Source organism: Theobroma cacao, chromosome 5, assembly GCF_053813885.1.
Source record: "Theobroma cacao isolate CCN51 chromosome 5, ASM5381388v1, whole genome shotgun sequence".
Classification (NCBI taxonomy): domain Eukaryota; kingdom Viridiplantae; phylum Streptophyta; class Magnoliopsida; order Malvales; family Malvaceae; genus Theobroma; species Theobroma cacao.
Genome location: NC_142643.1, coordinates 30,203,367 through 30,275,455, shown reverse-complemented (window position 1 = coordinate 30,275,455; position 72,089 = coordinate 30,203,367). Strand labels below are relative to the sequence as shown.

Sequence of the window (72,089 nt, the reverse complement as noted above, 5' to 3'; positions counted from 1 at the left end):
AGGAAAGTTTCATTATCTGACTTCATTTTCAAAGTCAACTTCTATCATCCTTTGTTCCACTCCTTCATATGAACATAACATCATTCTTCCTTAACTAATTTATAATTTGTACTTGAAATTGTAAAACTTAAAACTAGATTCTCCTCAAGTATTTTTCAATACTAATATTAATATCACTCTCAGCTTACAACTTCTTTTTATAATCACATAACTTAGTGCTTGCTTTAACGAGATCCAGAGCAAAACTTCTCTTGAGTATTTCCTTGGGAATATCTATCTTAAACTTATGTCTCATAGCATGTGATCCCTTAACTTGTGATTTTGCCGTTAGGCTTCTCAGCAAGTTTTAAAAATTTTACGTTTCATACTTGCTGTGTATGATTAGAATCTATTCTTAAAGCTGTTTATGTATTCCTAAAACACTTAATCTTAAAGGTATATAAATACGAACTCATCCATTCAATCCCTAACTCATCTTCATAGGTTTCTAGGGTGTCACACAATTAGCCTCATGTTGTTCCTAACTCTTGTCATTTTACTGTATCAAAACAGATATTACAAATTCTCATAATGATATTCTATATAAACTGATTTTCTATACCAGTCTCGTAATTCTTCCTTCACACTTTCATTATTTGGTATCTCATCTCAATATAGTCATCTTAAGAATCTTTCAAATTTTTTTTTTAATTATATGCCCATATACAACGCAATAAAGAAGTTTTTCAATTCATTTGGGTAAACATTCTCCAGAATATTTAAGACTCCCAGATAACAAAACACAATGACCAACAACCAAAATTCAATTTGTAAGCTCATTATCGTGTCACTCCCATCTTACTCGTGCATCATAAGCGTGAGGTAATTGGAGCAGTATAGCGTTGAACAGTCAATGCTGAAGTATTGTAACTATAAAAATTTTCTCATCAAAGCTATTTGTTTGCATTCAAAGTCACCACATCAATCATTCTCAACCAGTGGTTTCCCTTTTAGATATATATCATGAGTTCCATAAGTATAGGTACCTTCTATTTTCTTGTCATACACACTAAGCCAGATTAATACTTTCATCTCATATCATCTTTTGACGTTTATCAACATTCATAAAATTCCACCTCAAAACATCCTTTCCATACAGTGTAATAAGTTCATGATAAATATACCACTCCACACATAAGTTGCTTACTATCTACAACTTTCCTCAAATTAATTGTCATCCTTATCCCATTTATCTTCTTTGTCTTATACTCCAATAATCTTATTGACTTTTGGTATAATTAACTACGAAAACAGCTCAGCTTCCTCCTTATTTTATTCTCACAATCCTTACTGAATCAAAATTTTATATTCCCCATATTCCATAATTTAACTTCATTGGGTTATATTTGTGCCCGACTATTACCTCATAGTGTCATAACATCACTAAATAATCCCCTTCATGCTTAAATTACAATCATTAACTTAATCACATTATCCATTCCGAATGTCATTTATAACCTTATTGCTTCCTTCTATAACCTTCCTCAATAATTATATTACCAATTTATCTTTGTTATACTAAAAGATTCCCATACATATCCAATTATTTAAACTGCTATTTTACATTCCGTTCGAGTCATACAAAATAAAAGCCACTCCTAACTCCTTTACACAGGTAACTACTACATCTTCCCTTAAACGACACTTGCCTAGATTTATGACAATACAACTTCAACTAAAGTATTAAACATCTTTAGGTTCCTCATTGTCCTGATCCGGGCACATCAATGGATCCTCTTCCTCCTGAGATTTTCTCCTTTGTTCTTCAATCCAGGCTTGTTGTATTCTCTTATATTCTTCATCACTCACCGGGAGGAAAATGTCGTACACCTGACACTTTTCTAAGAGGTTTACTTGCCACTGTTACTTTCTCCTTATCCTTTTCTGGTTGTCCCCTTACATTTCTCCCACAACCTGGTGGAAAGTGTCGGACTACTGTCACGCTCTTCCTAGAACAAATACCTCCTTCGGCTATCCTTAATTTCCCCCTTTCTTTAACATGTTCCTTAGATTCTCTCAAAAGGGAACCTCTCATGCTAACATTAATATTATCACTATCTGCACTTTTTGGACTACTCGATTCGGGTTGCCATCAGCTCTTAGCAGTAGAATCTAGCGATCCCTCGCTAATACTATGAGAGGCGTCGGGACTACCGTCTCTCCTAGACATGGTGTATGTGTCACCAGCGCACCTCAAAACCTATATGCAATCAAATAGTAATTGTTTAATTATTTATGCATCTCAAAAATAGGTAGATTTCTATATGTAGATGCATATATTCTATTCCATCTAACCTAACTTAACTTAACTTAACTTATCTTAACTTAACTGGACTTGGGGCCACGCAGTGTCAGTGTAGATTTCTTAAAACAACCTTAAAATCAAAAACTTTAAAATCCAAAGCTTTAAAATCAAAATATCTGATCTTTAAACCATGCTCTGATACCAATCTAAATTGTCACGACTCGGAACACCCCATCGAGCCCGTGACAACCGCCGCGAGGCCTCGATAGACATTCTTCACCCCGAATGCCGATCAAAACCCCGCAAGGCTTAGCATCAACTTCCGCATCTCCTCGGTGAGCAACAATTATTAAATCTCGCATTTAAAAAAATCATAAGTCATTTTCAAATAAGAACAATAAAATATTATTTTCTGGCTCATAGGGGCATTTTCGTAATTTTTCATCAAAAATCCCAAAACTTGCTAAAAATATAGTAGGTAAGCAAAAAATATATATTTAATGATTTAAAAACAATTAAATATCTAAAACGTTCATTTGAAAGCAAATTGTTGACAACTAGTACTATTCAAAAATAATAAATAAAATATTCTATTTTCTCATAAAATAAATTTTTATAGAAATATTCGTAAATAATTTTTCGCACATGAAAGTAAAGTAAAAATTGTATGAATAGAAATAAAGATAACCAAAATATAAGTTTTGATCTGTAATGACACGTGGGCTCCAATTGACCAAGAGGATGTAAGACTGTGAACTCTTACTTTCTATAATGCAGTTCCGAGCTTAGTTCTCGTCCTACTCGACTATCTACAAACTGTCCTAAGCCTGAAAAATGTATAGGAAGAAGGGGTGAGATTTTAGAATCCCAGTGAGTAAACAGATACCATCTAAAGTATCTAAAGCCGAGTAAATGGAGACAATTAAAATAAGTCATCATACTGTAATTTCATTACCTTTCAGTTCATTTCAACCAAATAAAATCAATCCATATAAATCGAGTAATCAACTTGGCTTATGAATTTCTTAAAACTTTGGCTCGTGCCAAAACTCATACTCAGTGATACCTTGCGCAGGGCATCCAACCGAGTCCGCCAAGGCTGTTAAAATTTCATATACACTTAAAATATATTTTTAGTTTGAGAAAAATACAGCCGTTCCTTGACGTTGGCTGAGTTCCCCTTCACGTGGTGGTTTAGCGTGAAGTGAACCCTAAGCTTTACCCCAGGAGATACCCTACGCGCCTCTCCGTTCGAGGTAATAATATAATGGAGTTTACCGTGCCCCTCTAATAGGCTGGTCCACGGAACCCCCTCTGCAGTAAATAACTAATATATAATCCACCAATCAATAAAATTCATTCTAGCATGACATGGCAATTTATCGCAACCTAGCCTCTCAAGGCTGAATACACAGTATAAATAATTATAACACCAAAATCAGTTTAGCCATTCATGCTCATTTATTGTCATAAGCCATTCAATTCAGAACGATAAATTTGCAACACAAACTAGCAGTCTCCAATTACTCTATTTTCAAAACCAATATTCGATTTTTCAAAAAATTTATAAAATCATTTTATAAAATCTCAATTTCCCTTAAAACATAACAATTTACCATTTAAACCCATTTTTCATAAAATCACATAGTTGTATAAAACTACTCTAGATAATTAAGACGATAATAAGTTTACTCATAATGTCTAGAATGCAGACTTTCGAAGCACTCTGTCTACTGGTCCTCGGATGTAATTTTCTTGCCTTTATTGGAGGACTCACCACCTTAACACAGTACAAAATCGAGAATTTCACTAAGTTGGTACTAAATCAAAATTAAACTAATTTGGACTACCAATGCATGATATGGAATGCAAAAATGCACTGGTAACTATCTAAATCCGGTATTAGCCTAATTCGTCTTATCACCCGATTAAATTCCTAACGGGTTCGTTTAAACTTCAATTTAATTCTTTTCAGTTTCTATACCTCAATTGCACCCAAATTAACTTAATGTCCCTCAGTGTGATGCAAATTATCAGTCCCAACAGTAAATTACAAAAATACCCCTAGTGGGTTAAAATTCATATTTTTGCTCCGAAAATTCCCATTATTTTTCTAGGCTCATAATTCATTATTCCTTAACCAATTCTCCTAGAATAAAATCAAACTCATCCTCACTCACTACATGGTAAATTCAGCCATTAATGGTTGGGGGAGAAAATAAATTATTTTCTTGTTGTTTTGTTTCTAAATATGCTAAACTAACTAAAAACACTAACATAAATTAAAATCAAATAAATCCAACAACTTTCTCTCTCCTAACCCATTTTTTCAGAATTGAATTCATCATGAAAACATGTAATTTAATCATGGAAAATAAAGAGAAATGCTTGGGAATAAGAAAACTCAAGCTTAATAGAAAAAATCTCACATTTTTCACTTAATTTCCTTGAAAATTCACACTTTTTCTTTGATTTTCTCTCTCTAGGGTTTTGTTTCTCCTTTCTCTCTCTTGTTTCTTGCTTGGCCGAATGTTGAAGAAGAAGAATGGGTGGGCTGATTTTTTTTAATGCATTTTTATTGTTTAATGAAATAATATTATTTTATTCATATTTTAAATATTTTATTAATTCATTTCTTTTTTCTAGCCATCCACTTGTCCTATTTTCTTTCACCATGCATTCCCTTTGACTTATCCAAGTCTTAAGTGATATTTCAAGATTTTTCCAAAGTTTTGGTGGAGCAAATTTTTCAAAATTACACTTTTGCCCCTGAACTTTTCAAAAATTACATTTTTACCCCAAAAATTGAAAATTTTTCATAATGCATAATTTTCACTCCTCATACTCATTTCACACTCCAAATAATTAAATTTGATCAAAATCCTTTCAAAAAATTAAATTTTCGATTCCGAATGGTAAAATTACCATTTTACCCTTTTACTCCAAATTATACCGAAATTAAAATTTTTCACTTCTAAACCTCAAATCTTACTCCAATAAGTCAAATGAGGCCAAAAATCTTTTCTAAAAATTTCCATTTTGTCCCCAGGTGGCAAATGACCATTTTGCCCCTAGATAGCGAAAATTCCAATTTGACTCCAAATTGATCCTCGAACTCCGAATCACCATATTAACCCATTCTGGGACTTTAAAATTCTTAATTTCATTGTAAATTCTCTATTTGATCTAGTTCAAGGCTTAAATCAACTTTATTGTACCTCTAGGTACAATACCGATTTTTGTAAATTTTTCAAGACTCTCTTAGCATGTAAACATGCTATCCACCACATGTATGTCATCACAAATATTTCTGTAGAGTCGGGCTTGTCATCTTCTCCCCCACTTGGATCAACCATATGATCCTCCTTCTTGATTGACTTCGACATCCGGCTAAATATTAATATTTTAATATTATTTTATTCTAAAATTTTTTATCTTGTCTCCTTGGTACCAAAAATACCTTATTATGCCTCACTTGACTTCCAAATCGCCTTTTATCTCACAAATTCTCCTCCGATAAAATTATTATTATTTTATTATTATTTTCTCACTTGCGAAACATTTTATCCTAAACTACTCCTTTCGTCTTTTATCACTTCTAAACATTTTAATTGACTTCAATTTGCATTCGATCAACTTTATTTATCACTATATCAAAGTATGGGGTATTTCATTAATTGTTGAAGCAAATTAGTATTAAAAATAAAAAATTAAATTTGTGACAAACTACTTGAAAAACATAATCAAAATTTAAAACTTACTTGATCTTTTCCAAACACCTCATATCTAATCAAAATTGTAATTAAACAATAACAAGACATACCTTTGCATTAAAACGAGCCAAGGGAGGCTCTAATACCATTGCTAGGAATGACATGATTAGAGCATCAACGTAGTGGAATAACAAAATTTCAAACAAAATAAAAACCATGTCTCCTACCTTTAGATCACTTTAGTTGTTTAAAGTAATGTTAAACACCATAGAAAATTTAAAAAAAAAGTTTTCAACTTTCCAAATAATATCATAATCAAATGGATTCATTTTGGTGCTAAAAAACATGAACACCTTTTTTGTATGAAAAAATCTCAGCCACTCAAATGTTTGGCATCCAATGTTGCACACACAATTGCAACAGATCCTTCTCAATGAGAGAGCTTTATGCCATAAGCTTGTGCTAGAAAGTGGACAACGATTTGTCCTCTTTTCTTTTCTTTTTTGATTTCTAACAAAGAATCAATGGAAAAATTTTATGAGAAACCCTTCTCAAGAGTGGTGACACTCAAGAGAAAACTATTAGTTTTTTTTTTGTTGCCTAAGAAAAAAATGGTAGTAATGTGATATTTATATTTATGTTTAATTTTATTATTAACCTTATTAAAATTTATAAAATAAGTCTTTAGTATCATAACAATTATAATATTTAACTAATACCTAATTAAACTCTTTTAATTAGGTCCTTAGTAGTTAAAACATAGAATTAGATTAAAGTCTAAATTAAATCATCACACTCTTAATTTAATCCAAATTGCAATCTTTATGTGTGACTCATTAGGTTCCTAATATGTTGGCAATGGAATTGAATTATATATTAATTTATTTATTTATTTATATGAATCATATTGAATTTTAAATTAACTAATTCAATTTCATAGACCAAGATTAATATCTAGCAATGCATTATGGCTATTCAATTGTTAAGAGAGTCAAAGGATTCTTGACAACCTTTTGGTGTACAGTTTATCATTGTAATTCATTCGCTCATTATATATCTCCAAGCTGATAAAAGCATGGTGTAATGCTTACTCTTATTGATCTCCATATTTGTTCCTGCAGTTAGATCTTTTTTTTTTTAAAGTTCTGCAGTTAGATCATTAGCTTTATGGAGACTTATGAAACTTATTTCATAATCTCTAATCACCTTGGCCAAGGATTTGATTAAGCTAGTGTCAACTAAGAATAAATGAGATATTTCCCTTTAAATCACTTAGGGTGATGATTCCTATCTTGACCATTCTTTGCCTTCATATGCTTCATACTATACCCAAAAACATCTTGTTTTGGCATCCTTGGTTAGGCATCCGTAAGGATGAAATCAAACCATAGTACTCCACATATAAGACAACCTAGTGTCTCAAGTTTAAGGAGTAGTTACACAACTGACACATGAGAAGTATTACATAGACACTTGAGTGAGGTACCAAATGCATTCTCATGGCAAGTCATGTTCAGTGAACTAGCTCTCCTATGGCAAGCATCCATATGCTAGTTCCAAGTATCTCTATACTTCAACTTATAAGAGCGGTTGCTTACTTCACAAGTAAGGAAAATAGCATGTGCCGACCTTTGAGAATTATTGATGCCCCGTCTCAATAATACAATGATCAAGAACTTTTAGGAACTATGCTTTGATGCATAAGGATCTCATAATTGTATCCCAATCCAATTCTTTTGCAAGGCATATATAGTTCCATGGGCTTTATCTACATAAGTGCAAAAAGTAATTAAATCACAAACTTATGGATAAAGAACTATCTCATAATTATTATATTTAATAAAATATCATACATGAATAACTCAAAATGTAATTCTCATATAACCAGAGATTGGCTTGCAAGGCTCATACGAAGAGATAATGTTCGACTTAATCTCAAAATTGTTAGCTTGAATAGCTGGCCTATGAATGCTTGAAAAAAGTCGTTGTACCAATGGAACATCATAGTCCCTGAAGCAACGATTCTCTTCCCCTACTCCTTCTTGGACTTGCTACTCAACCTATCGATCAACCATTGTATCAGTTTGAGCAAAAACTTGTTGATTTTCTCATTGTAGTCTTTGGAATGTTCTTTTAGTCTTTGAATCACAAGATAGAATCTCCAAGCTTTTTGTTCTTCTCATACAATGATGAAATGAACTTGAAAAACAAAGAAAAAAAACTCGAATTAAGACTAATCTATTAAATATTAATATTAGAAAAATAAATAAGAAACACAAATCCCCGGCAACAGCACCAAAACTTATTGTCAATTTAATACACGTAAATATACGTATCAAACAAGTAATATAGAAAGTAAGTCCAAAATCATATACCACAGGGATTTGCTCTTAATTTTTACTAAGTACTAAAATTATGCCAAATTAATCTTATTCAAGTAATTCGATTTTGTACAAAAATCAATTATAACTAAATTTAATTAAACACTAAACTAATAAACAAAAACCAAAAATTTATTAGAAAGGCAATAGATTAAAACCTAAGATTATGGGTTTATTCAACATTTTATCTGACATTCGTTTATCTTAATATTCATAGTCATAAATGGTTATGCTAGCCTAGAATCCAAACTTATGCACAAGTCTTTGTCGAGATGCTTGTACAAATACCTAAACTTAATTAAGTCACTATATGTCTATAGTATTCAATTAAATATGATTCATTAAGCTAGTGTTCTAATTTGACTATGTATGACATTTAGGCGTATGTTTACCCTAATTGCGAATCAGATCACCTATTCTTTAAGTGACGTGAACATACATTATTTAAAACTTAGTCTAATATAAAATTACTTTATCGAGTCTCATTCATATTCACAAATCATTCAATTGTTGTCTATACAATCAAAAGCTTTACAAATAGATTTGATTAAACATAACTATACCCATTTATAATAAATAAAAGAGACACAAATATTCAGATTATATGTTGAAATTCACCACAATCCTAGAAAAATAGTTTAGCTCATGATAACTGAAGCAAACAAAATAATTTCATTAAAACAATTCATGTTCACAGCAAAAGAAAAACATATAACAAAACTAGAGGGAGAAAAAGTTTTCTATTGAATCCAATCTTCACTTCTCTTGCTTTCTTATTAGTTTCTTTGAAAAAGCTACTACGCAGTCCTTCTTCAGTTCTCTACTAAAAAAGATCTATTTATAAACTATTAAAATACCTTAAAAAATTAAAACCCAAAATACAAAGAGAAAAAAAATAGATGCACTAGTGCCAACCATTCTGTTTTGGTGCTCTTTGAATTCCAGCGTTGTAGCGTTGGCCATTCAAGGTCGTAGAGCTGAGTCCTCTGTTTTTCCCTTGTGCAAATTACTGCAGTGCTCCAACATCAACAAGGTTTTTAATCATGATCCAATTGGAACTAGGCAAAGTGTTAAACATTAAAGTTGTAGCCCTTCCTCTTAACTTTTCAGTAGTTTAATAAATTCATTAATCGACCTTCTATAGTGCAAGTTATGCCCAAAATACCGTAGCATGTTTAATAAAAATCTACACATAGCCATCCTTGTGCAGTTCACTTTCAAGAATTTTTACACACTTGAGAACCATCAAAACAAAGACTAAAATAGTGATGGCTCAATTTAGGACTTTTAACATGAAAATGATCTAAAATTACTCAAATTAAAGTAGTTTGACATGTATTAAACTTCATAACGAAAAACATAAAAATTGCCTAAAATTAACTTAAAAACACAAAGATTTAGCTATTTTTAGCAATGAAAATGTGGAAAATAACTCTATATAATAAAGTTATCAAAGAGACATTCCAAAAAATGAAAATGGAAAGACCACATCATTTGTTATGAATGCAAAAGACCTAGTCACACCAAATACAAATGTCCAAAATTTAAGAGCAGTCATCAAAGAAATTTCAAGAAGAAAGTAGCACTCGAGCATTTGTCTCATTAGTTGGTGCATAATCCCCCTACCTAAAGAGCAGGGTTCGAATCCCTCCTCCCCAAATTATAAAAAAAAAAATTCAAGAAGAAAGTAATGGTTGCTACATGGAGTGACAGTGATGAATCCCAAGATGAAGAGGAAGAGGAAACTGCGAACTTATACTTCATGGGAATTTAAAGCTCCAACGTATGTTCCCCAAACATTGCCTATTATGCATATAATTATAATGATAATGCATATTCATTTTATAAGCTTCAAGATGCATATGATGAGTTGGCATTTGAATTTGAGCACATGACTTTGAAATATAAAAGGTCATTTCTAAGCTTAAGGTAGAAAATGATTGCATGAATAAAATTAAATTTGAGCTAGACAACAAAGTAAACAGTTTAGAGAATGAAATGAATGTCTTGAAAAAAAAAAAGCAATTAAATGAATCATTCTCTAAATAGAATATGAGCTCACAAAAGCTAAATTAGATGCTTGAAACTCAAAAAGCTTTCTTCGACAAAGAAGGCTAAGGATGTGATAGGACATTAAGAGAGACAAAGATAAAAACTTTTCTTTTAAAAAGAAAATAAGAAACATGGTGCATCACATTGATGCATTTGCTATCATAAGATGGGTCATTCTATGTATTTCTGTCCTCTTAGAAAAACACCTCCTAAAGAAAAGATTGTTAAAAAGGTGTGGGTTCCAAAAGGAACTAAACCTTCCTAGGGAAAAATTGTTGAAGTTTTTGAGATTCCAAGTAAAACCAAACTTGGAAGAACTAACATTCATGGACCTAAGAATGCTTGGTACCAAAGTGAAAATTTGATTCTATTTTGTAGGAAAAATCAAGCAAAGAATGAGCAAAAATGCATAGATTGAGCTTACAGCAAAATCGAGTGATATCTATTCTAGGAATAAATTGCTTGTGAAAAATTAATTTTTGATTGTTTGAATACTTTCTGGTTGATTGATTAGTGTTGCTTGAATATCATAGTTCATAACTTAAATATAGTTGATAATCATTCTTGAATTATGTTTAGTATATAAATTAATTTTGTGAATATACATAATTTGAATGATTGATATTTTGATGATTGTTTGAACAATAGTTGCTGCAATAAGATTTGCATAACATTTCATACATATGCATTGTCACGACCCAGAACTCCCATCGAGCCCGTGACAACCGCCACGAAGCCTCGACAGACATTCTTCCCCCGAATGCCTTTCGAGACCTCGTAAGGCTTTTGTACCAATTTTTCTATTCCTCTCTCTTTTTTCTTTTTTTTTTTTGAATAATAAAATAAAATAAAAATATTAATTAAAATAATCTATTTTAATGTAAAACAATATATATATTTTTGAAACATCAAAAATTAATTTTCTGCACATAAAAACAAAATAAATTTATACATACTGTAATATAGAAAACTGGAGTATGCAATTTAAATTACAATGACACGTGGGCCCTCAAATAACCGAGAAGGTTTAAGTTTATAACCTTGCTTTCTAGGATGCAACTCCGAAATTTACTTCTCGATGCAATTGACAGTCTACTGCCTATTCTTAGCCTGAAAAATGTATAGGAAGAAGGGGTGAGATTATAAAATCCCAGTGAGTAGACAGACATCATCAAAATAATCTAAAGCCGAGTAATAGGAGACAATTAAAATAATTCATCCCAACCCAAATAAATAATTGGATTTCATCCAATTACTCAACATGGCTTATGGCTTATGCACTTTTCAAAAACTTGGCCCTTGCCAAAAATCCATTCTTGGGGATACCTCCCGAAAGCATCTTACCGAGACCGCCAAGGCTGTTTATTGTCACACACACAAACACATTTCACCTCTGACAACACAGCCGTTCCTTGGCGTTGGCTGAGTCCCACTTTCACGTGGTGGCCAGCGTGAAGTGTACTCAAATCCTACGTCGGGAGTTATCCTACGCGTCTCTCCAATCGAGGTAAGCTCAATAATTGGGAACCGTGCCCCTTTAATTAGGCTGGCCCACGGAACCCCCGTCACTGCAGTGCCCACTTTATAATCCACCAACCAATAAAATCACAATAGTATGACATGGCTCACTTAACACATTCAAGGCAAATCAAAGCAGTTCACATATTCTTTAAATCATAAAAATAACCAGTCATACCCACATTTATCATAAGCCATTTAATGTAAAATCATGGATAAATAACATAATCATAGTATAGGTCTCCAATTACTCTATTTTTGAAATCATTATTAAATTTTCAAAAATTTTATAAAATTATTTTATAAAATCCCATTTTCCCATAAAACACAATAATTTTCCAATTAAACCATTTTTCCATAAAATCACACAATTAAATAAATCTACTCTAGATAATTAAGACGATAGTAAGTTTACTCACTGTACTAGGAGTAGATATACTCTTATTCTCAGTCCTTGGGTGTAGTCTTTTACCCGTATCAGATAGCTCACCACCTATCCACAATACATGACACAAAAAATTCAATAATTTGTGTCAAATCAATATATATTATTTCAGGCTCTTATCCATGCGTATGCACTAGATAAGGTGTGAAATGTTTGGACAATCGCTTAATCATGTGTCCGACCTAACTCGCCTATACACGGTGTAAATTTCTAAAATCTCCAATTCAACTCCAATTCCATCCATTTCAATTTCAATTATCCAATTATATCCACAATACCTCAATGACTATGAATGTGGTCCAATTTATCAGTTCGGATCACAAATTACGCTTTTACCCCTAGTGGGTAAAAATTTCAATTTTTTACACCAAAAATTCCCATTTAATTTCCAACCTCATAATTCATCATTTTTCCATCTAATTCTCTTAAAATAAAGTCAACCTCATCCTCACACACCATTGGCTAGATTCGGCCTAGAGAAAATCATGGAGAAAATGAATATTTTTCTTGTTGTTTTACTCATAAACATGCTAAACTAACACTAAACACTAACATAGTTCAAAATCAAATTAATCTAACAACTTTCTCTCTCTAAACCCATATGATCAGATTTGAATCCATCATCAAAACACATAATTTAACCATAGAAAATAAGGAGAAATGCATGGAAATGATAAATCTTAAGCTAAGCTTGAAAAATCATACCTTTAAACACTTGATTCCTTGAAAAATCACACTTCTTCTTTGAATTTTCTCACTCTAGGGTTTGTTCTTATTTCTCTCTCTCTCCTGCTGGTTTTGGCTGACCATCCCAATAAAGAATTCTGGAATTTTCAAGCCTTTTAATAGGCTTAATAAAATATTATTATTTTACTTACCTTTTGAATATTTTATTATTTTATTTTTTTCTAGCCATCTTTTTACTTTCTTTTTCTACCACTCAATCCTCTTCACTTATCCATGTCCTCCATGAAATTTCTAGACTTTTCCAAAGTTTTGGTGAAGCAAATTTTTAAAAATTACACTTTTGCCCCCGAACTTTTCAAAAATTACATTTTTGCCCCAAAAATTGAAAATTTGCCATAATGCATAATTTTCACTCCTCATACTCATTTCACACTCCAAATAATTAAATTTGATCAAAATCCTTTCAAAAATTAAATTTTCATTTTCGAGTGGCAAAATTACCATTTTGCCCTTATACTCCAAATTATACCGAAATTAAAATTTTTCACTTCTAAACCTCAAATCATACTCCAATACTCAAATCATACTCCAATAAGTCAAATAGGGCCAACAAAATCTTTTCTAAAAATTCTCATTTTGTCCCCAAGTGGCAAATGACCATTTTGCCCCTGGATAGTAAAAATTTCGGTTTCACTCCGAATTGATCCTCGAACTCCTAATTACCATTTTGAGTCATCCCTGAACTGTGAAACTCTTAATTTCACCTTAAAATTCCTATTTGAATTAGTTCGAGGTTTAATCAACTTAATGATACCATTAGGGGCAATATCGTCTTTTAACGATTTTTCGAACTTCCAAAATATACAAACATTCTATCGAACATGTGAATGACATTATAATTATTTTACAAAGTAGGGTTTGACATGCATCATTCAAAACCAACAACAACGTGCACTGAACTTAATTCTTCTTAGAAGATTTCTTGTATTTGATTTGGATAAAAAAATCTTTATTTTTCAAGATTACCAAGGTCAAGAATCGACCACTTGATTTCAAAGAATTGATTTTTTTCAATTACAAAATAGTTTTTGAAATGCTTCTGGAAGTCAAAAAATCAATTCTCAAGAAGAATCGCAAAACTCTTGAAAAGTTAAGGCACAAAGAATCAATTACAATCATAAAAGAATCGACTTTTGTTTTAAAATTAAAAATTATACTTCAGCTTTAAAACGTGTTTTCAAGTATTCAAAATCATTTGAAAGTTAGAATTCTCAAACCTTTTCTCTTTGAAACATTTTATCTTCTCAAGAGTGATTATCCAAGGGTCAAAAATTGAAACTACTTGAAAAAGTTCTTCACTTTCAAATCTTCTTATTGATTTTTAAATCAACCCCTTTGCAAATACAAGCCTCTTAAAGAAAAATTGGTTTTGTGCTCAAGGAATCAACACCCTTTTTCAAAACCTTGATTTTCTACACCAAACCTTTAGAATAGAATCAACCTTCTAAGAAAATGGTATTGAAAAGGTCAAGAGAAATAAAAAAGGGAAAGCTCCGACAACACCTTCCAAAACTCTAAGATTTGAGAAACCCGATCCCTTCAACATCAATTTTACAAACAGAAAAGAAAGAAATATATTCGATGTGACTACTCCAAAAGAAAGGTAATTCATGGAAGAATTATAAACTTGGAATGGTTCGAGAAAGAATTTAAATTTTCATATATTGAAAATCTAAGGAAAATGGGATAGTAGGAATATCTATATCTAAAGAGGGTAGTCTATAAAAAATTAGTTCAAGTGTTTTATTCAAATGCAACCACTGAATATCAAAGAGATGATGATAAAGACATCAGGGGCCATAATGATTCAATTGATACTTTGGTCAATGGAAAAGAGATCATCATCACACCAACTTTGTTGCAAAAATTGTTGAAGCTGAAACCCATCAAAAGAGATTTTATCATCATATTAATAAAGAAACAAAAATCTTAGAAGATGGGCTAGAAGTTGAGTTCTTGATTGGTCCAATCACTTCAATGAGGAATACAAAGAGCATTACAAGACTCAATGCAAATGACAAAATTTTGCATTTCATAGTCAAACAAACACTAAAACCATTCAATCACAAAAGCAATATAGTGACAGCTAAATACATGTGGTTCATGCATCATATCCAGAGATGTACTCCAATTAATATAGCATATTTCATTTACAGAGCTATGGAATCAATAGCCAAAGGAGGAAGAAATAATCTACCTTATGGAATAGTCATCTCAAAGATTTTGGACAAGATGAAAGTTGATACCTCACTGAACAAACCAGTAATGGCTAAGAAAGTCAATAATCTTGATCAAAAGGCAATTTGAATATGATGTTATTAGCAATGAGTGGATGAGGAAAAATATTCAGCGTAAGATAAAATTAAAAGAAAAAAAACACAAGTAGCAGGTTAGAAAGAAAAGTCTGATGAAGTTCACTCAAAACCAGTTTTTGATATATTTGATTTACTTATGGATTTTTCATTTCCTTATAAACCTCCTCCAAAGGCATATGAAGGTCCATTTGGACTACCTAGTACGAAAATACATGTTTGAAGGTGCACATCAGCTCTTCTATGCTAAGATGGATAGTTAGGAAAAGACTTGGTTAGAAAATTTTGATGAAATCAACAAAAAGGTTGATGCAAGATGTGAGACCTCGACCTCCATAGACACGTAATTAGAAGTAGACGCGATAAAACGGACTAGGGGTAATTTCGTCATTTTCCTTAGTGAGCTCCTAGAAGTAGGTTTCAAACAATATTAAGGCCTAAGGCATAAATGAATGATGAAAATAAGGATAAAGTGACGAAAGAAATAGAAAAAATGATGATTTTCAAGGTAAGGGTAAAATGGTCATTTTTCATCTCGAGTTGAAATTTTAAGTTTTCGTGGGCTCGAGTATTTCTACACTATTATGGACTTTGTCCCAGTGTCAAAAGAGTACAAAGATTGCACAAAGGATTGGAGAAGAACAAGTCAACTTGTTAACAACATTTTTCGTAATTTAAGTAGAGTTTGGATAAGCTTTAGCTATAAATATCATTTTTTCCAACAGCTTCTTTTTCTTCTCATCCCAACTCACATTTATTTCATCCTCCATGAAAGCTTCTCTCAAAGCTTCCATCACCCTTTGAAGTTAACCTCAAATTTCATGCCTTTACATACCTTGTTATAGGGTTTTTCATACTCTTTTACTCTTTCACCTTAAAAACCCTCAAAAGTCTTACTCCTATACTTTTTCTCACTAGCTAGGTATTTTAGAGAGAGAAAGAGAGAGCTTCTATAATAACTTGAAAACTCTTAGAAAGGGATTCAATTATAAAGCTACCAAGATGAGTAATGAAGTAGAGTTGATTTTTAAGTGTTGAGAATGGTTAGTGATTAGACTTGTGAGTGTTTTGTAGTTGAGGTTGTTTATTCATTTTAGAGTGATTAGGATAGTGAAAATAGATAGCCACTTAACGGCAATTGAAAGCTAGTTAGGAGATAGCTTTTAGAATTTATAGTTATGTGAATTGAGTTAATTGTGATGCTATTGTGATGATAGGTTCTAGCGAAGCCCCATTGCCCCATTTAGACCATTAGAAGAAGTTGGAGTTGGGTAAAGATTTAACAAATATCGGTGAGTGAACTTGCATTTCAAAATGTTTTAGGAAGTGCCTACATGTTTAAATAAATCATTTGAAAGTTTCATTTGTTTTTGCTTTAAAAAATATACTTGGGGAACAAGCCCTTGATGAAATGTTTCTATCTTGTGAAAATGTGCAATATGAATAGTTCATGCGTTATCACATTATGTTGATCTGTATATTATGCTTTGGATGCTCCTCTTGTGTGATAATGATGACCCAGCTATGTGTGGTGTGGGAGTGCACATGAGCTGATGATAACCCAGCTATGTGCAGTGTGGGAGTGCACATGAGCTGATAATGACCCGGCTATGTGCGAGTAGGGAGTGCACATGATGATGATATTGCATTGTGCGTGTAGGGAGTGCACATGAGCTGAGTGTGGCAGGATGGTATGCATGATGATGTGTTTGTGTGTGTGTGTGTGTATATATATATATATGTTATAGAAAGTTTATGAAAATATTTGTGATTGTGTTGTATGTTGGCATTGTTAATTGCTCCCAAATTGTTTTTCATTTCAGCAAGAAAATGGCTTTTTGATGTAACAAAACCCTTTCAACTAAATTGCTCTGTTTCTCATTGCAGCGAGATTCATTTTCGCTGCAGCGAGAAACTCTCGAGTAGGCAGCCTTAACCCATGCTCTGAATGTCACTGCAACGAGAAACTCTAGGGTGGTTTCAAAATTCTAGTGCAGTGCTTTCACTTTTACAAAGATTTTGACCACCTTCCGATCAGAACTGGGCAAAGTGGTAAACATCAAAGTTGTAGCCCAGCCTCTTAGATTTCTAATGACCTAAAAATCATGTCAATTAGACTTCTTTAGTGGGACATATTCTTGAAAAACCGAAGTATATGCAAACTAAGAATGCCTTTTCGTTGCAGCGCAAAAACCCTCTATTTGTTTGTCTTGCTTGGTTATTGCTGGAATTTTCATTCTATTCAATTTTATGGTTCATCATGGATCTTGTAACATTAAGGGATTAAACATTCAAAGTTTGAAATGAGAGGTTTTAACCAAAAATTAGACTAAATTGCATGGTTTATCGTAAGTGCATCATGTTTTCTAAAACATTCCTTGTTGCTGCTTGTTCCCTTCTTATGTTCACTCATTGAGTTTATACTCACTCTTTTAAATTGCATGTTTTCAGATCCGTAACTAGTGGGGACCAAGATTAAGGAGACCTCTCATATTCACCCCCTTGGTAGGTATATGGCATTCGGTAGCTGTACCCTCACCCAAGTCACTCCGCTAGTCGTCAAGAATTTTGCATGTATACTCACACTCAATGTAAATCGTTAAGATTTAGGCTACAAACAATAGATGTATATGTGATATGATGATGCCATTATGAGATGGCAATGAATGACAATATTTTGGATTAATACAAATATAAATATTTGGTTGCCTTGTCTATTATTGAAATACGTATAGCTGAGAATAAAGATTTGTGGTTAGAAATGATGGTGGGAATGATGAAATAGAATTTCATAAATAAGGTTGCTTAGGCTTAGTGGGTTGTACCTATTGGGCCCTTGCGCCGGTCATGGCCCGAAATTTGGGTCGTGACACAAGAATGGAGAACTACACTTAAAATCTTGAACAGATGATTGATCTCTGCACTATTTCTTTCATCAAACTAGACAAACATATGCTTAAACTTTGAAACAGATTGACTCCAATATCCAAAAACCAACAACAATTGTCTTAAAATCAAAAATTTTATACGACAAACTTAAAAGCCATAACCTTGACTCAAGGTCTGACTCTAATCCACCTTTGAATCCTTAAAAGCATTTTCATTACACAGCATTTGCATATATTTTATTTTGTACTAACATGATTGTATTGCAAATGATATTTTGTATATCCTTTACTTAATGAAATATTTCTTTTGATTGTATTTCTTTGTGTTGGCTCATGATTGACTAACCTCTCTTGCCATGAATGTCTATATGCTCTTTCTTTAAATGATGTTTAATCTATACTTAAACTTTTGCTATTATTTTCTCTATGAGTTATATATTGTTTATACTCCATTTTCTGTTCCTTTTTTTTATAATAAAAAAAGGGAGAATATTGTGAGTAAACTTGTCTAGCTTAACTTCTCTAAATCTCATGGTTGGATTTTTGAAAATGATTTAGTTAAATATAATTTTTTTGAAAAGAGCACAAATTTGGGGGGAGCTTTACTTGAGAGAAATATTTTCAATTCTTTTACCCTAGTTTTGAAATGTTTTGAAATTTAGAGCACAATTTCAGAGGGAGTTCTTCAATGAGCAAATTTAGCTCTTAATTTTGTCATATCAAAAAAAGAAAGGTTGTTAGCTTTATTCTTGTTTTAAAATGACAAGATTCATTGAACTAAATATGTTTTGAAAATGATTGAAAAACATTCTTGAATATGAAGAAAATCCTCAAAGATATTTTGAAGATGAGCTTAAAAAGAAAAATATATTGAAATGCTAAGATTGATTGAACATGCTTTGAAAGTGAATGATAACGCTTTTAAACTTAAAGAAGTGTTTCTAAGTTCTCTCAAAGATTTCTTGTTTTCAAACTTAAAGTGCCAGCCTAAGAATTTAATTCTCAAAAGCAAAGATTTGATTCTTAAATGAAATAAAAGCAAAATTTATTTCTTTAATCAATTTTGAAGATGGGAGAAGTCAGTTCTTAATTAAACAGAAGCTTTAGATATTGGGAAGAACTAACACCTCAAAGAGCAAGAATCAATTTTAGGAGAACATAATGCAAAAGGTAGAAATGTGAAGAAAAAAGAATCGATTCTCCAAGTAGCAAAAGTCGATTTTGTGTGAAGAATGAACCAACGAGCACAAGTTTGAAAACAAAGAATCAATTTTACATGGAGAAGATATTGGTTTTTGAAGTACCAAAAGCAAGGATCAAAAACTTGATGACTAAGAAAGAGGTGGGGTAAATGGATAAGATAGGAGTGTCAAAAGTTAATATGAAATTCAATTTTGGTTCCAATCAACAGTGGAAGAACCGACATCTTAAGAAAGAAGAATCAATTCCCTAAAGACAAAAAGCTCCAAATTTTATGAAGAATCAAGTGCTCATGATCAAAGAATAGATTCTCCATGTGTAATAGAAATGTGCAAATTGATTGGAATGTATGAAAATTGATTCAAATTTCACTCCAACGAGGTAAAAAATCACAAGACCTATAAATATCTATCTTGAGAACGTTAAAGAAGAAAACTTGAACGATTTGAATCATCTTTGAAGAGAAAAAGAGAGGAAAAACAATTAAAAGAGCTATGAACATAAAATTCATTTATTGGAGAAATAGCAAAACCTAAATATCATATTTTTATCCTTCAGCTAATACTTCTTGAGCTTAAACCTTCTTTCATCATTCATTTCTTTTGAGAAAACTCTCATCTTTTTGAACCTAAACTTTTTTACTAGCTTTTCTAAAGGTTTTGAGCTAGAGGTTCTTGAGAATCCACTATTGTATCGGTTATAAACCCAAGCAAAAAGTAGAAGGGTTTCACCTGATCCTTTAAAAAGCTGTATCTTGTGTAAAGGCAGTGTTTTGGTTAAGGTTACGCTTGATCCTATTAAAAGGCATGTTGTGAAGGTTATACTTGATCTTGTTAAAAGGTAAATTGTAAAAGTTGCACCTGATTCTGTTGAAAATGCAAATTAATAGTGGATTCGAACTCCTTGTGCTATCAAATGAGAGGACATAGGCATTGGAAGACCAACCCTCTATAAAAATTCGACTAAGTACTCTTTACCTTTTCACACTTTGCTTAATTGTTTCGTACTCTGCTTTTTTTATTTCAGTTCTCGTATTTCTACTGCACTTTCAAAGTTATTTTAAAAAAAGGGAACTTTTAATTTACAACCAATTCTTCCTCTCTTGGTTACTTTTACTTTAAGCTTATCTTCCTAACATAAAGTACATGGATTAAATTGAGTAATGTTTAGTAAAGAGACTAAATTGACAAAAACACTATAATATTGAGACTTCCTAGATAGTTTGATGGTCAATTAATTGTTACATATTTACTAGACTATTCGTAATTTTTTAGATTTTATCTTTTTATCTTATCTTACAAAGGATATAATGATAAAATAACATAGTTTTCGTTTTCTTTTCTTTTATTTTTTGACTCTGCCAAGCAATTCATAGAAAAAATAGTTAATGAAATGAATACTATTTTTTTCATCTTTTTTACCAAGCATACTATATATATATATATATGGAATGCCAAAATCTAGTATTAATTCTAATACTCAAAATTATAGAATTAAATTAATTTATTATTTAGAATTAATACATTTTAGAATGACTTCATTGTCAAATTCTTTAACGTTTTGGATAAGTTAATTCTTTAAAGTTTAATATACTTCATCTGGATACGTCCATGACTTAGTGGGCAGCAGCGTAGGACGTAGGCCCATCAAGGCTTTTTTTTTTTTGTTTTTTTAATTATTATAAATAAAATCCACCTGTATCGTTTTATCTATTGTTTCGATGGTGTGTAGAAAGAAAAAGAGCATTTATCTGGCTTATCCAAAACCAAAGGACTAATGTTTTTGCGAGTTGCAAGGTAATGGCTCTCCTCAGCTTTAATCCGCTTCCATGTCTATCTTCTTCTCCAGTTTCTTCCTGCGCAACATCCTTGCCCATCGCTGTTTCACCAAGTAAGTCGCTCTCTCTTTTAACTTGATCTTCTCTGGGGCTTTTCATCGAACTACCTGTTGACATTGTGATGCCTTCGATGATTCACTGTAAATGTAACGTACATATTCTTGGCTTCATACTTCAAAGAATGAAAATGTTTTAAAACTTTGTATTGGGTGTCAGTTTCCTGGGTGCGGCCAAAAGCAGTTGATCATCCTCCCTCGAAATGTCCAATTCGTACACAGGTTGTCCCCAACAAGAAAAGATTGTTGATGACAGTAAAAGCGTCTGCTGCAAGCACCGGTGGCGAGCCTCAGCCTCCCTCGGAAAGCAAGAAGGAAGCTTTGCCAGTGGAACAGCTGCCGTTAGAGTCAGAGTCCAAGGCGCAGCAGATGATGGAGCAGAAGATGAGGATGAAGCTGGCCAAGAAAATAAGGCTTCGTAGAAAGCGGCTTCTTCGCAAGAGGAAGATGAGGAAGAAGGGGCGATGGCCACCTTCTAAGATGAAAAAATTAAAGAATGTATGACCTTAGCTGCTTTTGTGCTCACCCTTTTGCTTTCTCGTTTCAACTTCTTCGTTTCTATTAGAAGATCATGTTATTCTTTTGATGGCCTCGGTGAATGTGCTGATATTCAATTTCTTTGGAAATTGAAAGATATATGGTCTAAGACTCCAGAGTTGTGATTCTCTGTTTGATTTGATAGGCAAAATGTGTGACGTATGTGTCTCATTTTGCTATCCTCTTATGCGAATTATGCCAGTTATATACATGGCTTTGATTCTTAGATGCATCCGGTTCAGAGGAAGCATATGATAATCCTGTTACGTTAGTGACTTCACATGCTTTCAGCTTGAAAATCTGGAGCCCCTGAAAATGTAGGTATTTCTGCAGCAGTGGAAGCTGATTCATTCCTCTGAAATCGTTGGGTAGCAAAAGCCAAAAGCTGATTTTCGAGATACAGCTACAGCTGAAGTGGTATGTTTGTGTTTGCGGCATTAGACAGAATTAGCTGTGATCGCAGGATTGGATGTTTGATTTTAAAGGTACTATTGCATGTTGGCAGGGATAGTTGTTTGACAAGATTTAATCCAGGAGAAAAAACAAGTTGAAATCTTTGATTGTTGTGGTTCAGTGGCGTTGCAGGAAGATGTCAACGGAGAAGGGTAGTGGCAGAAAAACTATTTAAGAGTTGACACCATGAAAGATGGTATTTGTGAAGAAAAAACATGGAAACCTTGTTAGCTTACGCTAGGTTAGTTGCTTCTTTTGTTATTTGCTTTTTGTGTTTCCTTTTTTTCCCGAAAAAAATTGACATAATATTTTCAAAAGTTTTGAAATATTCAAAATAATTTAAATAAGTTTTTTTTTATTGAGTTTGATTAATTTCTTATATTTTATTTTCAGTCAAATAAGCTATTATGATTAACGGTTAACTAAACGTTATTAGTCAAAAATGTCACTTGTTATTTTTTGTTCACGTAACGTTGACGTTAATGGTGAAAAATGATATGTGATAATGTTATCATTTCACATCAGCATGTCATGCTATGTCACCTTTTACTATGGCATTTTAGTATCCAATGTCAACACCACGTAGAATGACATAATAAGTGATATTTTGACTAATAACAATTAATCAATTATTAATCATTAGAATTTGTTTTGTTCAAAATAAACGTATAAGGGTTTAATTGAATGCAATAAAAGAATAAAGGTTTATTTGATTTTTTTAGATATTTAAAAAAAATAAATAAAGAACAAAAAGTAAATAATAAAAAAAAGTTGAATAAGGAAAAGTAAAAGTATCAAGTAAATGAAATTTTATTTGTTCAATATAAAAGTAATAGTAGAAAGTAGGGATAGAGAGAATACAAAAATTGATCAAACTTATCCTTTCTTTAACATTGGGTTTTGTTAGCTTTACCTTCGTCCTTTTGACGGTTGAGGGTGATATGCTCACCTCTTCTTCAAGGTTTTGTTGTGTCGCAAACCACAAACTCTCTATATTGAGAAAAGCCATTCAAACAATTGACAAAACTTAGCAAGAATTTATAACATTTCCTTGAAGTCAGATCATCTTTGGTTTGCATCCATTTTGGATTAATGGCCTTTAGTTATTTTTCAAAATCAATGTTCAACTTGCTCCCTCGTAAGTAGGAGGTTTATGATCAGTAAGCAATAAATCTTTGTTAATGACAAATCCATATCTCTTTAGAGGTTAGTGTATCTCAATAAATTGTCAAAGTTTTTATGTACATTGAACTTTAGTTGCGCATATGATGCTCAAATCATGGGCTTAAGTTCTTGTGGAATTTGTGATTCTTGAATTATTTTACTGTGATTGCTTCTTTCAAGTAGTTACTTTTTTCTAAGAAAGTAGCATGTCTTGAGACAAAAACCTTTTACTCAATTGAGGTATAAAAGTAATATCCAAAAGATTCTTTTGGATATCCCATTGACATGCATTTTACTCATCTAGTTCTAAGCTTGTTAGATTGTGCATGCTTCACATAAGCAATGCATCCCTAAATCTTCAAGTAGAATAAATTTGGCCTCTTGACTTTCCATATCTTATATGGGATATTGTCTATTCATTTGGTTGAAACTTTATTTAGAAGGTTTATGGTAGTTTCAAGTGCATACCCCAAAACAAAGTAGGAAGGTCTACCTTTCTCATCATGGATCGAAGCATGTCTAATAGGGTTTGATTTCTCTTCTCCTGAATGTTGTTGTGTTGTTGGTGGTTCTGGAGGAATCCAATGAGAAAGAATTTCATTTTCTTTAAGATATTCAATAAACTCTTAGCTAAGATATTCTTCATCTCGATCTAATTGAACAGTGAGAATATTCTTGTCAAGTCTACATAACCATACCTAGAATGGTCATCAATAAAAGTGATGAAATAAAAGTATCTTCCTCTGGCACATTTTCCTTTAAGAGGTGATTTGGTCATTTTTCTAAAGAGAAAATATTCACAAGTTTCATTTTATTTATAATCAAAAGGATCTAAGTATTCTTTTTTGTAACTTTGTGATTCTTTTCTCATATTGATTTGGACCATCCCATTTCAATTTATTTACATTTATGTTGAGTATTGTTCTTTCTGGTTCAAGAACATATAATACTATTTGCATAGTTCGTATTACTATAAAATACATTATCTAAGTAAAAAAGAACAATAATTACCTTTGATCTGAAATTTCAAATAATCATTTACTACTAAAAATGAAATCGAAATAATGTTTCTCGAAAGAGCTAAAACATTATAATATTCTTTAAGTTCCCATATTAAACTCAAAGGTAAAGGTAAATGACAAGTCCCTACGGCTAACATTACAACTTTTATCCCATTTTCGACTTGTACGACCACTTCACCTTGAACCAATTTCCCACTATTCTTTAGTTCCTCCATATTGTTACACTTGTAAGAACCATATCTAGTATCAAATACAAAGATATTCGAACCATATCTGATCATCCCAAGGAAAAAAATTGAACCTATTGGCTTGATCGAACTGATCAGGCAGGCTGCTATTGAAGCAACAAGCTGATAATTGAACACCCAGGGTCAACTCAACAGAGCTGCGACAAAACTAACCCTTGGATCAAATCAACGCCAAAACTTCTCCTGGAAAAAAGAAGAAAAAAAGAAGCACTCCTTTCTCAACATCTGAGAAAGAATTGAGCTTGATGGCCTGTTCTAATCCTAATGACAAGAGAGATAGAAATAAGGCGTTCTCACTAAGGAGGAAGTGGCAAGGATGCAAAACATTTAGGTAGCTTTTGGTATTTTACAATGTAATATGATTACAGGTAATATGATTGCAGGTAATGTGATTGCAAGCAATGTGATTGCAGGGAATATAACATTGCAGTGTTTGGTATATAAGTAATGTAATGATTAAACTGCAGATAAGATAATATTGCAGTATTTGTTTTACAAGTACTTTACAGGATATGTGATGTTAATTTTCAAAACTACCCTTATATATTAAAATACAAGTTTAACACGTATTTTTTATTGTTAATTTTTATATAATGTCATTTTAAAATATATTTTTAATTAAATATATTTTATTTTTCATTTCTTATTATAAGTATATATTTTTTTATTTTTAATATAATTTCTTATATTGTATATTTTATTTTAAATATTTTCTTTAAAAGATAATATTTTATTTTTATTTCTTAATACGTTTTATATGTATACATTAATGTGATAGCTTCCTCTCTTGTAACCAATAGCAAATTGGTAATAAAATACTCATAATTCTCAATCTCCAATTAATTTCTTCTGAAAATATCATAAATTCAAAATAACTTGTTATCAAGCTAAAACAAAATATCAAGCATAGCATCACTAAAACCATATAACTAAAAATCATAAATGAAGTTCTTTGATTGATGTTCTAAACCAAAAGTCATAAAGTTCTAATAAAACCAAAGTTGAAGTCACTTAAAGGATAGACACACCATTGTTAAAATACAAAAGAGTTCAAAGTTAATAACACTGTTAAAGTTCACCCTAAATTGATAACTAGCTCCTTGCAATAACAATACCCATCATTGCTTTAAATTGAGCCACTAAACAAAGCCTTCACATAAATTTTTTGCAACTCCTCTGACAATGAAAATAGATCATTTATCTTCCACATATCACTAGAGATGATATGTCCAGCCTTAACAATTTCTTCGAGAGTCAAACCTTCAACTCCCTTAACTATCTCAGCTACACGCTTTTTGAACCTCGCATCTTTAGCCATGAATTGAAAACAACTCGCTAATTTATCAATTCCTTCCCTTGCACCTTGACAGATTTCTCTAATTTTATCCACACTAGATTGGAATGCATGAACAATGTTGTCACCATTACTTTTTGTCTTAGATTTTTTGCGACTCACCTCTCTGTCACCTTGCTCTATAGTCCTTCTTCTAGCAGCAGTGGATCCCTTACTATTGGTAGCTTGAGCAGGAGAAACATCATCATCACCATTGTCATCTTCATCATCATTCAATGCACTGAAAACTTCTAAAGCTACCCTTGTTGCTGCATATGCAACTTCCTTAGTTTCTATGTTCTCCACTGCATCAGCTGGTGACTCTACTCCTTCCCCAGTTGCTCTATCCTTCCCAAATATAATGGCTAATTGATCAAACTGAGGGAAAGGCTTGTTTCTAAGTCCTGCAGCAGCTGGGTGACTTTATATATATAACCAATATAAGGCATCAAAAAACCATGCAAAACCAAATATATGCCTAACTTTAGAATATAACAATGTTGTAAAATAAATTAGAATCATTACCTTAACCCAACCAATCCAAACATCATCATCACAAGTAACACATTTCTTGACATCATCCCAACCGAATCCAGAAGCGAAATGCGATATCATCTCAGCAATTTCCCTATATTGTGTCTTCAACAACCTCATTCTAGAGTTAATATGGGGGATAGCCCTTATGTTGCAATTTGGGATCTTTTCTTTCATCCATTTCTCAAGTTGTTGCAAGTAACCAGGCTTGAATGTCCCATTATCTCGACCCCAACTTCCTTCATTCACAAGATCAATGCAGCAGTCAATTAAGACTCCATCTTCAATAGATGTCCACTGATGGGCGGATCTTTTGCTTGTCCTTCCTAATCCTTGAGATGATGCAACTTTCATTTACAAATATAAAACATAATATGGAAATGGCATAATAACAAATATATAGTATACAATAGTTAATTAAAAATTAAAGAAGAAACATAACTTATCTAATTAAGAACAAATACAAATACATCTCAATCAACATAAATTTGAGTTATTACAAATAAAGCATACAACATTTGTTGAACCAAATAAAAAATTAAGTTTCATTTCTAGAAGCTATCCAATCATTCCACATTTCTTGTGCCAAGTTATTTCTCCAAGTAGTCCATGCATTTGATGTCTCAATGTATTGGATCGTATCTGCATTTTCCATCGCTTCTAATTCCACATACTCTTCATCCATTTCATCCTCAAGTGGATCATGTGTCATTTCTCTCTTAATGTGATTGTGTAACAATGCATAAACAGATATAATTCTACATTTTGTTTTCACTGGGTACCAAGACTTCTTTCTAAGTATTGCCCATCTCATCTTAAGGAATCCAAAACATCTCTCAATAACATTCCTAGCACCAGAGTGTTTGTAATTAAACAGTTCTTCTTTTGAACGAGGAGTACAATTTTGTCTCCATTCATTCAAATGATAACGCTAACCTCTATATGGAGTTAAAAATCCCTCTCCATTTGTATACCCAGCATCACATAAGTAGAAAAAACCTATGATAAAAAATTTATTTTTAGTACATCACTCTGAACAATGTTGAGCTAAAATAGTTAATAATTTAATGTATATTTTCCTCATACCTTTTGGGACTTTCAATCCATTTCTTCTATGATATATATGAATTGCATATCCTATGAACATACCCCTAACACATTTGTAGCAATTTCATTCTTCCTTGTTCTGTATCTAGGCTTATCAATTTTCAGGGTATTGACTTTAATGTAAGTTCCATCTAGAGCACCTAAACAATTCTATTGTTTCCAATAGAATAATGACAAAAATTATCCTTTAGTTGCATTTTTAATAGATTCTTATACTCAAGTTATAAATGTTTAAGAAATTTTAGTTTACCTTAAACCATTTCCATCTGAAGTCAGTTGAATTCCCGGGTACAGGCTCTGGCTTCTTTAGCAGTATTGATTGCAATCTTAAAACAGAATTCAAAACTAAACCAAAATGCCTACTCACTGTCTCACCACTTCTAACAAATTCTCTCTTTATTATCCTATTCTTTGCATAATGAAAAATGATGTACAAAAAGATAGCCACCATTTCCTCAACATTCATGTTTTTTGTTGGTGTAAGCCTACCAATGCATTGAAGCATATTACATAGTTTATAAAATGTAGCTCTATCCATTCTAATGTTTTCAATGCATGTTAAATCAGAATCAAACACCATTCTCCTAAAATTCAATTGCCTAATAATATGTCTCCTATAAGTATTAGTTTTGGATTTTTTACGCTTTCTAGTATACATTAAACTATGATAACATCCTTGAACGAAAGTATTAGCTAAAAGTATCATGTTGAACAGCTCAATGGCTAATACAATAGCAGACATGATCGTTGCAGTTTGCTCTTGAGAAAACCCTTCCATTGTGTGAACTAACAATATAAAAAAATAATTAAAATAATGAAATATAAACATTATATAAAAACAACATATAGTAAGCACAAAGTTAACTTTTCATGTCCACCTTACAAGTATTCAATTTAAAAACAGCATATAGAAGGATCCATTTTTGATAAGCAAGGAATATGTTGAATAAATTTAATGTAAGTTCAATTAATACTAAAGATCGATTTAATGGTAGCAATCAAAGGCAAAAAAAAATAAGATTGCACTGCAAGAAGCAGGACTCAAACCCGAGACCAATAATGCAAGCGTCACTAAGCAATTAACCACACAACCAACTAAACAAATTGCGATAGGGTGCAACCAAAAGTTGATATAACGACTAGCAGTAACAACTAAACCTTTTTGCACTCTTTTCTTGCACCCTAAAATCTAAAAAAAAATTACAATGGTTTCCTACTATCAAGACCAAATTTACCCTAAACAAAATAAAAAAAATGGGAGGTCAAATCTTAAAAAAAAGCAAAAAAAGAGTAAAAATTCAAATTTAGGGTTAAAATGAGGTTTTTTGGGGTCAAAATGGCAGCAAACCACCTTCAACTGTTTGTCAACGCGTAGATCTCGAAAAGTTACATAGATTCAAAAAAAAATCACCCCAATCGGACAACCGAGCACAAAGTTACAACCTTTTGAAATTAAGACCACTTTGTGACCCAAAACAACCGAAACATTGTAACATTCTTTACTAACTAGTCACACAATGCCTCACTAACAAGTCACACAATGCCTTAATAATAAGTCACGCAATACCTATCAACTAGTCACGCAATGCCTTATCAGAAACTAGTCACGTAATGCCTTATTAAAAACTAGTCACGCAATGCCTTAATAATAAGTCACGCAATACCTATCAACTAGTCACGCAATGCCTTATCAAAAACTAGTCACGTAATGCCTTATTAAAAACTAATCACGTCATGCTCAAAGTCAGTCACGTAATGCCTATCAATTATTCACGCAATACCTTATCAGAAACTAGTCATGCAATGCCTTATCAAAAACTAGTCACGCAATGCCCAAAGTTAGTCACGCAATGCCTATCAACTAGTCACGCGATGTTTTATCAGAAACTAGTCACGCAATGACTTATCAAAAACGAGTCACGCAATATCCAAAGTCAGTCACGCAATGTCAAAAGTCAGTCACGCAATGCCTTATCAAAAACCAAGCACAAAGAAGATGGCCATGTCTTGACGGCATCATGGATTTGGCAATGCTAGGTACAAGTTTTGCTACTTTCAGCATTTCTAATTGGATAAAAGTTCTAATTAGATAGAACTTGAAAACTATTTGATTACCCATATTTTGTTGAGGGAATAAAAACCAAAAATTGCAACACCAAAAATTGCAACCAAACACGTAGCGTTTTATTTCATCACAATTACCTGTGCCTCTTGTTGAAGAGTAGCCCAGAAATCCAACCTCTCTTGTCGATCAAGGGCCAAATTGTTTCAGGGATAAACCCTAAAATATAAATATGAAAAAAACCCAAATTAACAGAAAAAATTCAGATTAAAGAATACAAGAAGAAGATAAAAAAAAGAGAAAGAAAAAAAAGAATGGGAGATTTCAACCCACAATTTCAAATGATGAAGAAGCAGAGCTAGAAGAAGGAGGAGCGACTTTAGCAAAATGGAGAAGAAGCAGCAGACCCTCAACCTTAAAAACGATGTTTTGCTTTGAATTGTGAGTAATTTTTTTAAAAGATGATGGGTAAAAATATCCTTAAAGATATTACAGAGTGCAATGTAATGTGATTGCATTGATTTTGAACTGTAATCACATTACATCCATTGACTACAATATGATTGTATTGCAATCTTACATTGTAGTGATCTGTTATAAAATAAACACTGTAATATAATTTAATTGAGTATATTATAAAAAAATATGATTTTACATTTCTTATACCAAACGTAACCTTAGGTCTATTTATAGGCACGGAAGGTTTGGAAACGTATTTATAAACCACTTGTTTCTTTGACTAAGGAGCGGCAAGCATTTGTCGTTTTGTTCACGCCGGACTCCAAGTACGAGTGTTTTTTTTTTTTGATCTACTGTCAAAAGTCACTTCCCAATCGGGCTTGGGTTCTATTGTTGGGTGTTCTCTTCGATGGACTTGGTAACAACGAATAAATTATGATAGGTTCCTGCTAGCTGCTTACTCAATCGTTCCGACACTATCCCATTTCTACAAGCACCAACTTGCTATTACTAATAAACCTGTGTCTATGTTTCAATCATTTTCCTGCTGCAAAAACGCACTCCAATAAATCCAAGTTTTATCAGCACGAAGCAAGTACAAGTACTTTTTTTCTCTCGATATATCAGATTTTTTATTAAGTTATCAGAAGTCTGATACAAAACCATGGCATTGGCAAGGTCAGGATTGACCAAACCTGAATGGTCCCGACAATATAAGGAAAAAGCCTTAACGAGAATCACATCATCATACAACTTTCCAAAAAAAAAAAACACATCATGATACAGAAAACCAGATTCAAGCAATCAAAACAGACAAAAGAAACAGAGCATACATTTGGCAAATTACAAAAAATAAGAAAAATTCCACGTGCTTGACATCTTTAAGAGTAGAGAATTTTCTCGCAACCCACCAAAAGTGAAATTCTATTTCTGTGATTATGATCTCACTTTTCATACTTCAGAATAACCTCTACTCTTTTAAGTGTTCTGTTCTTAATTTAATAAATCATGTTTATATCTTTTACTTGTATGTTTCTTTCCTCTTTTTCAAAGGATGTAATCTCGAATTATTGGATACCAAAAAAGAAACAAAATCCTTTCTGAGAAAAAAAAAATCAAAAGCATCTCTTTCTCTCTCTTGTCAGTCAAGAGAAATGTCATAAAAACTAAAAAAGTCCGGAAGTTACATCTTTTCATCCTCCTCAATTTTCTAAGACCCTTTTGGCCTTTTCCCTAACAGTCTAGACGTATAATAAAAGTAGTAATCATTATCCCAGAAACTCTAATTCTCATAGCTATTCATTCCTCTTTTGATCATGAATCTAATTCTTTTAGTTAGCTTGAAGCCTTTATATTATGGTTGAGATTTCAGGGGACAGCCCTATCAAAATTTTGACAGAGTAAGTCAAGTCGTTAAGAAAGTAACGTGTCTTGAAACACATCATCAATTAAAAGCCAATCCTACACTATCCCATGTCCACAAACACCGACTTGCTACTACTAATAAAGCTGTATTTTTATTTTAATAATCAACCCCCAGTTGTTCCAGAGGCAACTTGTAGAATATTTTTACCTACACAAAAAACAAAGCCTTCAATGTCTACACACACAAAAATTGTCTACTACTAATACTATTAACCTTTATTTCCTTTGGTTGGATTGCAGTAGACCCCATTGCCCCCAGGATGAATCCATCATTCTCCGGCATCGACCACCTAATTGATACATGACATATATGTGAAAAGATTTTGACAACGAAAGAAAGCCTTAGGGATCCACTCACATTATTGGATGATAGCAAAGAAGAAACAAAAATCCTTCGGAAAAGAAAATCAAAAGGGTTTCTCTCTCTTGTCAGTAAAGAGAAATGCCATAAAACAAAGTAACACATGGGGGACATTAGCCTTAAACGACAAGATTTAGGAAAGGATAATGCGATATCTCTTGCTGTCTGGTCAGTAAAGAGAAATGTCAAAAAGAAGTGGAGAGGTAACATCATTTTGGGGATCGGGACATTTGGTTAAAAAGGAATCTCCCAAATTTAAACAAAAAGTTTGCACGGCAACTAACATTACTTTTCTATTCATAATTGATTTTCACGGAATTTAAGAAAAAATTATTGATTTTAGTGTATTTTTATAAAACATATAATCCATCAACAATATTTGATATAACATACATGGTCTCCATGTGATATCCCAAATGACATGACAGCTTCCGTGGATGCCATGCCGTTTCATCTATACGTGTTTTTTTTAAGTAGATTTCATTGACATAACAATAATTGATACAATTCAATTAATTTGATAACTTATCTTCAATGGTAAAATTAAATAAAAAGAGATATAAGTTTAAGGGTTAATTTACTGTACATGCACGGTATCGAAATTTAAAATTTTCATAAATGGAGCTATATATTTTAACTTAATAGTGTTTCGTTATTAATTAATTACGTCATTGCACTCATGAGAGTAAATTAAACTCTCCAACAACAGCACATAATCCACAATGGTGCTAATTAAATCACTACTTTGACCAAAACCCATAAAACCCCTACTCAGGGCGGCAACCACTCTTGAAGAAGAAAGCTACTGAGACGAGAATGATTTCCTGTGGAATTTATAAATTATAAGCAGTTAATAGGGTGGACCATTTTGGCAGTTGGGCACGTTTTCCCCAATGGCAAATCGAAGAAAATAGTATTATATTAGAGGTACCTCTTATCGCTAATAAAACACCTAATGGCCTAATGCATTATTTGAACTTAACTAAAGATATAAATTACTTAGTTGTTGGATTGAAAGACATATCGTGTGTATCGAAGTTTTATTTTTTAATATCAACATTGTATTGTATCGCATTATAAGATATAGTAAAAAATTTTAAAATTAATTATAAATACTATTTATTTATATAAAATAAAGAAAAAAAATAAAAAATATTATTTTTTTAACAAAAATAAAGATTATAAAATGTAAATGAAAAAGATAATTATTTTTTTAATTTGAACTTTCAACATATTCTTTAGTAATATAGATTTTTAAATAAAATATACATTTTATCATATTAATTTATTAATCAAAAATTAAAAAACATTTATCATGTTAAAATTAAAAAAAATTCAATTTTTTTTATATTTTTCTCAAAAAATTAAAACTCATAAAATATAATTTTTCATTTTTCAAGTCAAAAAATAATAAAAAATTAAAATTTTTAATAATTAATAAAATATAAATTTATAAAAATTATATCAACGATATCATATAATATGTTTTCGTATCGTAAAATACGTATAACGTATCGTATATTATATCTTGATATTTAATTAAGTATGATATAATTATAAATATATATTATTTTTTATTAATATCGTATTGTATCTTAAGATAATAATAAATATTATAAATCATGAATTTTCTTGCTTTTCACATCAGGAGCATAAAGAAGTTCTTAAAAAAGAAAAAGAAAAAAAAAAAAACAGGACCAAACAGAAACCCATTAAATTCAGCAAAAAGTGTAACAGAACTTGCAATTAGCAGAGGTACGTCGGACACCGAAAGAAAAAGAAGACAAGCTGGTATTTAAGGTGGCAGGCAAGGAATCAGATGGGCCAAAGGAATTTTTATTAATAGGTAACCATTTATATATTACCAGACCAAAAGGGTTTTCTAATCTTTATTGAATTATTATTAAATAATGGAATATATATTATATATAACGTGCCCTTTAGGCATAGAAAAAGACGGACTATTAGTACAACCAAGACTTATGATAGATATGTCTAACGACCTGGAACATTTACAAGATCTAAATTCTGAAGATATGAATTTTATTTTAATCCTTTTTTTTTCCCACTTGAATATTTCAGTGTCCAAACCCAATTATTTTTGTCATGTGAAAAGTCACATGAATGCCATTGCGGTGCTGAAGTCATAGATTTCATCAAAATTTAATAACAATTGACAAAATTGATGAATTTAAAATATTTTTAAAAGATTGTATTTGATATAATAATGATAATAATAACAATAATAATGGTTCAATATTTAAACTAAAAATATCATACAAAAAATTAAATATTCACCAAATTAGTTTGAGTCTAGCAATCTACAACTTATATTATATATATATATATAAATCTCAACTTAAACAAGGCAATAGGACGGGTTATAACATATTTCCTGTTTATTAATTTCACTTTATTATTCTTTTGGTTTGATTTGGTGTTTGTCCAAAGCAGAAAAGTATAGGCAATACTTTTCAGTCTATAAATGGGATCCAACCAAACTTTAACTATTGAGTTTTTTTCTTCTTTGGATTTATAAGAATGCAAGCATGTGATGCTGTGAGTGCAAGTTGCATACAATATTTGGATCAAACGCTTGAGACTTGCTTTTCTCTTTCAAGGCAAAGGCACAATGACTATAATGTGGAACAAAGACGTTTTGACCTGGTCCTCTCTTTATTATTTGCCCTTGATTGGGAAAACTTTGTGTCTTTTTAATGCCGAAAGGCAGACATGATGTTTGGTGACTAGTCCTAGAAGAATCCCTAAAAGAAACAATTTTTTGTTTCAAATAATTATAGTACCATTCTTTTTAGATCAAGTGTAGATTTATACTTATCGATTTAATTTAATTTTTAATACCTAAGTTATTCATGGACTCAAATGGTATTAAATTAATTTTTTTAAGAGGAAAGGTCCACCCACAGTGGCTTTCTAGTTGCATTGTAGCTTGGGCATTCGCTATATTGTCTTTCCTAAAGCGTTTGAGGTTTTTGAGTTAAAATTTTAATACGAAGGCAACATTTTTGTGATAAAAAAGCCACCTATTTCAAACAGTTGGGTAGACGAAATGTTTTCCTAAAAAAAATTGCCTAAATATTAAAGCAACCCAATTATTTCAGCTTGAATTGAGTTAAAAATAGAAGGTTCACAAACCCAGTAAAAAAAAAAAGAAAAGAAAAACCTAAAACAGAGAAACAGAGAAGAGACAAGAGAAAGAAGAAGGAGGCAGAAAAAGAGATAGTGATGGACGGCTAAAGTAGGGAATTATAAAATTGTAGGGAAGTTTGAGATTTATTGTTTAGGAATGTTCGGTGGTGGGGAGCGATACAAAAAGAGAGATTGTGAAAAGGGTAGTTAGGAAAAATAGAATAGAGATGCTATTAATGGCTACGATGGAGAAATGAGAAATAAAAATACACTGAGAGACAGGATTGTGTGAGAACATTTTTGGAAGAGCTCAATAGGTTAATCGAAGAAGGGGAGTTTGTGGATCTTCATTAAAAGGAAAGGGATTTACATGGTTTGAGGGGATGAGAGGAGAAGTAGAATGGATAGAATTTTAATTCACCAAAATTAGGAGAATTTGCATTCTTCAAGTCTATGCGTTGCCCATTATTACTGTTGACTGAAAAAATAGATTGGGGTCCCATTAACTCAAACACAATAAACCCTTAGGTTATAAATGGTCATGAATTTAAATTCTTTTTCCTAGCTATATTCTAGTACTTCCTATCTTTTGGTATCTATCTCACATGGGCAAGATTCTAGGGATAGGCATTTCGAAATTATGACAGAAATTCCCCTGAAAATTGGACATCTCCTCATATTGTACCCGAAAAGAAAATCCATTCTCAAACCTCAAGCATCCAAGAAATTTTCCATTTTCAGTTCAAGCAATCACAAAGGTTGTAATCATCGGGCATGATCATATACTTAAAATGCCAAAAGTAACTCTATGTAGTGATAATGTAGTAGTCTGTTTCCATTCAGAATAGTTGCCTAGAGTAGATAATGTGAACCCATGTCTGAATCTGTCCTTATAATCATTTAAGCTCTCATATTTGTCAAATTTTTCCACCACAGAGCAACCTCATAACTGCTTAATAAATTTACTGAACTAGCAAAAGAAAAAAAAAATCATGAGTTTTGTAGCCTTTTCGCACCAATGAACGCACAAAAAATACATCTCCAACTTGTTCATAATCTCATCAAAGCCTATACTTAACAGTTTAATTATTTAATATAGGCTTCTCTATTAAATACTTTGCCGGGCATTCACTTAAATGGACTATACCCAAATAAATATCAATTATATTCTAATATTTGAGTAAATAAAGTCAAATCTTAAGGGAAAATACAACATTAAGTCATATTTCAATCACTTTCCAGCAGAAATTTATTGAATTAAATCCACAGAAGACATGCCTTTAACGCACTTCAAGAAATCCAAGTTTTAGCAGAACAAAGCCAAGTATAGGTATTTGTAAACAAGTTACTCATAATTATTACAAAAACAGATCATTAAATACCAGTTCTCCATTACCCACCAATAACCAATGACCCAACTTACGGTGGTCACCATCGCAACTGCCGCCGTTTGCACCAACGACACTACTTACGGCGGTCACAGTTGCAACTGCAGCCGTCTCCACCAGCTTAGCTGCCTTCACCGCCGTCACGCCCTGTTCCTTCAATAGCGACGTCAAGATCGTTATGCCCGCCTGCACCAACAACAACCATAAAACCGTTAGCGAATTCAAAAACAGAGTTATCACCACACAACCGGTTTAATGTGTAGTTCCGGAACCAACGTGTGTTCTTTTTTTCAATCCAGTCAGTTCAACCGGTCAAACGGAAGTAACTTTCCGATTATGAAAATATTGCAGAAACTTTTTTCTTTTCTTTACCGTAAGCGCCGCCAAGTCCTTCACCGTTCCTGCCAGAGTTGCCATCACTGTTCAGCATAGCAACAATAGCGTCCATCATAGCTTTCTCATCAAAATTCTGAGCAATCTCGACATCGTTATTCTCAACAGCTCCAATGAAAACCATGAAATCGTCAATCAGTTTTTCCTGTAATTCTATCTCTGCAAGCGTTTCCTCCTTCTTTCCCATTAGCATGGAGTGTTCTAGCGCCTTCTCTAGAAGTGCAAGTTCATCATCTCTCAACGACTCTTTCATAACCCTGGTCTTTTCTCTCTCCCATTCCAATGCAACTCGCATAGCGACCGCCTCAAGGCAATTTCCTGCATCCTGTTTGAACAGATTCTATTAAAAAAACCAGTAAAATTAACGACCCAGTTCAATAGAGAAAATCAGGCTAAGGGTGGTGAGGAGCGACCGCACCGCCGGTGCTACCAAATGCCACCAAGTATAAAATGAGTTTAATTTCACCAGAAAAGCTTCGAATTTGTAAAAGTTTTAGCTTAATTTGGATAAAAATACTTGTATTTTGGCAAATGAAATTTGAGAAAACAAATACTGAAATTGAAATCACAGAGATAGGAAGCTGACCATGTCAGAAAGATTTAGGAAACAGAGTAACAGACACTCGCAATAGCGGAGCTATGTAGGAAAGAAGAAGAAGAAAAGGAATTACTTTTGACGATGGCGGCCAATCAGAGAGAGGGGGAAGAATAATTTGTGACAAGAGGGTCAGGTGGGCAGTGGGGATTTTAACGTAGTGCTGACATAATCATCGTAAACAATCTTGACTGAACAAGGACAAGTTAAGCAGCCACTTGCCAGACATCAATCCAATGTCTCAATACATTTTCAAGCGTAGACAAGTCAACAAAAATCAATCTCTCTCTCGTCGGTATAGAGAAATGTCTAAATGACCAAAGCCAACTGGACACGCACTCTCTCTCTTTGGAAAAAAAAAATCACTAAATGTAGTGTGACAAAGGTTTAAACCATAAAAAGTAGTGTAGGTATTATCTAAACTTTTATTATATAAAATATAATTTTTTAAAAAACAAATCGTGAAAAATGATCAACTTCATCATTGTATTTTGGAAATAACTTTCAATATATCATAATTCCTATCTCTATCCGGTGGATAATTAACCTTCAATTAAACGAGAAAATGAAGACACTGACAGTAAAGTTATAAAGAAAAATCTCACCATGTGAGAAAGAGTCATCAAAAACCAGAAAGAGAAAATCCAAAGAATTGAGTGTTAAAAATTGCCTAATAAATAAAGGAAGAAAGAAATTTACTGCACAACGTGGCAAGCTCTCGTAAGTGTGAGAGAAATGCAACGTAGGAGAACGCGCTTATGTGTTGGTTTTCATTTTAAAAAATGCATTTCCTATGGATGTTTCTAGAATTCCACATTGAGTGCACTGAGATTTTGTTTCCACTTCCTAAGGACTTATCAGGATAATCTAAAGCTTTTGGTGGCTATTTTTTTAACTTCTATATTGGCTTTTAAGTTTAAATGTCCATTGTTCATATTCAATCTAAATTTTCTTATTATTCGATAGGTGGTTCAATGACAACAAGAATAAGGTTGTCGCGTTTTCCTCTAAAAAATTATACCTGTTATAGTTAAATATTTGATTCTTTGTTTGAAAATTGATTTTTTATTGAAGTTTCGGAACAGATGCCAAGCTATATTAAGTTCCTAAGAGGCATCTTGATTAAAAAGAGGAAATTGGAAGATTTTAAGACAATTGTACTTACTAAGAAGTGCAATGCTATAATTCAAAGTAAGCTTTCACCAAAGCTTAAGCCTCCAAGGAGTTTTTCTATCCCTTGTACTATTGACAGTTTTAAATTTTCTAAATTTTTGTATGATTTGGGTGCTAGTGTTTCAATTATACCTATATCTATTGCAGGAAAACTTGGACTTAAAGAGATACAACCTAGTACAGTTTCTTTATAGTTAGCAGGCAGAACAATTAGGTACCTTATTGGGATTATAAAGGATGTGTTGGTTAAAGTTGGACATCTCTACATTCTAGTGGACTTCATTATGCTTAAGATGGAAGAGGATGAGAAAATTCCTCTAATCTTGGGATAACCATTCTTGGATTCTATGAGCGAAATCATTAATGTGAAAGAAGGCAAGATAACTTTTAAAGTTGGAGAGGAGGCAGTTGAGTTTGATATTTTTAATGCGATTAAGCATCTTGCCTCTTCAAATAGATGATATAGAGTGGATTGACTTGCTGAGGGCAAGGGTAAGCCTATTTCTCCACCAAGAAGTTAGCAAGCACTAACCTTTGAATTAAAGCCATCATATCCACATATCAGAACCAAGCAGTCGCATGATGAGCATCTTCCACCACTTCCCAATTGTCTTGATTTTGAGGTTGGATAGCAAGTGTTACTTTTTAATTCACGCTTCAAGCTTTTTCCATGAAAACACAAGGCAAGATTGTTGGGTCCTTTTAATATGGTAAAGGTTTATCCTTGTGGTATAATAGAGATTGATAGTAAGGATACTAACACATTCATGGTTAATGGACTAAGCCTCAAGCCTAATTCTATGGATAAAGAAGAGCAAAAAGGGATGCTATAGTCAAGCTAATGACTATAAAGACACACTTCTTAGGAAGCAATTTAAGTTTATGAAACTTTTACTTTTTTTCTTTGAAGTTATTTTTTTAGATTTTCTCATTGATTTGTTTTTGTTCTTTTCCTTGTTTAGATTTTTGTCACTTTAACAGATTCTCCCAACAACTTTGGATATGAAAGCCATCTTTTGACAAGAAAAGTCCATTTATAGTCATTTATGCCTTCAGAAGACTAGTTACTAGCTTTCAATGGTTTTATAATCTTATATATGATTTTAAGTTGATTTTTTTTCATTTTTAGCTAAAACATATCATAATTGGATGTTTGCCTTAGAAAACGTGAAGCGAAAGCCATCCATTGACAAGAAAAGTCCATTGATAGTCACTCATGCCTTCGAAAAACTAGTTACTTGTTTTAAATGGATTTATAATTTTATAAATCATTTTATGTTGAATTTGTTTTCATTTTCGGTTAAAACAGATCATAATTGGATGTTTGTCTCAAGAAACATGAAGCGAAAGCCATCTATTACTAAGAAAAGTCTATTTATAGTCACTCGTGCTTTTGAAATACTAGTTACTCGTTTTCAATGATTTTATAATCTTATAAATGATTTTAAGTTGAATTTTTTTTATTTTTTGTTAAAACATATCATAATTGGATGTTAGTCTTGGGAAACGTAAAACGAAAACCATCCATTGATAAGAAAAGTCCATTTATATTCACTCATGCCTTCGAAAGCTTAATTACTTGTGTTAAATGGTTTTATAATCTTATAAATGATTTTAAGTTGAACTTTTTTTTCACTTTTGGCTAAAACAGATCATAATTGGATGCTTGCCTAGGAACACGTGAAGCGAAAGTCATCCATTGACTAAAAAAATCTATTTATAGTCACTCATGCCTTCGAAATATCAATTACTCGCTTTAAATGGATTTATAATCTTATAAATGATTTTAAGTTGATTTTTTTTTCATTTTTGATTAAAACATATCATAATTGGATGTTTACCTCAAAAAACGTGAAGTGAAAACTATCCATTGATAAGAAAAGTCCATTTATAGTCATGCATGCCTTCAAAAAACTAGTTACACGATTTAAATGGATATATAATCTTATAAATGATTTTAATTTGATTTTTTTTCATTTTTAATTAAAACAGATCATAATTGGATGTTTGTCTCAAAAAACGTGAAGTAAAAGCCATCCATTAAAAGAAAAGTCTATTTATATCACTCATACCTTCGAAAGACTAGTTACTCGCTTTCAATAGTTTTATAATCTTATAAATGATTTTAAATTGAGTTTTTTTTTATATATTTTTAGTTAAAACAGATCATAATTGAATGTTTGCCTTAGAAAACATGAAACGAAAACTATCCATTCACAAGAAAAGTCCACTTATAATTACTCATGCCTTCGAAAAACTTGTTACTTGTTTGAAATGAATTTATAATCTTATAAATCATTTTATGTTGATTTTTTTCGTTTTCAGTCAAAACAGATCATAATTGGATGTTTATCTAGAGAAACGTGAAGCGAAAGTCATCTATTGACAAGGAAATTCATTTGTAGTCACTTATGCATTTGAAAAACTAGTTACTCGCTTTCAATGGTTTTATAATATTGTATATGATTTTAAGTTGAATTATTTTTCATTTTTTGTTAAAACAGATCATAATTGGTTAGCCTTGGGAAATATGAAGCGAAAGTCATCCATTGACAAGAAAAGTCTATTTATAGTCACTCATGCCTTCGAAAGTCTAATTATTCATGTTAAATGGTTTTATAATCTTATAAATGATTTTAAGTTGAACTTTTTTTTTTCATTTTGGCTAAAACATATCATAATTGGATGTTTACCTCAGAAAACGTGAAACGAAAACTATCCATTGATAAGAAAAGTCTATTTTATAGTCATTCATACTTTCGAAATACTTGTTACTAGCTTTAAATAGTTTTATAATCTTATAAATGATTCTAAGTTAAATTTTTTTCATTTTCAGTTAAAACAGATCATAATTGGATATTAACCTAAAGAAACGTAAAGCGAAAACCATCTATTGATAAGAAAAATTCATTTATAGTCACTCATGCCTTCGAAAATCTAGTTACACACTTTAAATGGATTTATAATCTTATAAATGATTTTAAGTTAATTTTTTTTTATTTTTGATTAAAACAGATCATAATTAGATGTTTTCCTCGAAAAACATGAAGTGAAAGCCAACCATTGATAAGAAAAGTTCATTTATAGTCACTCATACATTCAAAAGACTAGTTACTCGCTTTCAAAAGTTTTATAATCTTATAAATGATTTTAAGTTGAATTTTTTTCAGTTTTTGTTAAAACAGATCATAATTGGATGTTAATTTTGGGAAACGTGAAGCGAAAGCCATCTATTGATAAGACAAGTCCATTTATAGTCACTCATGCCTTTAAAAACCTAATTACTTACGTTAAATGGTTTTATAATCTTATAAATGAATTTAAGTTGATTTTTTTTTTTCATTTTTTGTTCAAACATATCATAATTAGAGGTTTACCTTGAGGAATGTGAAGCGAAAGCCATCCATTGATCATTACCTAAGAATTTATGCACATTTCAGTACACTAGGTTCAAAGTGACAACCATGATAACTAATATTCGATTGCATAAATGGATGATATTACAATTCCTGTGATGAATACGGAGTAAGGTTGTATTTCTAGTGTTGGAAAAGACTCGTGTGCGCAATATGGAGAGAAAATACCAATGCCAACATAAGTAAACAAATGGAAATGATGTTTTTCACATTTACATTTTTACTAAGACAGTTTTTTTTCCATACTTACTGAAAGTTTTTCCCTTTGGATGTGAATTACACTTCTTGAAATCAAGAACTAAAATTATAACATTCTAGATTCGAGAAACAACTTTTCCCTTTTAATCAAGAATACTATGTTTGGTACATAAAGAACTATGGAAATCTTAAACTAACTTTTCAAAATTTTTTTGTTCCTTGAATACAAATCAAAAACATTCACTGCTGGTTTTGATATTTCTTGAACAATTAGACTTAAGAAAAAGTTTTACTACATTGTTTGTGAATACAAATACCACTATATTACTTCGACTAGCAAAATATACTACTGATTTCACTTTCTAATAATATCTATCTCTTTTAGATACTGCATACAATTCACTATGGAAGATCCTACAAGACAAATGGAATTGGTGGCATTTGGAAAACCGGTAGAGAAATTAGTGGGAGCTACAATTACAAAGCTTGCAGCACTGAAGACTATCAATTGAATGACATTGCTTGGACCTCTAAAAGCCCTAATCCAAAGGACAAGAATATTCATTATAGGTCTGACCTCAAGAACAGTAAAAGCAAGCCTTGCCAATTACAAAATGTTTGACTACAATGAAATCGAAGACCAAGAATCCTTAACTCCCACTGTTACTAGTGCAACTGTATCAACAATGCCTCCACCAACAATCCTTAACTCCCACTGTTACTAGTGCAACTGTATCAACAATGCCTCCACCAACATCTGAATTACAAAACCAAGAACCTCCAACATCACCAATAAGCAGTCATATAGTTAGAGAGCTTTGCCTAGATTGCACACCTCAAAGCATGCCAGCACAAGCTAGGAAGAAGAATTGCCCATCAAAAATATAAAACTTGGCATAACAAATGCACATCCTAGAATCAAATAAGAGTTCTGTACTAAAATTATTTACTGTGACTTTATAGATGTAGGCCACACTCCAAACCTAATCATTGATGCTACACCAACTTGAATTAAAACTTTTTACCCACCCGTGCTTGCCAACCAACCAATGAATTTAGATTGCCAGCCACATGTTACAATGCCTTATATTTTTGCATCAAGGCACATAATGTGTAAAACACTTACATGATGAATTTTGTATATATTTAAAATGATGGCAATATATTAACAAACCATCTTGATTTTGTATATACTTAGAATGATGGCAATGTATTGACAAATTACGTTGAAGGATGCATTTTGTTATTAAGATGGGAATGAATGTAAAGAATGATTGAAACTATTATAATTACCCTTTATATTGTAGAATGCTTTATAATTGGTTGTTTCTACTGGTTGGTTCCTTTATGTTTTTATTGGGGTTGCACAGCTTGCTTTTACGGAGATTTCTTGAATGATTAGTCTTGCTGCAGTTGAGAAGTGTTATTCTGCCTCATGCTTGATGGGGGTTGTACAGTTGTTTCTACTAGTTAGTTCTTTTGTGTTTTATGTTTTTATTGAGGCTGTACGAATTGCTTTTACGAGGTTTTCTTGAATGATCAGTGTTGTTGCAGTTGAGAAACATGCTTGATGGGGGTTGTACAATTGTTTATACTAGTTGGTTCTTTCGTGCTTGATGTTTTCATTAAGGTTGTACAGATTGCTTTTGTAAGGTCTTTTTTGCATGATCAGTTTTGCTGCAATTGAGAAGTGTTATTTTGCCTCATGCTTGATGGGGGTTGTACATGCAATTCTTTTGCAGTGCTAAGAATGGAATTGACAAAGTACATTATTTCTCTTTATGAAGGCAAGTCATAATTATACAGGTATCATACAACCCTTCTTTTGACATAATACACTGTTATATCACCTGAGCCCAAAGCACGAGCATATTTCTAGTGATTTTAATAAGAATTCTATGCTTGATCATTAGCATCCTCAGTAAGGCTTGTTGGTAAAGCTTTTTTAAGGTCATGCATTTTTTCTTTACTTTGAGAATGACTCAATTTCTATGCCAATTTAAGAAATTTGGCATGTTGGGTCTTTTTAAGCATCTAATATGGTACAAAGTGATACACCGCTACTCATGTTTCTAGCTACTGAATAACTTAAAATTAAGTGTATAAGTGATTTATGCATTTAAAACCAATTTAAGATAAAATCTAAATCTTATTGTTGGTTTCTCCCACTCTTTTATTCAAAATACTAACCAGTCGAGAATTTCTTAATTTCTTAATGGGCTAGGATCCCATTTAACATACCATAATCTTGAATGACTCAACAAATCATGATATATTAAATTAAGTAGATAACCAAGCTTATCAATTGCATTCAATATAACTCTTAGATTTATTAGGTGACACTTTTTAGCTAAACAAATCACATGTGTTTCGCCTAATGATTACCTCAAACATTATATGATCATGAGTGACTTATCCAAAGTAAGGAAGATCCATATAAACATATTTTTGTTAAAGTTGATCTTGAATGAGTCAACAAGTCAACAATGAAAAGACCTCTGGTTTTGCTATGATGATCAAAGGCAACTTAATCATGTTACTTAATATTTGATAAGGTATTTATTAATTACTAACTTTAAAGTTTCATCTTTTAAGCTTCCAACTATCTCTTTTTTCAACTTATGATGAGGTATTTATTAATTACAAACTTTAAAGTCTCATCTTTTAAGCTTCCAACTATCTCATTTTTCAACTTATGAGATCGATTGCACAACTTCATAAGTGAAGGGCATAATCATGTGTCGATCTCTTAGCTTTATCAATTTCCAATCTCGATAAAGCATTGACTAAAAACATTTAAGATTAATACTTTAATGCAATAAAATTTTCATAATTATAAAAGTTTACCATTCCTCCTGCAAAACATGTTTATTACATGAACTTTATATTAATAGTATCTTATAACAATTACACACAAATATAAAGATAAAAAATACCTTTATTAATAAATGTAATACTTAAAATAACATAACATTCCTCTATGTCCAATCAATTAGCTATAGAGCATACATTATCAGGGCATCATTATCTCTCTCACCAAGCTCGTTACTAAATTTAGGTGGCGACTTCTTTAGCTCTCCACTCTTGAATGAAAATTTTTTGTGGTGTACTCTATTAGGGCCGACGATATGGAAAAGGCCTTGTAGGCTAGATGTATAGTTTCGGCCCTTGGGGTAGCCTATAGCGCCTTAATGATCTTGATACAATTGAAATTGATAACATTTGAATCCACCGAAATAATTTATCTGAACCCAACCCAATTTAACTTTAAAACTAATCAACATGAATTGAAAATGATTCAAACTCAAAATAACTTGAATCTAATACTACTCAAACCTGAAAAGAGTTTGAATTTCTTTCCACCTGAAATGACCAATGCAACCTAACACCCTGCCGTCAAATATAATTAAAGTTTTTTTTTTTTTTTTTAACATTAACGTTGGAAATGAAAAACCAAAGGCTGATGAATAGATAAACAAGCTTGAAACTAAATAGACACAACATAGTAAATTATTTACAACAGAGTTTGGGCGCATCTGATACTTTGCAGGGATGGGATGCAAAGACAACAAGCACATATATAGTGCTAATGATTTATCGTTATTCAATGGATCATTTTTTATTGCATATAACTTCAATAGCTTACTTATTTCAAACTGAAGATACAGAGGTAGAATCAGCTTCTGTGATTCTAAGACTGACAGACTCTTTTAACAAATCAATTGAAGCGAATGAATGTGGTGAAAGTTGGACAGTCATCTCCTTGTCTGCATTTTTTAGCAGACTTTCAGTCGGTACGACCTGCACACATCAACAGAGAAAGTTAAGTGTAGTTTAAATGTTTTAAGATCTAAGTATCAAGTTTCTATCTGTTTCTTGATTACTCATGTTAATAATGCATAAGACAACAATCCCAAGTTTCGGGAATTTATATCATTTTGTTGAAGCAAACCATCTGGGAACAAATAAAGGTAATAACTGCACTGCAAATTAGTTCTTATGAGATATGCATCAAACTGTGACTATCATAAACAGACTTAATTCTTACGTTGGCGAACTAGATTATCATGGAATGGGTTTGCATTTATTTCTCCTCTCTGTTGGCTATTGGTTCTCTAAGTTATCTGTCATGCAATCAGTACAATGCACCACAACAAAATAGCCCAAATCTAGTCAATGAAAGTCTTGCAATTCAAATAGAGGTGCATATTCAGCACTTAAAGGCACTTAATTAGGGTAATGAAGATTAGAATTTGAATATTAATTACATGAGATAAAAGTTAATTGAAGTATGCAACTAAACAACCCTTAAAACAATAAGAGAATAAAACCATGATAAACAAAACAAATTTAAGAATGAGCGGAATGCATATTAAAGTTGGAAAAAGGAAAATAAAGACAATGTTGGAAGACAGAAATAGAGCTAATCTTGCTAGACACAAGCGTTGGCTGGGATTAGGACTCCAGAGTCCAAAAGGACTGTGATGATCCAAAATATTAGAGAGGAAGGTGGTGTGTTGTTTTTCAAATTAGTCATGAGAGGACCCTTCACTTATATGAACAACTGAAGATTGCACTGAATATAAGAAGGTAATAATGAGGACCTGAATAGAGTAGAAGCATATAATCTTTATTTTATAATATTTTACTTTTGGCATTGGATTATCTTCTTAACTTTTGATATATTTGTGAGGGTACTAATCAAAGCAAACAAAAAAAATTTTGAGAAGCTAACACAGTAGAAAGGTGAAGGCCATTGCAACACTTATGCAAAGATGTACAGACTTTTGTGCAAAGTAGAGAACATGCTTTCTGAACAATGAATGAAAAGCAGGGAAAAGTGGCTCTTTTACCTTCGTTGGCTCCTTGAAGGAATTTTCATCCATCAGATTAGTGGATGTGAGAACAGTCATTTTTGTACCAGACAGCTTTACAGAGTTTGGATCCAACCCACTCACAGAAATTTTGAGATTCACTGAATTGCTCCCAAAGTTTACAACCTGAAAAGTAATATTTTGCATAAAAGTGTGATATAAGCCACAAAATCAAAGACAATCATATCTTTTTATTTTGTGGGCTGATGATTGGACTAAGTAAATGATTTTGATATTTAATTGATGAGATTTTAAGAAACATGTAAATTCCAAAATGTCAAACATGTGAATTCCAAACCATCAACATTCTCGAGCTATCCTTCATAGTTTTTTCTTTTTGACTAATGTACCATTAAAAATGAAATTTGAGTAATGCATAAAATTAAAAAAAAAAAAATTAAGTAATGCAGTCTACTTTTGCACCACAAACAGTCCTGTCTGTACTTCATTTTAGATTTCTAATATACTTAAGTTTATACTGGAATGGATTTGACGAATTCATCTTCAGAATCCATAGTTGACAGTCTTCTGAGCAACAAAGGTATAACCACAACCCCCAACAGTAGAATCAAGAAGGAATACCTGATGTGCCAAAGAATTCCAGATTAAAGGTTTTCAATTAATGTTAGGCCTGATCCAAAGATATTGTATAGGTTAGGATAAATATAACTATGCCTTATTATCATGCTTTTTTAAGTTAAGAAGCATATTTTGTACTCATCAAGGATATATTTGATGCAAGCCAAGCCCATATTCTTAGCTACCAACCTAAAAATAATTGAGGAATGAATTTCTTTAGCATTGCTTCATTGTTAAGGATACCTAAGGCTGAAGCATTCTAAAGTAACACCTCCTTAGTCGTGTCCTGCTAAAAGTAACCTTCTATTGCTGTGCTAGCTTAGAAGATGATGAATAGATGAAGTTTAGACATGCTTTCGTTGAACAACAGGTCATGCATCTCCTAGCTGTAAGGCTTAAGAACCCTTGGTGTCAAAGTTTGGTTTGTCAAGTGTGGTACAGAGTCATACTACTTGCTGGGTGACTCCATAAGGCCTCAAGTTAAAGAATTTAGGACCCCTTAACCTCCAAAGGGCAATTATTCTCCTCATCAGCTTGTTTTTTCTTCTAAGAATAAAATTTCCTAATATTCAATCCTTCATTTTGCTACTATTCTACATCAACCCCCTTCCTGAAAAGTTAGTTGGATTTTAGAAAATTGAGAAATGTTAAACTGATATTCAGCACAAAAATATATTTGTTTCTCACATTCTTCTGCTTTCTTCTGAAATGCCAAACTCTTCACCTCAACAATCTACTGGTGTCAGAAATTAACAGACAAAAAAAAAAATCCCACAAACACTGAGCTTCGATTTTTTGGTAATCTGACATCAGGGCTGGTAAACCATAGGTCCAATCTATGAAGCAAATATCTATGTAAAAAATATAAGGTCGATGGGGCTGCAAAACTTTTGACTGACAATGGCCAAAATAAAGAGGGCGGGTAACAATAACCAATTACACAACCTGAATGTGCAAATACATGCACCAAAAAGGAACAAAGCAACAATTTCATGCATTTATACATACCAAGAGACTATCTATCTATCTATCTATATATATATATATAGGTGCAACAAGGTTCTTCTACGTAATGCACATTCAGGGAAATCAAGTCTGAAGAATTTTCCTTATTTAAAGATGTGTAGCATGAACTTCCATACGTTAAAGTACAGATTTTAGATTGTTAAGCATATTCACACACCCTTGGTACCTAAGGAGGTTTGCAAGCACATGGATAATTATGCTACTAATATTGTTAGGCAAGAGGAATGCACATATAATAAGTAAGTTACCTAAATTCTAAACACATTTCCAGAAAAATGTCATGATCTCCATGTTACAAACCTTTATTCTTATGTACGTTTGGTCATCCTTTGAGGTTTGCCAAGTAATTGCAGAAGCAACAAGGGACATAGAGGAATTTGTTTGAAGTGTTGCATTAAGAAGAGTCGCTCCACTTGACTCTATGAAAAAATGTTGCACCCAGTAGCTAGGAGTCCCATATACCTGATAGGAATCGAAGACAATTGCATCTGGGTTCCACCTTAACAACAAAGTTTGTCAACATTAAATTTATAACATAATTGAGAATTACATAAGGAAATTCTAAATTTTAAATAGAAATTAAAAAGAAAGAGAAAGAGAACATTAAGAAAAATACCGCCTGTCATTGGAATTTACAAAAAGTGGCGCATAGCTAGCCATCTGAACAACATCACTGCAGGAAAGAAAATATTCAGTAGCTTCTACTAAAAAATTGATCTTGAAGCACATTTTAGGTATATAAACAATTGTGAGCTAGAAACACTTTTAACAGTTATACAAGAATGTATCAGAATTGTTGCACTAGAGTTTCATCCAATGTATCAGATTTGTTGCACTAGAGTTTCTTCCAGTTTCCCATGTTAGTGCTAGCATTTTAAAAAGTCTTCAGCAAAGAGCCAATTATTGTAGTAAAACTTTAAAGTTGTTTGGAAGAAACCCAAAAATAGTAAATCAACCTCTGACACATTTACTAATGTGCCAGCCAGTTGGGCTTTGCATTAAGAGCCCAGCATAGGCCCATCCTGGAAAATTAGAATGAGGCATCTCTGGGACCATCCTTAAGAGCAGGTTGCAGTACTACAAAAGATAAATGTTTGAGTTAATTACATATTTATACCCAAACTATTGTGGAAGTGTCGATTTGGTATCTGAAAAAAATTTGCAATTAAGTACTCTAATTTTCATACCATTAAACAGATTACACATTAAACTAACTTCGTTAGCCAAAGGATAATGTATCCATAAACACCAAAGCAGAACATGTCATGCATCTAAAAACATCCCATGTTATTATCTTTTCCTTTTTCTAATTTTTATCTCAATTTTAAAAAATATTGAATTAAAAATAAAAACAAAAAATCCAGAAAAAGCAAAATTCTGGAAAAAAAATCCAAAAAAAATTAATAAAAAAAGACCGGAGGGAAATCGGCAGAGAGAAGAGGGAATGAGAGGAAGTGAAGAGAGAGAGAAGGGAGAGGGTAGGGGAGGGGAAGGGGTTGCCGGCCGGCAGGGGCAGCCCTCTCTTCTGTCTCCCTCTCCCTTTCCCCTTTTAAATTTTTCTTCCCATTTTTTCTCTCTACCAGATTTTTTCTTATTTTTTCTGATTTTCTCTAATTTTTCCAATTCTTTATTTATCCTTAATTTTTTTAATTTTTATTTCCCAGGTTTTTATTTTTTAATTATATAAAAAAAAATTTTTGGAATTTTTTTTAAAAGAAAAATGATGTGACTTTTTTAGAAGGTGCCACGTTCTTATTGATTGTATTTGGTGAGCAGTGACGAACAAAGGCATAGTTCCAGTACTTAATTACAATTTTTTTTCTTCAAGTATGAAAACGGCAATTTTACTATAATTTGGGTATTAAAGATGTAATTAACCCTATATATTTACTTGAAAATCTTAATCCTGAAGGGAGGGACCTGACAATATTATATGTCCAAATGCAATATGTTTTATTAAAAAAAAAAAAGACCTGTTCTTTTCCAGTCCAATAAGAAATCCAGCCTCAGCGAGTGCTGCTAAAAGACTTCCAGTGCCAGCATCTTTTCCAGTGACAGCATATTCACTAACAAAGGCCTGCAATGCGTTGAATGACAGAATCATCAGACAGCCAAATCCAAATATCAAAATGTTATTGATAACCACCTTAACATACCTTTGGACCCGTTCGTGATGTACGATCAAATTGATGGGACATGGAAAACAAGTTGCTGGCAGATGTATAAACCTATTAAGAAATCAAGCAAAAAGCTGTTCATCATCCCATCCATCCATATTCTTTATAGAAACAGAAAAGGAGCAAAAGAAACAATGAAAGAACTAAGCCCGCCATGTCAAGAACTTTACATGAAAATCATAAAAGTCAGCTGGGTGGTCCAACTGGTGAGAAGATCCATCACAGTTTGAAATCATTTTGATATCTGGGTAGGCACGTCTTATAGCATCATAGAACTTGAGGTAATTTCCTGCTCAATCCAAAATAATAAAAAAGTGAGTCTCTAAACTGTCTGAAATTTTTAAATGAAATAACCATTTGCCACTAAAGAAACACAGTGGTTGACTTAGAACTTGGCATTGCATTAGGGTAACAAAAAGGTGGTTAAGTGGTTTGGACAGCAACTGCAATGCCAGATGGATTCAAAAATTTCACTCCAAAACAAGGATTGAAGGAAAAATGGCTTTACACCATGGTTTGCCAAACCACAATTTCTCAAGCATGCTTTTCAAATTCAGAGGTTTGCAACCCAACCACAATGTGAAACCAAACGTTGATATTCCTGAAACTACACCAGGAACAAAAAGATAAGGAAACTGCATTAGCAGCTCATTGGATGAGCTCCTATGCTTCCTCAGTCACACGCATCAAATTAAGAAACCAGTAACAGCAAGAGCAAATTCATTAACTCTTGAAAGCAAGCAGCTCCACTTAAATAATAAATAAGTACCAGCAATCCTTGTGCATGCTTTCCGTGTCTCCTAAGACACCTCTTTTTTGAAATTTGGCAACATCAGATATCAAGGACCAGACACTATATCCACCTTCATACAGACAATACAATGAGAATTTGTCTTCATTTGCTAAACTAGTTTTAACAAAAAGACTTACTAGTGAAATGAATTAATGTCAAAAAGCCTGCATAAAAGATTCTCATTTATAACTGCCATCTCACTATCAAATATATATACATATGCAAGTGCAAGACAAGTATCCAGACCTCGGTAATTCTTTTTTCCACAATCCTCATTCCCAATAGCAACATATCTCAAGTCAAAAGGTTCTGGATGTCCCATTGCAGCTCTAACAGCACCCCACTCAGAATTCGGATCACCTCTAGCAAACTCAATACCATCTAGGGCTTCCTGCAATCAACACATTATAAACAATAACACAGTATAAAACAAGTAGTACCACATCTAGTAATACCATCCTGTACTGATTTTTTCTTCTAATCTAATTAAAGCTCACAGATGCAGAGGGTTTTAAAATATATAATTTAATTAAAAAAAATGAAGCATTATAAACTTTTGTTTCTTGGAAAGAAAGAGAAAATTATGAAAAAGTTGGGCTACACTGGAACCACTGGATTTCAAAACCCTCAAATCCCAACCCTTCCATATCCTACCTCATTCAATCAATTAAATTTAGAGAACTTAAATTTCCACTGGAGCAAGTGCTGATCCTCACCCTTTTCCAATTAGTTTAAGCCAGTATCTCTAGACAGATAGATTACTTTTTCCTTCTTGTTATCTTATATGAACACTAAATTCATGTGGTATTTAAACCTGATTCACTTATATTAATCAGAAAATAATCTTTCTAACCACTGTCATGGGAACACGGAAGAATCACGGAGACTTACTTGCACAAAAGGTAAAATGGTGGATGTATCAACTTGATCATTGTGACTAATTCCTGTAAATTTTGATACAGCACAAGGAAAAGGTAAATTGACCATAGACAATAGTAAATAAGTTACATAACTTGAAAAGGAAAGAAAACAAATAAAGAATAGGGTGATGCACATGCAAAATACCATTGTTGAACACCCATATTGGCAATGCATCAAGGTCCTCTGCTAACTGCAGTAAGATAATAATAATTTAAAATGTTATGCACTTAAACAGTGCAAATTGAAGTACTTCATGTTCAGAAGAACTCGATAAAATCCTACAAAGGGATAAGATACCCACTTGAAGAAACTCAAAGTAACCAAGTCCATCATCAGTCCAGTACATCCAAACATCACCAAAATGCCCTGGTCTTTCTTCCCAAGGTCCAATGCTTTCTTTCCAGCGAAATGCATTTCTTAACCATTCACCTTCCACAAAACAGCCACCTAATACAATATAATTAAGAATATGTAGCATTTTTTAGCTGTTAACTTATGAGAAATCTAAGATAATAATGCTTAGAAACACATCATAAGGACAGCAGGCAGCAAATAAAACTAACAAGGAAAATGATACAGCAGATTATAGAACTGAAGGATCTACTTACATTGAATGAATAAGAAATTTCCTACAGGTATTTGATTCACAAAACACTGTTTATAAAATGTTGTCAGAAGAGTTCCCAATTGAATTACGTCATAGGTTGAAGCTCAGCCAAGGTTCCAAGAATTTTAATAGGAATTCTGTGATTTTAAACAACCATCTAATAAACTATACATCAATACTAAATAAAACATCTAAAACAATATTGCTTAAAAACACATCATAAGGATAGCAGCTACAAATTAAAAGAAACAAGATAAATGATACAGCAGATTTGAGAATCGATCTACTAATATTTAACATGAAATTTTCCCCATGTGACCTAGTTCAGAAAATAAATCTTTCTAAAATGTCATCACAAGAGATCCACATGAAATAGAGGCTAGTATTTTTATTTGAAAATTAGGGATCAGGTTGGGCAGATTTTCAAATTAAAAAATCAGGGTTGTTGGGGCCTCAGGGGCGAGTTTAAATTTCCTTGGCCTATGGTATATATAAAAATATTTTTTTAATTTTTATCTATATATTATAGATATATATAAAAGCATGGATATAATTTTTTTTTTACGAAAAAGGAAATCACTATTTTTTATATTTTTAAATCACCACTTTAAATTAATTTTTGTTTCTTATAATTGAAAATTATACTCATAATTAATAACAGGATGTATTTACTAGATAGAAAAGAGTGCTAATTACATTAAATTGCTTTTCTCCAATATGATTTACTTCAAACAAAATACTACTCCCTCCATCTCTTTTTTTTTTGGTTCATCTTTCCTTTTTAGGATGTCCCAAAACTGTGTTTTTTTCCTTTTTGTGAACAACTAGTGCTCTTACTTTCTCTATATTCTAAATTTAATTTTCATTTTTTTCTTTTTAGCTTTAAAAACTATGGAATATCAATACTATTTAAAAAATAGTTCAAAATTCTAATACAAAATACACTAGAATCAAAATTTCTTTCAAAAACTCTATGAAAGTCAAATAGGGACATACAAAATGGGATGTAGGGAATGGCTCGTATAAATGAATTTATTTGACCATTGTTCTACTTCAAACGTCAAAAAGGAAGAAAAGAAAAGGTAATCACAAGTTATGATGCCGAACTGATCAAGTCTCATTTTTAATGAATAATTCTTCTCTGTTCTCATTGCTAGGGCAGGTTTTATAATTATAATTACATAGAGAGTGTAATCGATTAAAGTGTAGAAGAAAAGATAGGAAATCAACCAGGCAAGAGATAGTTGACTAAATATTTTCTTTAAGGAGCTAAACTGGTTCAGAGAAGATTCAAGAAAACTGAAGGTCTGGTATAATTGACTAAGGAAGAAAAGTCAAGCAACAGAACCTGTAAAGGACATTCAGAAACATAGCAGTAATTTGTTTGAACATTAGTCTTTGGAGGCATAAACTTTGAGCTTATTTTATTTATTTATTTTTTAATGGTAAAGACTAGCAGTTGAACTCTTTGCTAAATGTTGCCTTGAAAAGCTAGTAGAATGCATATTTATTATCTTCTGAAAAAAGAGGGAAAACAAACAAAAGTACCAATCAATCTGTAAAAAAGGCCACTTGCTAACTTAACACCAAATATCTAATGCTGTTACATGGAATCTTCACTTCACCCTAACATACCTGTGTTTGATGCTTCTTGGACTGTAAACTATTCATATGGGTATGGCGCTTGAATCCCAAAATTAATGCAAAAAATGTTAAAAACATGGTGTACCCATCTGGGACACATAAATGGCACCCTGATGAGGCGGGTACATAGCTGGCACAGCTAAAACAAACTGCTAAGACCCACCCAAACCCAAACTGGAGCCAACCTAATTTGACCACAAAGCTCAACTACTTGAACCTGCCTAACCCAAACTCAAAACAAGCAGAAGTTAAATTCAGTATAATTCAAAATTTCCCTTTTAAATATTAATTTGATTACAAATCATGGATATAACACAAACTATTAGTCTATTATAACTTTAAAAAATATAAAATCTCTTTTCCTACTTTTTTTATTTGTAAATATGGTCAGGGGTATCCCCAGGCTTTGCCTGGGCCTAATCCCCTTCCTGGACAATCTTAAGAAGAACTCACCTACATCAGCCTGGAACATAGATCTCTTTTCTTTCTCTTGTATTGTAATACAATAACCATGATTTTTGTTGTTTATAAAAATTATATTTTTAATTTTAATTTATAAAAATCATTGTTTATATTTATATTCATATACTTTTTTTTTATTATCTACCTTTTAACAAAATTCTAAACATCTAAGAAACTAATTAACGTCACTTCAAACCTTTGGAGTTAAGGTTGATCTTGTAAGACTTAACAGTAATTCATGGTGAACCTAGTTAGTGAATGGTAAACTAAATGATAATAATCAATGTAATAAAGATGAATATAAAGCATCAACCAAATCAAAATCATTAATGAATTTTTTGGGGCAAATTATTAATATTTGACGTAAAATAATTCTAAATTAGTATATAACTTTTTTTTTTGTCCTTTTATATGATCTAAAGATTTTTTCAATTATCTTTAAGATTTCAAAAATCAAAATTGAACGTGAGCCACCAATCAAGAAAATGAGACCTTGCTTAACTTAATTAAGCAATATAAATCTAACTCAAAGTGAATGATTTTAAATGTCAACCACTTGGACCCAAAATGACTGAAACCCAAAGTAACCCAAGACCGAATGAACGACCTAACCAATTGCCACCTCTAGATAGGTTGAGGCTATAAAGGAAGGGCTCACTAAAAGAAAATGTATCATAGACGGGTATACAAAAAAATGAACTATTCTAAGCATAAGGAGCTAATATAACCAAGACACTGAAGTTAAGAGATCATCATCAGAATGAAAAATAAAACATCCCCAAGGACATAGAAATTTTTCAACATAGTGACTATATATGGAACAATCCAACCCAAGCAGTCAAGGCACATAACATAGTACAATACCTGGAAATCTGATAAATCGAGGTTTTATATCTGCAAGCATTTCAATGAGGTCATTTCGGAAGCCATGCCCCTGTGCCAAGATCATTAAACAACTAAAGATTAAGATTATATAGAATATGTATGACAGCTTAAAATTGTGAACAAGCTCATGTCATAGCAAAAACACAAAACTGCAACCCATAATGCACAATCTCCCTCTTGTTCTTTCAGAACTTATTTAACTTTTGTAAATTACTAACTATGACCAAAGAAAAACTAGAAGCTAATAGTACATCAGCTAGTATTTTTCGATCTCTGTTTTTATTTTTGAAAACTACTAGGAAAACTTGTTTGGTAACAATATTTATATTAAAATGAAAAAAAAAAAACAGAAAACTAAAACAAAGAACCAAAATTCCAAAAGGTGTTTTTCACTCTGTACACAGATGAAGAGTGCAATTTCTTAGCTCAAAAGTATGAGAAGTAATGACTCCTCACATTTTGAATATATTATTCTACTCATATTAGGTTTTAATTGGCTTCAACAAGTTAATTGCTCTTCAAAATTCTCTATACATGGATTTTCATCAGATACACTTGCTTCTTGTATTTTACAAGATATATCTACAGAGTTTTCAAGCCACCAACTACATATTTTTAATCCGGACATCCTCTTGTCATCTTTAGGAAGACAAACATCAAGATATGATGCCAGGACAACTAATTTAAATATGCAAAGCTATTCCCACAAAGAAATCTCATATCATCAGGTTACCATACTATGGAAAGATATTAGTCGCTGACCAAATCACAAACACAAATTAGTCATTTTCCAGTATGTCACAGTTAAGAAAGAAATACAAACCTTGTAAGTGTCCAGAGGCATAGCTGACACTTGATCAAACCATATCACACCTTCTTTTGTTGTTGTTAGTTGCAGCCTAGAATTTTGGTTTGTTGCTTTGGCTTCCAGCAGAACCTCCATCTTTGTCCAGTTTGAAACATCAGAAGCAGAAGCTCTGCAAGGGCAAGGATATGCACTCTAAGGCATCTGAAAAATAAAATTCTGGAAGGAAGGAACCATTAATCACACAACACCTTCCAGATTATATGTATATTAGTCAGGTTCTTACATTATGTTAGCAGAAGCGAGTGTCTGCAACCCGTTTGAGCCCGAAAATGATACAGAAATATTAACCGCTGCTGTTGAGCGAACATAAAATACGACTTTGTAGCTTTTCCCTTGTTCAATATTCTGAATGAGAAATGAAGTAGAATGCTGTAAATTGGCAAACATTTGACCAAAAAGTAAAGGAACAAAATTTGCAGACATGCTGCTTGAGATTTTACAATCCTGCTGTCTAAACAATTAAGAAAAAAAAAAGTACATACTAACAAAACATCTTGGCAGAGAAAAGTTCATCCCATTAGTCTAGATTTTACTTCAATTCTTCAGCAAGAAAGAGAGAGAGAGAGAGAGAGAGAGGAAACATGATACACGTACGTACATACATACACACACAGACTCAGACATCTATATAATAATATTTAATATGATACAGATTTGTCCTCACCATGCCCCAGAACCCTGGGTTGTAAATACCAACTCCCCCAGATGGACAGATATGAGTGCCTTCGCTATCACAGAGCACCTCCATTCGGAGGGCCACCTTGTTATGTTCAAAACATGATGAGCGGTCTGTTGACACAATTAAAGATGACTCATCCCCAATTATGGACCACGGATAAATGTTTGAGGGGATATTAGATCCCCCAGCTTCAAAACCTGGAAAGAAGAAAACATTATAACAATTCTCAGCCTCTGCAAACACAGATGGTAGTATAGAGACTTGAGATTGTTTACTGATGATTTATATTTTTAAAAAGGAAGTATAATCACTATCTAGAAGTTGTATTTCTGACTCCACCATTTGAAGTTGATCAAATCTGCTGAAGCAGGCTAGCTTACAGCCACCAAGCTATCAAACTCAAAAACAAGATCTTGTGCAAGCACATTAATTAAAAAACAAATGCTCGTCTCATATCAACAGTTATGGCTAAAAGGAATAGCATAATGCACTCAGTTATGAAGTTCTTCCAAATGATTGAACATATCAGGTACCTTAAAAACCAACCCAAACCCACAAATTGAAAAGAGCACAGACCAATAACAAGAAGGGAGATACAAACTGAATAAGAGAGACCAAAAAGCACACACAAAGCAAAATCAACCAATCTATAACAAGAAAAGTAGCTAAATTCCATGCAGATCCAATTAAAAATTAAATCTCTTCCATGAAAATGAGGTATGATCCATCTAGTGATCAAAAGTTTTGACTGGCTCTTCATCTCAGCCACAGCCTCCAATGCCTTACTCCCTCACCAAGCCAAAGAAAAGAAAAAGTAAAAAGTTGTAAAAATTGAATAAGTGGTTGATTTCACATTTGGGCACTAATAAAAACAAGTACTTTAGTCTAGCCAAAAACATTGATCTGTCAAACTTGCAATTCACAGATCAAGAACTTTGAACTTTTTGTCATTAGTAGGTATACAACCAATTATATAATTTAAACACCCAAAAGAAAGAATTTCTTCTTTTATTATTTCTCTCTAATTCCAAAGATTATAAGGTTTTCAAACAAACCTCTGTTGCTTACAAGCTCTGCCCACAGCCCACCGGCACCAGCATGGTTGATCTCCTGTAGGACAGATTTTAAATGGATGCACTCGCTCAACAACCAACAGAAATGTTATAACATCACTAAACAAGGTCAATCAAATACTGCAGAAAGACTGAAAGCTCTGGATGAAAGTAATTCAAATTGTCAGTTTTCTCTGGAATAACATCTTTTGGTAGGTAGAACAAGAGGACATCTTAGTTTTTTTTTTTTTTTTTGAAGAGAAGACATGTTAGTAAGTATCTAATAAATCAATATATTCTGGGAAGTATTTTTTTCTTTTTTAGAAAAAAAGAAACATTTGTAAATGTTAGTAATGTCAGACGTCTGATATATTAAAGATGCAATGACAAAGCATCTGAATTGGAAGCAAATATTAATCGGACTAACCTCAAAGAATATTCCAAAGAGTGTATCAGGTATTGGGTGGCCTGAACCTTCAGAAGCATCTATAAGCAGCTGAGCTGTCTGGTTTGCTTCAACTCCATCAGCCAAACATTGATAGGAAAAGCAAACACTGATGAAGAGGAAGAGAAAAAGCACACTGCAAGGAACCTTGTGATAACCCATTGCCTGCTCACCACATACAGCATAAGAAACAGCATTGCGAAGCATGCATATACATATATATATGTATACATATACATATATATATGTATATATACATATATATGTATAGTATACATATGTGTGTAAAACACTCGTTAGTGTTGGGGATATTCATGTAAATAGAAAAAAGCAAATACATACAATATAAAGGGTAATATTAAGTTATATGACAATCAATTGAGCTAAAAGGAAGACAGGTATAAACAAAATCTCTGGTCAGAATTCATAAAAATAGCTAATTCAGTTTATCCTTATCAATTGACAGAAAAAGGAAACCATAAAGTAAATGAAGAGCATGAACGGGAACGATGTGCAGTAGGCAAATAAGATAATTGAGGCCAAATATAGAAAACACAGTGACTAACAGCTATACAATGAGAAAAATTTAAGATAAAGCCACAAAACTAGAAAGTTCATTAATAATCAGACAGTGTACTTGCTTTCAAAGTTGCAGGGAACATGACCGAGTGACGAAGAAAGATATGATCAATGGAATAGAAGATGGAACAGAAGTGATAAGATGCTATCACCCAAAACAAATTCAGATATTGCCCAGAAATTAAGGGGGCAAAAAGCAAAACAAAAGCAGCACTTGTTCAGCCACACTCTCAGTATAGAAACCCAAGCATTCGAGAAACTAAAAAAAGACGAATTGAGAAGGATTAAAGTGCAGGGAATAGGGATCAAAACAATCCCACAAAATTCTGGGGAAGAGAAAAAGGATTTACCTGGTCAAGGAAGGAAGGAGGGAGTGACGGAGAGTGCCGAGGACATTGGTTTTTGTACTACTCTAATCCATGCTTTGATCGTTTTCGGTTTGCCTTGCTTTCACGTCAGCAAACAAGACCGTATTTATTTGTTTATATCTTCCAATCTTTGTCTCCTCTCCTCTCTTTGCTTTGCTTTGGCGATTTGGGCTATGGTGGTAGATTGCAAGCAACTCAAACTGTTAACTTGTTTTGTTTAAGTCAAGATTTCTGTGTGGTCCCCCCCCCCCGCTCCGCCGGGTAGGCACTGCTTGTACTTATCTCTTTCTCGTCATTAAGAATCCGCCCCTCCAAGTATTGCTTCATTTCATTTCCTCTTCTGGATTTTGTGCTTCCATGTTGACTGTTAACGACTTTTAAAACAAAGCTTATCCTTAACTTGGACTTATTTTGCTCTACCAACTGGTATTCTACATGCACTTAGCATGCCATTCTGATTACATAACTATTACGGAATATATACAAATGGAAGAGAAGTCCACTTAGTGTTTATTTGGTTTTTTTTTTTTTCAGTTTATTTACCTCTTAAAAAGTAAAAATTAAACCAAACATAAATTTTAAAAACTCTTAAAAAATAATTTTTTTTCAAAAAATAAAATTAAAAAAAAAAAGAACTTTTGAAAAAGCTCCTATGAGAAGCTTTTTCTTCTTTTCTTTTAAAAATGCAAGAGAATTTTTATTTTTGTTTCAAAAATATTCTCATATATTAAATACAATTACAATATTACCCTCTAAAAAAAATACATTTTATGATAATTTTAACCAAAATTATAACTTATAAAAAGAAATTTAACAAATAACTTTAACTTAATTTTAAAAACAATTATTTTTCATAAAAGCTTCATAATAGTTTTTAAGTTAAAAAAAAAGTTAGGCCAAACAGGCTCTTATACTATATTAGTGTAAACAACTAATAAATACACGCATTATTATTGATTATTATTTATTACACCCTTTTTATATTTTTTATATAATTTTTATTTGGGTATAATATAAGAAAAACAGTCCCTTAACTATTTAAGAAAATTTAAATAAATTTTTATTCTTATATTATGTTTAATCAAAACCTTATATTTTTATTTTAAGAAAAATAAATCTTTATAACTAACAGTTGACTAATTGATGTTAGTCAAAATGTCACTTATTATTTTATGTCTCATGATACTAACATGACATGCAAACATGTTATAATAGATAATGTTGGTTATTTTCAAAATAAAAAAATTGTCTCTTATCATGGAAAGCTATCATAGTTCAAAAATTATCAGACAATTGGAAAAACACCACAAATAAAAAGTTTATATATGAAAAATTATCTTTGCATATTGAAGCTTAAAAGTTATATCTTACGAAACAAGTGATTGTCTTTTTATAAGGTTAAATGAAAAGTTATCTTTTCATATTGTGTTTTATAAATGAATGGTTGCAATTTCAAAAGTTCATTATTGAAACATCTTTTTATCCAAAAGTTGCATCTTACAAAATGTAAAAACATCTTTTAAACAAAAAATTGGCTTAATGAAAAAGTTGTGTCATTGAAGAAGTGATACTTGCAAGTATATATAAAGGGCTTGGCACCAACCATTTGGCCACATCAAAACAAAAACAAAACAAGAACAAAAAAATCAAGAGCAAGGTAAGTGTTGTGTTTTGAAAATTAATTTAGAAACTTAAGTTCCCATCAACTAAAGTAAGCTCTAAAACTGAACAACTTTACAAACCTTCCGGTATATCTAGTAGTCTACTCTCATAAAATGCAAGATGGAGTTAGACATTGGTTTCATTGTATTCCTAAAGCTATTCACATTATTCCTCTTTGTATACTGAGTGGTGGAGACAAAATAAGTCTTAAAGATAGTGTCTATTGAAAGGCTCGCCTTGAAGTCGATTTTGCCGATTCTTTAAAATCCATCTAAACCCCATTTGTACTAACAATTTTAAGACTTATTTTTTATGGTGCTAGAATTTAAAATGGTTTCACTTAAAGAGATGGCTACCAACATTGTCATGCTAGATTACTTTAAAGGAGGAAAACTTTATTTGGTGGCAGAAAAAGATATGCTTCCTCACTCTCAAAGTTGCTAATGTTCTAGATATACCAAGACCAGATGAAGAAGGTGATGAAGAATCCATAATCAAACTCATTTAAGGTAAAAATCGGATAATGATTACTACATATGCATGGGACACATTCTTAATTGAATGTCAGATGCATTATTTGATGCGTACTAGAATGAAAATAGCAATATGCATCTAAAACTAGTGCAAAACAACTTTTGGACAAATTGGAAGCAAGATGCATGGCCAAAGATGTAAATAGCAAGAAATTTCTAGTTAGTCATTTCAATAACTACAAAATGGTTGATAATCGTTCTATTGTGGAGCAATTACATGAGCTTGAACGTATTCTATATATGTCACGACCCGGAACTCCCATCGAGCCCGTGACAACCGCGGCGACTTCCCGATAGGCACTCATTACCTCGAATGCCGATCGAAACCCCGCAAGGCTTAACATCAGCTTCCGCATCTCCCCGGTGAGCGACAGTTATTAAATCTCACATTTCAAGAAATTATAAGTCATTTCTAAATCAAAACAATAAAATATTACTTTCTGGCTCACAGGGGCATTTTCGTCGTTTTTCTTCGAAAATACCGAAACTCGCCAAAAATATGGTATAAAAGCTAAATATATTCATACATACTTTAAATCAAATAACTGAAGAATAAAATTACTTTTACAGTGACACGTGGGCCCCCAATTGACTAAGAAGATGTAGGGCTACGAACCCTTACTTTCTAGGATGCAACTTCGAGATTAATTATCATCTTAATCAACTATCAATAAACTGTCCTGAGCCTGAAAAATGTATAGGAAGAAGGGGTGAGATTTTATAATCCCAGTGAGTAAATAGATACCATATAAAGTATCTAAAGTCGAGTAAATGGAGACAATAAAATATCCCATCCCAATATGCATTTCATAACTTAGAAATTTATTCCATCCCATGAAAACAATTATAATTCAATTAAAATGATTTTCAAGGCTTATGTTTCTCATAAAATTTGGCTCAAGCCAAAACTCATCCTCGGGAATACTTGATCGTCATCAAAGCATCCACTCGAGTCCGCCAAGACTGTTAAAACGACTTATTTATATAAAACAACTGTCCCTTGGTGTTGGCTGAATCTCACTTTCACGTGGTGGTAAAGCGTGAAGTGGACTCAAACCCCTCCACAAGAGTTACCCTACGCGCCTCTCCCACAGAGGTAAAATAAATTAGCCGGGTTTACTGAGCCCCTCTAATAGGATAGTCCACGGAAACCTGCCATTGCAATGTAAGTCAACCCCACCATAATCATAAAATAGTTTAACAGCATAACAATGCAATTTTTTTATAATAACTAATTTGCATGGCAAACCACAATTCATGTAATTTCAATACAATAAACCAACCAAGCATGCTCACACTATCATAAGCCAATTGAATTAAAAATACAATTCATACTTAACAATCACAGTCTCCATGTACTCTATTTTAAAAAAATAACATTCATCATTAATTTCAAACAATTTATAAAATCATTTTATAAAAACACATATATTTATAAAACACGAAATTTATCCTTTTTAAATCCATTTTTCATAAAATTTATAAAATTTCATAAAAACTACCTTAGATAAATTAAATGATAATAAGTTTACTCACAGTATTAGGAGTAGAAATACTCATATCCTCCGCCCTCGGGTGCAGTCTCTTACCTGAAACAATTGACTCACCACCTATCCATAATCCATGACACAAAATTCAATAAATTGTGTCAATTTATCATAAATTATTTCAAGCTCTTATCCATGCGTATGCACTAGATAGGGTTTGAAATGTCTAGACAATCGCTTAATTGCGGTGTCCGACCTAAGTCGCTTATACACGGTGTAAATTCCTAAAATCTCCAATTCAACTCCAATTCCATCCATTTCAATTTCAATTTCAATTATCCAATTATATCCACAATACCTCAATGACTGTGAATTTGGTCCAATTTATCAGTTCGAACTATAAATTACGCTTTTACCCCTAGTGGGTAAAAATTTTAATTTATTACACCGAAAATTCCCATTTAATTTCCAACCTCATAATTCATCATTTTTCCACCCAATTCTCTTAAAATAAAGTCAACCTCATCCTCACATACCATTGGCTAGATTCGGCCTAGAGAAATTCATGGAGAAAATAAATATTTTTCTTGTTGTTTTACTCATAAACATGCTAAACCAACACTATACACTAACATAGCTCAAAATCAAATTTATCTAACAACTTTCTCTCTCTAAACCCATATGACCAGAATTGAAATCATCCTCAAATCACATGATTCAACCATGGAAAATGATGGGAAATGCATGGGAAAGGTAAAGCACAAGACAAATTTAAGAAATGTTACCTTTTTTTCACTTGATTTTTGAATTTCCACCAATTTTCCCTTTAAATTTCTTGGCTAGGGTTTTATTTTCTCTTTTCTCTCTCTTGTTTCTTGCTTGGCCGAATGTTGAAGAAGAAGAATGGGTTATGGGCTGATTTTTTTATGCCTTTTTATTAGTTTAATGAAATAATATTATTTTATTCATATTTTGAATATTTTATTAATTCATTTTTTTTTCTAGCCATTCACTTGTCCTACTTTTTCCACCACTCATTCCTTTTGACTTATCCAAGTCTTAAGTGAAATTTCCAGATTTTTTCAAAGTTTTGGTGGAGTAAATTTTTCAAAATTACACTTTTGCCCTCAAACTTTTTAAAAATTACATTTTTGCCCCAAAAGTTGAAAATTTTCCATAATGCATAATTTTCACTCCTCATACTCATATCACACTCCAAATAATTAAATTTGATCAAAATCCTTTCAAAAATTAAATTTTTGATTTTGGGTGATAAAATTACCATTTTGCCCCTATACTCTAAAATATCAAAAACTCATATTTTTCACTACTAAATCTTCCAATTGTACTTCAATACTCATGTCATACTCAAACATGTCAAATGGGGCTAAGAAAATCTTTTCCAAAATTTTCCATTTTGTCCTCAAATTGCAAAATGACCATTTTGCCCCTAATCGGTCAATTTTTCGGATTGACTCCAAATCGGACCTCAAACTCCGAATTACCATTTTGAGTCGTCCCTGAATTGTGAAATTCTCAATTTCATCTTTAAGATCTTGATTTTATCTTGTTCGATGTTTAATCGACTTAAATGTACTTCTAGGGGCAGTATCATCTTTTGTCAATTTCTCAGGCTTTCTCAATATACAAACATTCTATCGAGTATGTGAATGACACTGTAATTACTTTATAGAGCAGGGTTTGACAAAATAGCTTTAAGCAATATGATCTTAAAATGAACAAAGCTATGGTGGCATCTTTTATAATTGATAAGCTTCCCCCCTCATAGAGAAACATAAAAAAAGTTTAAAACGTAAAAAGGAAGAAATGTTTCTCGAGGACCTTAGTAATCATCTTCAAATAGAAGAAAATTATCACAAACAAGAAAAATTCAAGCAAGATGAAAATAAAATGATTTTAATGAAAAGAATTTTGAAACTTCGAAGGCCCATGTGATGGAACACAAACCATTAAACAAGTTGGTCTTACACAAAAAAAGAAAATATCCTATTGGTATGAATGACAAAAGTTATAAGATCAAAAGGAACAAAAAGGAGCCATTTTCCATTGTAACAAACTTGGTTACTTCAAGGCGAAATGTAAACTTTGGAAAAACAAGACACAAGATGTGAACAACAACAAATTTGTGGCTATGGTTTCCAAGGTCAATCTTCTCCAAGATGATGGAGCATGGTGGATTGACACTAGTGCAACTAATCATGTATGTAAGGAAAAGAGTTTCTTTAAGACTTTGGAAGTAGTCAATGATGGAACCGTGCTGTACATGAAAAATTCCTCCATTACAGAAGTGAAAGGAAAAGGCATCGTGGAACTCATGTTTACTTATGGAAAAATGCTTGTATTAAACAAAATCTACTATGTATCGGAAGTTAGAAAGAATCTTGTGTCAAGTGATTTGTTGAATAATATGGCTTCAAATTAGTATTTGAAACAGATAAGTTCATCTTTATAAAAGGTAGACAATAGGTGAGAAGTGGATACTTATGTGAAAATGTGTTCAAACTTAATATTAATAAAAATGTTACTAGTTTTACTTATATTAATGCCTTATTTAATGTTTATGATAGTAAAGCAACATTGTCTAATTTATGGCATAATAAATTAGGTCATATTTATTATAGAAGAATGCATGATATGGCTAAATTATAGTTGATACCTAATATTGATGGAAATAATGATACGTGCGAGACATGCATGATTACTAAAATCACAAGAAGCTCATTTCCTAAGGTAGAAAGAAACTCCAAATTACTTGCATTAATACTTTTCGATGTTTGTGGTATGCATAGTACTCCATTTATTAGTGGAAAGAAATACTTTGTAACATTTATAGATAACTTTTTTAAATATTGTTATGTTTACTTATTGCATACTAAAAATGAAGTAATGAAGAAATTTAAAATATATAAAAAAAATTGAATTACATTGTGAATTGCTTATGAAATGTTTACAAAGTGATAGAGGAGGTGAATATTATGATACAAAGTATTTCAAGTCCACTAGTATTATTTATGTGATTATCACTTTCTACGCACCAGAATAAAATAGTATAGCAGAATGTAAGAATCAAGTTATTACGAAAATGGGCAATTACAATCCCAAACTACATAGAATTTGGTTTCCAATTCGGGGTTTGAGAAGAGGATTATGAGGCGAAGCCTTTTTAACAGCTTTCCATATACTAAATAGAATCCCAAACAAAAAAAATAAAACTATTCCTTTTGAGCTATTGAAAAGAAGAAAGTCAAAACTCAATTATTTAAGAATTTGGGGATGTCGAGCTATAGTAAGAGTTCTGGAACCAAAGAAAAGGAAATTGGGTAAAAGAGGATTGAATGTATATTTATAGGATATGTCGAACATAGTAAAGCATATCATTTCATGGTGATAAAGCTTAATGATTCATATTCCATTAATACAATCATAACATCAAGGGATGCTATCTTTGATGAAACAACATTTAATTTAATTCCAAGATTCAAAGAATCAATTATGGAAAATGATAAAGTTTCAAAAAACGGTGACGAAACTATTGAGCTTTGAAAAAGAAAAAGAATTAGAAAAGTAAAGACATATGGATCCGATTTTCTCATGTACTTAATTAAAGGTACAAGAGAAGAAACATGTGAATACTCACCTTACTGCTTTAATGAAAGAAGGTGAAGGTGATCCCCAAACTTATGAGGAGGCAATGAAGCCTCAAGATGCTTCGTTTTAGTGAAAAGTAATATAATGAGATGGACTTGATAATGGAAACAAAACTTTGAAGTTGGTAAACATTCCACCGGGGTTCCAAGCCAATAAGCTATAAATGGATTTTCAAAAAGAACAAGAAAGTTGATGGAACCGTAGATAAATTTAAAGTAAAGTCAGTGGCAAAGGGCTTTAAACATATGCATCTATACAGAAGATGGAAATTCACCAAATGGATGTTAAAATGGCATTTCTAAATGGTGAATTAGATAAAGAGCTATATATGGAACAACTTAAACGATTTGTCTTTTTAGGTCAAGAAAGGAAAGTATGTAAGCTTGTAAAGTTCTCGTATGGATTAAAACAAACTCTTAAACAATGGAATCAAAAGTTTGATGAAGTTGTGCTAGCTAATGGCTACAAGATCAATCAATCTAATAAATGTTTCTATAGTAAGTTCCATAATGGTAGAGGTTGTTTGTGTATTTTTAAAATTAAAGGTTATGTCACATGATGAAAAGCTATCATTAACTCAAAAGTTATGTCACGAAAAGTGACATAATGTGTCTATTAGATATAGACATGTTTTCATGTAAATAGTTATGTTTATTTGAAAATGACATCCAAAAGTTATGAGACATGTTGAAAATACATCATTGCTCAAAAGTTAAAATGAAAAATTATTGTTTCAAGTTATAACTCAAAGGTTCTAATATATGGGATGAATAATTATCTATTCATAAGATGACTATTGAAATAATAACTACATCTAAAAGTTGTGTTGGCAAAAATGTAAAGATGCCTTTTAGACAAAAAAGTATCTTTATGAAAGGGTTGTGTTCTTGAAAAAGATACACTTGGAAACCTATATAAAGGGCTTGTTGCCAACCATTTTGACACACCAAAAATTCAAAAACAAAAGGAAGAGCAAGATAAGTGTTGTGTTCTAGTAACATAAACACTTAAGTTCCCATCATCTGAAAGGTATTTCAAATTTCTTATAATCTACTTGTTGGAAAAAGTAGGCTGTAAGGCCAAACAACTTTGCAAACCCTCTGGTGTATCTAGTGGTCTACTTCGTAAGTGCATTACGAAAGTTAGACGTTGGTTTCATTATATCCTTAAGACTATTCGCATTATTCCCCTTTACATACCGAGTGGTGGGGGTGAAATAAGTCTTAAAGATAGACGTCTATTTGAAAGTGTCAAGCTCAGCCCTAAATTATCTATCATGTTACACATGAGACTAATAGAGTTATTGTATATTTGAACAGCTCTGGAAGAATATTTAAAAGTCGATATTGTGCTTAGAAGTACAAGTAAGTCGATTTATACCTCGAACTAATTAAAATAGGGATTTTAGGGTGAAATTGAGAATTTCACAGTCCAGGGATGACCTAAAATGGTGATTCGGAGTTCGAGGGCAGATTTGAAGTCAATTGAGAAAATTGACCGATTAGGGGCAAAATGGTCATTTTGCCACCTAAAAATTTAATTTGGGTATTTGATGAAATTTTTGACTAAGATTAATCATATGAAGTATAATATGAGGTTTAGCAATGAAAAAAAAAAATTTAATTCTCGGTGTTTTTGGAGTATAGAGGCAAAAACGGTAATTTTATCGCCCCGAGGGTAAATCAGTAAATTTTCATCCCTGACACTTATCAAGACCAAGAAATTTTATTCATCATGAAAATGGATAAACATGAGAAATGTGTGGTGGAGAATTAAAGAATTAAAAGTCAAATATTTAAAATTTGAACCGATAAGGAAATGCCATGTGTCATGCTTTTATTATTTTATTATTTCTTTATAAAAAGGTATAAAAACCAGCCCATTTCTCCCATAGTGGTTGGCCAAACCAGAAGAGAAGAGAAACTAAGGAAGAACAAACCCTAGGTGGGGAATATCAAAGAGAAAGTGTTGGAATTCAAGGATTTGATCATGCAAAGGTAAAATTTCCTTGATTTTGCTAGTGATTTACCTTACCCATGCATTTCTCCTTAATTTCCATGGTTGGATTTTATGTTTTCATGGGAAAATCATGGCTGGCCGAATGGGTTTTGTGAGAGAAATGATGTTGGAATTATTTGATATTGAGTTATGTTGGTGTTTAGAGTTAGTTAAGCATGTTTAGAAACAAAATAACAAGAAAAAAATCCATTTTCCCCAAGAACCTTCAATGGTCGAACCCTATGTGAAGTGTAGAAGTAATGAATTGATTTTGTGATCAAGTGAATTGGTTGAAAAATTGATGAAATGATGATTTATGGTGAGAAAATGGAATGGAAAATATTTTCGTGATAATGCACCACAATGGCCGAAATTTTCGAGAAGAATTGTGAGGGTTGTTAGGCTGAATTTTAGATTATTGGAATTGTATTTAGTGAATTGAAATATTACAAATGAAATGGAGCAATTTGGAGCCAAATCGGACACAATTGTCATTTAATCGAGTAATAGGCCGAATTAGGTCAGCATCGCATTTAAGCGGTAGTTGGATAAGTTGCATATCATATCATGCATATACACTGAGCCTAAATTGATTTTATAATGGTCAAGCATTAATATGGTGAATTATGTATTGTACATTATGGATAGGTGGTGAGCAAATTACACTGGTAAAAATACAGAGATTATACTTGAAGATTGGGATTAAGAGTACATCGACTCCTAGAACTGTGAGTGGACAATTTATCGTCTTAAATGTCTAGAGTAATTATACTTGTTCGATGCTTTTATTGAATGGTGAGTTTAAATTATAAAATATTATGTTTTCCAATTAAAATGTTTTTTAATAAAAATGAGATTTATACTAGTTTTGAAATCAAATATTGTTTTAGAAAAGTTGAGTATATGGAGACTGTGTTGAATTTATGATTTTATATGTTATTGAAATTGTGGCTTATGACACTATGCTAGCATGATGGCTAAATTTTTGGGGTTGGCATGAAATATATGAACAGCTTTGGATTGGTCTCGGTAGACTGAATTAAATTTTATTCACCATATTATGCTACTAAAAATTTTATGGGTCTGGTGGTATATTAAACGGTCACTGCAGTGGTAGGGGTTTTCGTAGACTGCCTATGAGAGGGGCGCGGTAACCCAATTATATACCTACCTCCAGGGGGAGATGTTGGATGAAGTTTCTTCTAAGGTAAGATTTGAGTGCACCTCACGTTCGGACCACCAATTAAGAGTGAGACTCAGCCAACGCCAAGGAACGGCTGTGTCAGATGTGAAAATATATTTATGGGTATGGGACATTTAACACCCTTGGCGGTCTTAGTGGGATACCTTGACGAAGGTACCCGCGAGAAGGATTCTGGTAGGGGCCAAGTTTAAGAAACTCATAAGCCAGGGAAATTTTGATGAAAAGAAATTGTTTGGTATAGATTGAAACGAATTTTACGTTATGAACATTATTGAGATATAACGTTTTTATATTGTCTCAATTTACTCGGTTTTAGATGCTTTTTATGGTAATTGTTTACTCACTGGGATTATGTAATCTCACCCCTCTTCCTATCCATTTTTTCAAGCTCAGGACAGTTTGTTGATAGTTGATTAAGACGAGAATTAATCTTGGAGTTGCATCCTAGAAAGTAAGGGTTCGTAGCCTTACACCTTCTTGGTTAGTTGGGGGCCCATGTATCACTGTAAGTGAAATTTCATACTTTAATTATCTTTATTACTATATGAATAAATTTATTTTACTCTTACGCTATAAAAGTTATTTTAGGAAGACTTTGAAAATATTATGTTTTAAGAAAATAGAATTTTTTATTAAATGTTTTTATTATATTCAAATAACTATAATTTTACTTTAAACGAATGTTTTAGACTTCAAAATTTAATTTAAATCATGAAATATGTGTTTCCACTTACATATTACATTTTTTACGGATTTTAAAATTTTTGGAAAAGAAAAGAAAAGAAAAAAAATGACTAAAATACCCCTGTGAGACAGAAATAAATTTTCATTGTTTTTGGATGGAAAAATGGTCCATATCGTTTCAAAACACGATTTTAGTTACTGTCGATCACAGGGGAGGTAAGAAAACTAATACGAAAGCCTTACTAGGTTTCGGTCAACATTCGAGGTAAAGAATGTTTGACGAGACTTCGCGACGGTTGTCACGGGCTCGGTGGGAGTTCCAGGTCGTGACAGAAAGGCTAGCCTTGAAGCCAATTTTCCCTATTCTTAAATACCATATAAAACCCCCATAACACCAATAAAGGTCTCATTATTTGTCTATATGTGGATGACATGTTAATCT

General features: G+C 32.2%; 3 protein-coding genes across 3 annotated transcripts; 1 reads left to right on the top strand and 2 right to left on the bottom strand.

The window, feature by feature from the left end:
* Window positions 1–21,255: 21,255 nt before the first annotated feature.
* On the top strand, window positions 21,256–22,196 carry PSRP5 (plastid-specific 50S ribosomal protein 5). The gene is made up of 2 exons (XM_007028364.3): window positions 21,256–21,430; window positions 21,594–22,196. Exons 1-2 carry the CDS (start codon window positions 21,340–21,342, stop codon window positions 21,935–21,937), a joined length of 435 nt encoding a protein of 144 aa, XP_007028426.2. The 5' UTR covers window positions 21,256–21,339; the 3' UTR covers window positions 21,938–22,196.
* A 14,315-nt stretch (window positions 22,197–36,511) lies between these two features.
* LOC18598714 (uncharacterized) lies at window positions 36,512–37,795 on the bottom strand. Its single transcript, XM_018121184.2, has 3 exons — window positions 37,656–37,795; window positions 37,049–37,394; window positions 36,512–36,862 (listed from the first exon to the last, which is right to left on the bottom strand). The coding sequence occupies exons 1-3, from the start codon at window positions 37,656–37,658 to the stop codon at window positions 36,798–36,800; spliced, it is 414 nt and encodes a 137-aa protein (XP_017976673.2). The 5' UTR covers window positions 37,659–37,795; the 3' UTR covers window positions 36,512–36,797.
* Window positions 37,796–45,919: 8,124 nt separating this feature from the next.
* LOC18598711 (alpha-L-arabinofuranosidase 1) lies at window positions 45,920–60,824 on the bottom strand. Its single transcript, XM_018121685.2, has 18 exons — window positions 60,393–60,824; window positions 59,446–59,628; window positions 59,022–59,076; window positions 57,952–58,163; window positions 57,511–57,632; window positions 57,243–57,396; window positions 56,399–56,468; window positions 53,123–53,268; window positions 52,966–53,011; window positions 52,792–52,844; window positions 52,147–52,291; window positions 51,278–51,396; window positions 51,087–51,158; window positions 50,904–51,007; window positions 49,547–49,603; window positions 49,231–49,429; window positions 47,305–47,451; window positions 45,920–46,252 (listed from the first exon to the last, which is right to left on the bottom strand). The coding sequence occupies exons 2-18, from the start codon at window positions 59,623–59,625 to the stop codon at window positions 46,103–46,105; spliced, it is 2,031 nt and encodes a 676-aa protein (XP_017977174.2). The 5' UTR covers window positions 59,626–59,628; window positions 60,393–60,824; the 3' UTR covers window positions 45,920–46,102.
* Window positions 60,825–72,089: the final 11,265 nt, after the last annotated feature.

Bases quoted from the DNA above. Each gene is read 5' to 3' on its own strand.
- PSRP5 (XM_007028364.3), top strand. From the start codon at position 21,340: ATGGCTCTCCTCAGCTTTAATCCGCTTCCATGTCTATCTTCTTCTCCA. The intron at 21,431-21,593 runs GTAAGTCGCTCT...ATTGGGTGTCAG, and splicing joins GCCCATCGCTGTTTCACCAA to TTTCCTGGGTGCGGCCAAAA.
- LOC18598714 (XM_018121184.2), bottom strand. The intron at 36,863-37,048 runs GTAAAGAAAAGA...TTGTTGGTGCAG, and splicing joins AGGACTTGGCGGCGCTTACG to GCGGGCATAACGATCTTGAC.
- LOC18598711 (XM_018121685.2), bottom strand. From the start codon at position 59,625: ATGGGTTATCACAAGGTTCCTTGCAGTGTGCTTTTTCTCTTCCTCTTC. The intron at 57,397-57,510 runs GTAAGAACCTGA...TTGCCCTTGCAG, and splicing joins CTCGCTTCTGCTAACATAAT to AGCTTCTGCTTCTGATGTTT. The intron at 52,845-52,965 runs GTATTTTGCATG...CAAAATTTACAG, and splicing joins AATATGGGTGTTCAACAATG to GAATTAGTCACAATGATCAA.